The following is a 67,458-nucleotide window of genomic DNA, read 5'->3' on the forward strand; positions in this document are numbered from 1 at the left end:
TTTTTTCATACCCACAAACTTGAATTACACATTACCCTCAATGTGTAGTATTGAAATACATTACCGGAAGTAAAGAAATCTGAGTGTGAACAAGGTCAGGGCGTCCGCCAAACTTAAACACCAAAACACCTGTCAACAAAATCTAACAGGAATATTTCTTTCACAGAAACAAAACATCAAAAGATTAATTGCTGTTAGAAACAAAAACAAATAAAAAGAAATACAATATAATGAAAACGGAAAGAAATAATTTGTGGAGTGAAGTGCAGAAAATAAACTGGAGGAGAAAACTTTACAGCGCTTCCTCCTATCATGCGAATGTCTAACCAATCCCTTCCACCCCTTCTTCTTCAAAACTTCATACCCATCTAGAAGAATATTTCTCCATCTTATGTAGAATTGCTTGCTTCGAAGGATCTTCTTAGGAAAGTAATTCCTAGATTTGTGTGCTTGTGTGCACAAGTCCTTGAGTATCTTGACATAAGATGGCTGTTTGAGACATTCAGACGATGAAGCTTTGGGCTCTTGATATGTCTCAAGAGGGACAGTGATGCAAGCAGGAGCTTCAGTACTCACTTCCATGCCACTGGGTAGATCAAGATCAGTTGGTGGCTCACTGTTCTCATGGTGCTCAACTTGCTCAGGGTGCTCAACTTGCTCCTCCTTCTTTTCCTCCTCTTTGTTATCCACAATTTCCTTACTCTCTAGTGTGATGGTGACTTGGGCATGCTCATGATAAGAATTTTCGGAATCATCCTCATCAATCATGTAGTGCCTTTCAGCCATCAGCTGACTTTGAAGCTCTTCTTCCTCTATTTTGTTGAAGTTAGGAACTAGATGACCGATCTGTCCTTCTATCTTGGTCACGGCCTGCTTAAGTTCTTGTATGTCTCTGTTGTTAGCCATGTTGGAATTCCTCATCTCCAATACGGCTTGATTGGTGAAACCTTTTAGCTATTGTATATCTTGGGAATTGCTCATGATAGTATTCTTTATATCTTGTATATCTTAGGAATTGCTCATGGTAGTATTCTTCATATCTTGTATATCTTTGGAATTGCTCATGGTAGTATTCTTCATATCTTGTATGTTCTTATCCATTGATTGCATGAATGCTTTCATCATGTCTTCCAGTGATGACTGTGGTGCAGGCTGTGGCACTTGAGTAGTAGACTGATAAACAGGAGGTTGAGCTTGATGATCGAACTGCGGATATTCTGAATGGTGCAATTCATCAAATTGGTGAGCATAATTTCCTGTAGCTTGAGCTGATCCTGAGAAATCAGATTGGTTGCTCAAGTCCGGGTTATAACAATTGAAATTTGAATCAAACCTCGGGCTGGAGAAACTGGTGCTCATTTGTTCATATGAAAAGTTAGATCTAGCTGCTCTGATTTGATCTAATTTGTCCCATAAGTCGTTGAGCTCAGCTCGCAGATCTGAAAATTTGTTTTCCTCATGATAAGGATTGAAACAATATGAACATGGTTTATGTGGGTAAAATTTTTGAGGATAGTTGGTAGGAGCTGGTGTCCTATAACTAGGAGAGGCATTAAAATCATTAAAATTAAAATTCATGCTTCCCCCTCACTTTTCAGCATGCATATATCCTACATAAAATATTAACCATTTTTTTAAAAAAAAAATTTTTAAAAAATAAACTAAAAAAAAAGACTAACACAAATAAAAAATAAATAAATAAAAACTAAAACTAAAAAACTCACAAAAAGGACCAAAAATAAATTTTGGCTTAAATCTACGGAACTGGTGTAGTTCCTGCCTTTGCTGTGAGTGTGCTCGATCGCGCTGATGTGCGCTCAATCGCACTTGAGTGAAGATGTGGCAGTTAACGAGCGCAGATGCATTTGAGCTTGTTGTCTTGGTCCCGAGTGCACTCGATCGTAGCAGGGCTGCAATCGATCGCACTAGCAGGGGTGTGCGGAAGGTGCTGCGGCAGAACTGTAAAACAAGCCAAACAAAACAAAAAACAACAAGAAAAAACTCTTCTTCTTTTTTTATTAGTAACACGAGTAAAACAAAACAAATTGCAGAAAAATAAAATCCTAATTATAACTAGTAGAAGCATAAAACTAATTTAGAAATAAATTGGTTTAAAAAATTGAACAAGTCCCCGGCAACGGTGCCAAAAACTTGTTGTGCAAATTTATTTAACTCGCAAGTGTACAAATCGATTGTAGTTTAATGGATTGCAAGTGTAAGGTCGATCCCACAGAGAATTGTATTCTTGAAAGAGCAATTTAAATCTAATTAAATCCTAACCTAGTTCCAAAAAGGTTTTGAATTTTGATTTTTTGAAATTAACAGAAAAATATAAACTAATTAAAATAAACTAAGAGATAAAAGACTAAGGTTTGAGAATTCACACTCATCGAATCATAACAACATACTTCCATGTTTATCCATATTAATCTGCAGTTCTCACAATTAAAATCTTAAATATGTTTTACTATGCTTCAAACAATTAATCAAAACCATCTCATGTATCCATTCATTGCACAAATCACAAGAGGAATCTAATATCAATTAAATCATCAAATGTATCCGTAAATCACAAAAGATATCCAATCTTAATTGAAACCCCAAATGTATCCGTAGAACAAATCACAAGGGATATCCAATTATTTAGGCAAAAAAAATCAAGCAATCAATTATGTGAAATTATCTTAAATTATCAAGTGTATCCTTGAATCACAAAAGATATCCAGGAATCACTCCTCACATTGAAAAGAAGTAAAACAATTGAAATATTAAACCTAATAAAATCAGATAAATAAAGACTTACATGAATTTATTGATGTTCTTCATTGGTGAGGCTTCATCCCCAATCTTAGTTGGGAATTTAGCTCCACATAAAAATAAAACCTAAATCTAAAGAAAACCTAAACTAAAAAGAGAAAAATTATAGAATTTTTCTCTCTGAAATTCTATCTTTTCTTGAATGCAAAGAAGTCTATTTGTAGGCTTAGAGAAGTCCTAGAAGCCCAAATAAACTTAGATAATTCGGAGGTTTGTCTCCCAGTCAAAATAGAAGTCTGAAATCGGAATAGGATTCATCCACATTTGTGTCCTTTTATTGCGGAGCGATTTTGGCATAGTAACCGTCCCATATGGGAAAATCCTATTTCATAATGAATTGTAGTATTCTGAATTATCTTTCCAATGCCTCTTGAATCACTTCAATTTGATATTTGAGCAGAAAGTTATGATCGAAATACTATACATGTATAGAATCTGAATTTGAATCCAATCCGAAATCTTATCCAATCTGATCTTTAATCTAATTTAACATTTTTCTTAGATTTGGTGAAACTTAACCACATCATCTAGGTCTTCTCAAAGTATGCTTTCTTCCAAAATTTGCATTTTTTCCCTTTAAAGCTGTAGTTTTTCTTCAACGACCTACAAAATATTAAAAACACAAAACATTAAATAACGACACAACTAAATAATTAACTAATGTAAATAAATGGGTCGAAAAATGGAATATTTGGCACTTATCAAGATGTAAATTCACCCGCATTATCCATCCGAATAGATTGAATTAGATAATCAGGAAATTGTGCTCTTAATCTAATTATTTGAGCAAGAAGTCTAGCAAATGCACTATTACGAGTAGAAAGTAAGCAAACATGTGACCACCTAGTTGATGAATCTATTAAAACCATAAAATATCTAAATGGCCCACATAGAGGATGAATCCGCCCATATATATCCCCTTGAATTCTTTTTAAACAAGATGGAGAATCAACAATTATCTTAGAAGGGGATGGTTTGATAACAAGTTTACTTTTAGAACATGCATCACAAGGACAATCACTTGGTAAAAGAATCTTTTGGTTCTTGAAGGGATACCCATGAAAGTTCTCAATTATTCGACGCATCATAATTGTTCCCGGATGTCCAAGACGATCATGCCAAAGCATAAACATCTTTGGATTAGAGCACTTCTGGTGCATCACAACATGTGATTTAATTGTTCTTATTGTTGTATAATACAAGCCGGAAGAGAAAGCAGACAGTTTTTCCAATATGACCTTCTGGCGCGATATTGTTGAAGTAATATGAAGATATTCATTATTGCCTACATTAGTGGTTTCAACATGTAACTATTTAGACGAATATCCTTAAAATTGATTAAATTTCTTCTAGATTTAGAATAATACAAAGCATCGTCCATACAAAATTTTCTTCCTTTTGGCAATATGATATTCGCTCTTTCAGAGCCTTCGATTAGGTTTGATGAACCTGAAATTGTATTGACACTTGATGTGGTATTTTTGTGACCAAAAATATCAATTATAAAATTACCACTCGCAATAGGACGAATCTTGTAGGACAGGGCTATATTGAGGGTGTCGAACCTCAAGGACTGCAAGGGTTTTGTTATCAAATTCGAAAGATTAAAATTAACTTAATTAAAAAGAGAATTGATTTGATTTTCTTTAAAACTAAAGTGCATGAAAATAAAAGAGATTTTAAAATAAGAGAGAGAGTGTAGGGTATTGACTTCACTTCTATCCGCACAAAAATGGCTAATCATAATTAATCCCAGAAATTCATTCTATGCATATTATAAATAAACAAGAAATTACCTTATTAAAGAATAAGCATAATCTATCTTCGGTTGGCATGGATCGTCCTCCTAACCACTAAGATGCGGTACGACCCGTCTTCCCTATGTATAAATTATCAAATTATTTAATAGGATACATACAATCAATGAATAAGTGTAACTCATCTTTGGTTGGCATGGACTATTTACCTAAATTACACTAAACTAGGGTGTAGTACAATCTGTCTTCCCTAGGCATGGCATATCAAATTCTATTGATCATATATCAATTAAACTCATTATATAACCATCATCCTCATAATCATAGAAAACAAGAATGATTTGAGATCAACAAAAGTAAAATATTTTTTAAGACAAGAGAAGAATTTCACAAATATTGAATTTGGAATTTAAGAATAATTGCATTTAATAATTAAGAACAGAATCAAAAGGTAGCAATTCTCATAGTTATACAATCAACATGCATAAATTGAAAATCTAGAAATTAAATACAATCAAACCATTGTGCTTAAATAGGGTTACATCAACACCCCACGAAGAGGTTTAGCCGCTCATGATCTTCTAAGCTCCAAAGACAAATTTTTGATTTCTATCTCTAGGAAGCGGTGTGTCTCTTTTCTCAATGCTTAGAGGCCTATTTATAGGGATTAGGAGAACCCTAGAAGCCCTAGGAATCCCAGAAAAATCGTAATTCAGTCTCCTAGTCGGATTGGGAGACCTAGAAAAACTTTCCACTCCAGAGAGCTTACTTGCTCGATGAGAATGACCTTCTTCGAAATGTGCTTCCGATTCTTCCTCTTTTGAGTGCACAAGTCCTTGAGAAATTTTGCATAGCTTGGAATTTGCCCGATGGCATCAAGGAGTGGGATGTTGATTTGAACCTGCTTGAAGGTTTCCATCATGTCTTGTACCTTCTCTCCTTGTTTCCCGAAGTGGGAGGGTGCCTTAAGCCGCTCTGGGAATGGGACCTTAGGCTCATATGGTACCTCAGGAGTGGGGGCAGATGATGAAGATGCCTCGATGCTTACTTGTTTATCCTTGTCCTGATGCAAATTTTGTGGGGCCTCAATTTGCTCATCCTCCTTTCCTTCCACATGATTGTCAACCAGTCTTCCGCTTCGCAATGTGGTGATGGCTTGAACTTGCTCCAGATCAGATGTGCTTCCTTCTACCATGTATAGTCCCCTAGGGATGGTCACTGGCTGACTTGGAAGCCTTCCTTCGTCCCTCCTGTTGAGGGCATTGGCAAATTGTCCGACTTGAGCTTCTAGCTTGGCAATGGATTGGGAGTGTGAGTTCACTGTCTCCTGTTGAGATTTGACGGACTGACTTATCTCGCTCACAATTTTCAACAAGTGATCTTGACTTTTCAATATTTGATCTTGGAAGTCGGAATCCGATCGAGGAGATGGTGCGGCCTGGTATTGCTGCTATGGAGGCCGGTAAGTGGAATGAGGTTGGTAGGGTTGCCTGTTAGATTGAGCTTGATTGTGTGGCCCTGAGGCTAAGTTGCCTGAATTTGGATTCTTCCATGAGAAGTTGGGATGATTTCTCCAACCCGAGTTGTAGGTATTGGAATACAGATCATTACCCGGTCTGGAGAAAGCTGCATTAACCTGCTCATTAGCAACACCAGTATAATTTCCAACAGTAGGGCAGTCATTTACATGATGCATAGGACTAGAACAAAATGAGCATGGTTCATGTGGTGTGTGCATGTGAGCAGTATTAGGAGAAAAACCAGCAGTCATCATTTGATCTAGCTTTTTGGTAATAGCCTCAACTACTTGGGTGGCTATATCAGAATTTCCTACCTCAAAAAGACCATCGGCCTTTGGTGCTTTAGGTGCAGGTGCCATACGTCTAGTGGAAGCATGATGAATAGAATTACTGTTTAAATTTTCAAACAAGGCCCATGCTTCATCCTCACTCTTCAACATAAATGTCCCCCCACAGGATGCATCTACCATTTGTCTATGAGGCTCGGTCAAGCCATCATAAAAACTTTGCACTAGCTGCCATTTTAGGATAGCGTGGTGTGGGCATGATCTAAGAAGGTCTCTCAGTCTCTCCCAGGTCTCACGGAATTGCTCGCCCTCATATTAGGAAATACTAGTGATAGCTCTCCTAATGTCATTGGTTTTTCCTATGGGGAAGTATTTCTTCAAAAATTCTTGTTGCAATTCAGCCCAAGAAGTAAAGGAGTTTGGTGCCATGGAATTAAACTAATGTTTGGCTCTTTCCTTTAGGGAGAAAGGGAAGAGACGCATCCTTAGAGCATCCTCAGTGAATCTAGTCAATTTAATGGTTAAACAGATTGCTAAGAACTCATTGAGGAAGTCATAAGGGTTTTCATTGCTAAGCCCTAGGAAAGATGGTAAACTTTGTATGGTGCTAGGCTTAATCTCATAGTGGGTTGCCGTAATGTCCGGTAGCCTGAGACATGTGGGGGAAGTGTATGTGGCAGGGAGATAATGATCTCTTAAAGCCACATGGTCACCCATGGTCTCAGTGGTGTGTGCTCTTAGCAATTCAGAGTTCCTTTCGGCTCTAAGTTGTCTAAGAGTGTGTTCAATGTCGAGGTCGCAAGTAATTAATGGCAAAGACAAAGAACGGCGACCTAACATAAACTAAAAAGAAAATAAAAACAGAAACAAAAATAAAGTAAAATAAAATAAAATAAAGACAAACTAAGACAAAAAAAAAAAAAAAAAAAATTAAAGCTCACAAATAGCCCTTAGATGCGCTGGAATTTGGATGTAGACTGCTGCTGGTGCGCTTGAGTGTACTGTCGCAAATGGGTGCGAGCACAGTTCGCTGAATTCCTGCTAGAGTGCGTACTTGAGCTCGATCGCACGCGATCTGCGCTCGATCACAGTCACAGGGATGGGCAGCTACGGACCTGAGTGAAAAACTCAACAAAACCAAAATAAAACACAAAAAAAAAAAGAAAAAAAGAAAAAAGAATTAAATTAGAACCGTAAAATAAAGAAAAACAGAAAATTAAAAATTAAGCTAAAATCAATCCTTAAAATTTGATAATGAAACCGTTAAGCAGTCCTGGGCAACGGCGCCAAAAATTGATGTGGTATTTTTGTGACAAAAAATATCAATTATAAAATTACCACTCGCAATAGGACGAATCCCGTAGGATAGGGCTATATTGAGGGTGTCGAACCTCAAGGACTGCATGAGTTTTGCTATCAAATTCGAAAGATTAAAATTAACTTAATTAAAAAGAGAATTGATTTGATTTTCTTTAAAACTAAAGTGCATGAAAATAAAAGAGATTTAAAATAAGAGAGAGGGTGTAGGATATTGACTTCACCTCTATCCGCATAACAATGGCTAATCATAATTAATCTCAGAAATTCATTCTATGCATGCTATAAATAAACAAGAAACTACCTTATTAAAGAATAAGCATCATTTATCTTCGGTTAGCACAGATCGTCCACCTAACCACTAAGATGCGGTACGGCCCGTCTTCCCTAAGTATAAATTATCAAATTATTTAATAGAATACATACAATCAATGAATAAGTGTAACCCATCTTCGGTTGGCACAAACTGTCTACCTAAATTACATTAAACTAGGGTGTTATACAATCCGTCTTCTCTATGCATGGCCTATCAAATCCTACTGATCATATGTCAATTAAACCCATTGTATAACCATCATCCTCATAATCACAGAAAACAATAATGATTTGAGATCAACAAAAGTAAAATACTTTCTAAGACAAAAGAAGAATTTCACAAATATTGAATTTGAAATTTAAGAACAATTGCATTTAATAATTAAGAACAAAATCAAAAGGTATCAATTCTCATAGTTATACAATCAATATATATAAATTGAAAATCTAGAAATTAAATACAATTAAACCATTGTGCTTAGATAGGGTTACATCAACACCCCATGAAGGGGTTTAGCCGCTCATGATCTTCTAAGCTTTAAAGACAAATTTCTGATTTCTAACTCTAGAAAGCGGAGTGTCTCTTTTCTCAATGCTTAGAGGCCTATTTATAGGGATTAGGAGAACCCTAGAAGCCCTAGGAATTCCAGAAAAATCGTAATTCAGTCTCCTAGTCGGATTGGGAGACCTAGAAAAACTTTCCTTATCAATTTCGGACTCCTTTTCGTCTATGCCACCCGTGTGTGCTCAAGCACACTATAGCTGCGCTCGAGCGTATTGTAGCTACAGTAACGTGCTACAGTACTTTGCTATAGTAACCCCGCTACAGTAACTTTGCTACAATACTTTAAATGCATTTTGAGTCCAAAATCAATGATTTTCTTATATCTTTATTAAACACCTGAAAACACAAAAACAAAACAAAATGAAACAAATAATAATGCTAAGGAATTAACATATGCAAATTAGGGGGCTTGAATGTACAATATTCGGCGCTTATCAACACTAGCTTTGTTTAATATCAAGTATTGAAAATATTTCTTATCTCTAAGAATTGTGTGCGTTGTATAACTGTCTGCTAGATACAAATCTTCACCAATCATCTTGGAATTAATCATTCCATTAATATGACCCATGCCTTCATATATAAACAAAATATATATTAAATTGCATTAATCAAAAAGAAAATAACAAAATACAATCAAATTTGACAATGTAAACATATTGTGATTAAGACATAATGAAAACATATTAATTGTTGTAGACATATTTATCACCATTCAAAAGATTAGTTTTTGTGCTAGAGTCTACAAAGAAATCATAAACATCAAGATGAATGTTACCCTCTCCATTTAGAGTATCAAGAAAAATTGGAGAATCTTCATAATTACTGTGATTAGCAAAATTCATTTTAATACCCTTTTCTTTTATGGAGGCTTGATATAGGTTCACCAGATGCTTAGGCATACGACATGTACGCGGCCAATGTCCTTTCATACCACACCTGTAACATTTATCTTCATAGTTCTTTGTAGGTTTATTTTGTAAAGCTTTGTTTTCATTTTGTTTCGCCTTAAAGTGGTTCCACTTCTGGTGGTATGGAGGATTTCTTTTGTAAGAATTTTGAATACATTCCCCTTGACCTTTATAATTTTTTCTACGATGTCCACGTCCACGACCATGGTTTCCTTTATTACCATGAAATGAGGTTCCATTTGCTTCAGGAAATGGTGTAGAACCCATTGGATGAGATTGATGATTTTTCGTTAATAGATCGTTGTTTTGCTCAGCCACTAGAAGACAAGATATTAGTTTAGAATATCTTGTGAAATTACGCTCTCGATATTGCTGCTGCAGGAGCACATTCAAGGCATGAAATGTGGTATATGTTTTTTCTAACATATCCACGTCAGTGACTTTTTCTCCACACAATTTTAATTGTGAGCTGAATTTAAAGAGTTCAGAGTTATAGTTACTGACACTCTTGAAATCTTGCAACCTCAGGTGCATCCAATCATAACGAGCTTTTGGGAGGATAACTGTCTTCTGGTGCTCATATCTCTCCCTTAAATTATTTCACAAGGTCAAGGGATCATTTACTGTAAGCTACTCAGTTTTTAATTCTTTAAGCAAATAATGGCAAAGAAAAATCATTGCTCTAACGCGATCCTGTTAGGATGTTTGATTATCTTTCTTAATAGTATTTCCAAGATTCATAGCTTCAAGATGAATCTCAGCATCAAGGATTCAAGATAAGTAATTATTGCCAGAAACGTCAAGAGTGACAAACTCAAGTTTTGTAAGATTTGACATTATCTATACAAATATATATCAAGAATTAAATAAATTAACATTATTTAAAAATAAGTGATATTATACGCAAGCCAAAAATTTTCAAATATAAACTATAAGACATTATATTCATAGCATTAGTATAATAACATTCTAGTTCATATAAATCTCACATGGATTATAATATGCATTTGTTATAATATGATTCAAAAAACAAATGAATTGAGAATATCTCACGAATAGCTTTTGATGTTGAAGATCAAAAGAAAACAACAATTGGTTAGAGTTTCATGCTGATAACGTGTTGTAAAACACAAAAAAAATAAAAATAAAAAATAAAAATAAAAATAAAATTGACAAGACAAGATAAAGAGATTGCAGTATGTGAAACTAGTTCTTCAGGAATTATGTATGATTCTTCTCTATTTTGTGTACTTTACATACTACTCAATACTCATTTTATAGATATAGAATCATAATGGGAGGTTAAAGAATATGAAAAGGTAGTACATGAATCAAAATGGTATATTAATATATTACATGAATGTTTTAGGAATTCTAAAAGATGATCTGAATGTGTAGAATTCCAAAAGAAGCAACTAAATGGTTATCCACCAAATACATGAATGCATTCATAACAGATAGAGAAATAAGGGATAATTTTTTTTTTTTTTTTACTTTTTTTTTTAAAAAAATATATATATCTACCTAAGACTAGGAGAACACCTAACTTTTTTTTTTTTTTTTTTGGGGGGTCTAAGTGAAGTGGCATTATTCCATACTATCTGTTAAGATATAAAATTTGGAATTTATTACGAAAAAATCGATTATTACTAAGACATTCTAGAAATATCTAAAGACGTTGTTCGCTTGGTGACAGCATGTCATGCTAATATACCAGGAAAAAGATTCCCACCACATCCCAAAAGCTACAAAATATCTTCTTAAACCCGCCTATGACGTGGAAGGATGGAAGCTATATGGTGGCAAGTTAGGTCTAGATATTTTCCCACAAAATATCGCTTGGACACGTGGTTCCCACGGCACCGACTTCGACTTCCATTGCCATTTTTAGCCCTCCATTGTTTCTTAAACTGCTATATTGCCATTCCTCCTGTCGCTACCTCGTAGAGTAGAGTTCTCTGTCCTACAGATTAATTTTTATCTTTATTTTTATTTTTTTCAAATTAAATAATTCAAAATTTATCACCTATAAATTTATTAAAAAATAGCTAATAATATTTTGAATTATATAATTTGAAAATAATAGTTAAATTTAAAAAACTCTACAACATAAAGTTCACTAAAATTCCATTTTTTTTAAAAATAATATATAATATAAAGTGCCGAACAACTTTTACAAGTAATCTAGGACGTCTAGAAGGTACAAGCCCTTTCATAAAATAGATTTTTTTTGTGTTTTTTCCTAAAAAAAAACTGTTCCTTAATGTATTTTATATTATGTTTTTTTTTTTTTTTTTTTAGTTTTAAAAAAATGTCTTGACTTAAGATAGAAATTATAGAATGACAAAGTTTTCGTCTAAACTGGGTTGGAAGAATTTCCTTCAACCTAATCTATAAAAGTGACATGTGTCTCATGAACATGTGAGATGTATATATTTTTTTAATAGCAGGAACAAAGTTTGAATAAATTTTATTAAAAACTCATGTGCATCTCACATGTTATTAAAAAAAGGGACACATGTCACTTTTATAGATTAGGTGAAAGGAAATTTCTCTAACACAGTTTGGAGGAAAACTTTGTCCAAGATAGAATTAAAAACCGTTTTTATGTTTTGTGTTTTAATTGTTTGTTTGTTAGTTTTTTTTTTTTCAAAAAAAAAAAAAAAAATTTCAATAAAAAAAAATCACTTTTGCCCCCAAACGAGACGAGAAGTGATAATAAAAACATTTGAAATTATAATAAATACAATAAATACAAGGACATGAATCCTCTTAATTTAATTTGAAATAGAGTTTAAAACTAGTATATCCAACCATATATATATATATATGTGATACTACATAATTTAAATTGAAAAATATTAGGTGTTCTTCTAGTGTTTTTTTTTGGTGTTTTCCTAATTATAATGTGACTTTTAAAATTATCGTTAAATTTGAGATTATCATTAATCTTTTGGTGTTTTTAAAAGCCACATCATAACTAAAAAGACATAAAAAAAAAACACTAAAAAAATAAATAGCATTTCTCATTTAAATTTTTTAAAAAGCATAATGCAATAATAAACGTATTTACAATAATGCTAAAAAAAAAAAAAAAAAAAATCACAATGAAAAGCAACGGCAGGTACATAGACCAACAATTTTCATGGAAATGTATGTTACGTCACGGACTTGGACAATTCATGAGTCTCCATAACTTTATTTTATTTTTTATTTTTTAAATTTTGACGGCGGACATAGATTGAGACCAATTATTATTCTTAGATACTGTTTGAAATTACGTTTGAGAAATAAATTTTTCAAGTTAAAATATTTTTTTGGGCAAAAATGTTATTTTAAGCTTTTGTCAAAAATGCATTTAAACTATTTTTAGACTTTTAAAAGCACTTTTAGTCTCCAAGAGGTAGCTCAATTGGTTGAGACCACGTCTAATGAAGCGGAGGTCACTTGTTCGAATTCCCCCCTCCCTCTTGTGCGGATATGTCAAAAAAAAAAAAAAACACTTTCAAATTTTTTACCAAGTAAATTCTTTTTTCAAACAAACTTTTTACCGAAAATTAGTTACCCTTATTCTGAAAATCAGTTACAGTGAATTTTCTTTTACCTATTCGTCACATGGTGACCGATGGGATAATGTTATAATTGTTTTGGAAGTACAAAAAATGTTATGAATCTGTCCCCTTATTTATGAAAAAAAAACTGCATTTATAAATAAAAATTTAATTGATTTAGTGTTTCTTTAATTAACTTTTAAGAGTTTATGAAACAAATATAAATATAAATTATCCATTGCCCACTCGCCCACCGTCTCCCAATAAACTTGAGGATAAAAACTGATTTTATAGCCGGTGGTGCTGTCGTAATTAAAGTGCTTAAATGGGGTATTTTTAATGGAGGCTGTCAACATATATATATATATATGTCCTGCAAACAACGCTGTCACAGCCATTTTGAGACGCAACACAAGGGCGAGAGAGAGAGAGAGAGAGCAAATTCAGAATGGCCATGGCAAAGGAGCGACGAGAAGAGAAGGAGGTTCGGAACTCAGGGAAGAGACTGAAATGCGCCAGGGAAGAAGAGCTTGTGGCCTTCGAAAAAGAAGAAGAAGAAAACGAAGAAGAAGAGCTGGAAGAGGAGGAGGAGGAAAGCGGGCTTCCTCTGAAGCCAGGGCTCTTCTATCCCATGACACCCACGTCTTTCGTTGTCTCCGATGCTCTGGATCCCGATTTTCCAATCATTTACGTCAACAAAGTCTTCGAGCTCTTCACCGGCTACCGGGCCGACGAGGTCCTCGGCCGGAACTGGTAATGACTGTTTCCTCGATCTATGTAGCGTTTCTTATTCTTGTTCCAGCGATTCTTTAATGTGAATTAGCTGTAACATCTGGGTTGTACGCATGCATATTTATGTCTGATAAAGCTGTTGTCATGGTTTCCAGTTTCAAATGTATTCGCTACAATTTGTTCGTGTTGATTGTACTTGGGAATGTGGATCACTGGGATTTCTCGAATGTCAAAGATTAATGAGCATACCTGGTTAACAATGTTGCTAAGGGAAGGAACAATTAGTGAAGTTGATATGAAAAAATGAATAATAATTGTTTCCTGGCTTTATTAGCTTAAATTGCCACAAGTTTGTCACTTGTGATGCTTTGAAAGAGGTTCAAAATGAGAAATTGCTCTAGTGCAAGACAAATGAATCATCCCTGGCAGCTGTCATTCGAGGAAAATTATGTTTGGTTGGGTTCCGGTATTGGAGTGGAAAAGGCTGACCAGGTCAAGGTTCAATTATGGGGTCATAAAATGGGTGCGTTTTGGAGCTCAAACTGATGAGAAAAAGGAAGAAAATCATATTTGTTTTGTGGTTCTGAACTTTAATTCAGGAAAACAAATCTGGTTCTATGGGTTTGGAGGTTAATAAAACCATAGCATATTATTAGCCTCCATCATAGAGATCTAGGGTTCTAAGCGTGATAAATCAAGGTATGATAGTAAATTTAGGAAGTAAAAAGAAGAAAATAGATCCGAGTGTCACTAGGCGTTGAAACAGCATCACACTTAAAAAAAAATATATTGCATTACATGGACCTTCTTAAATTTTCCTTTGAAGCAATTAAAGTTTGTCGATAATATCCTCAGTTTTCAAAAGGAAGACTATTATCTTCTGCAGGAATTCATATCCAAGATATTGTGTGGAACTTTGTATTTCTGATGTGTCAGCTAATGATTCTATGGATTATTCTGATGTTCTCTGTCTCTAGTGAAGGTTTTTTTTTTTTAATTAATTTTTTTTTATTACTGTTATTATTCATTTTTCATTCACGTCTCTATAAAGTCGTAAGGTATTCAAATTTATGTTTCTGATTTTATCAGCATTCTGACCATGTGGTCGTCTGCTCTGATAATTGTAAGTTGCAAAGAATCTCTATTAACGTATTAGAGTTTTTTTTTTTTTTTTGCTGCAGTCGATTTTTGCAATATCGGGATCCTCATGCTCAACGGCGGCACCCTATGGTAGATCCTGTTGTTGTTTCTGAGATTGTAAGATGTCTCGAGGAAGGTGTTGCATTCCAAGGTGAGCTCCTCAATTTCAGGAAGGATGGCACTCCTATGGTAAACAGGCTAAGACTTGCACCTATACATGATGACGATGGAACTATCACACATGTAATTGGTATTCAAGTCTTTTCTGAAGCGAAAATAGATCTGAACCATGTATCATATCCAGTTTTCAAAGAGACTTGCAATCAGCAGTTTGATCAGTCAGGTAAATATTCTGTAACGAGCAGAGAATCACCATTCTGCCAGGATCAAGAATTATGTGGAATTCTTCAGCTCTCAGATGAAGTCTTGGCTCACAACATTTTATCGCGCTTGACACCAAGGGATGTGGCATCCATTGGATCTGTTTGCAGAAGGATTCGTCAATTGACCAAGAATGAACATGTGAGGAAGATGGTATGTCAAAATGCATGGGGAAGAGAAGTCACAGGTACATTGGAACTGATGACTAAGAAGTTAGGGTGGGGGCGTCTAGCCAGGGAACTGACTACTCTTGAGGCTGTTTGCTGGAGAAAATTGACAGTTGGGGGTGCAGTGGAGCCTTCACGATGCAATTTCAGTGCTTGTGCAGCAGGTAATCGACTTGTATTGTTTGGAGGGGAAGGAATTGATATGCAGCCAATGGATGACACGTTTGTTCTCAATCTTGATGCTGCAAGTCCAGAATGGCGTAGGATGAGTGTGAAATCATCCCCACCAGGGCGCTGGGGCCACACTCTCTCATGCGTAAATGATTCTTGGCTAGTGGTTTTTGGAGGGTGTGGGCGGCAAGGGTTGCTCAATGATGTTTTTGTTCTTGACTTGGATGCCAAACAGCCAACATGGAGAGAAGTCTCTGGTGGAACTCCGCCGCTCCCTAGATCTTGGCATAGCTCTTGCATAATAGAAGGTTCTAAATTGGTTGTCTCAGGTGGTTGCACAGATGCAGGGGTACTACTTAGTGACACATTCTTGTTGGATCTCACTACAGACAAACCAATGTGGAGAGAGATTCCAACGTCATGGGCTCCTCCCTCAAGGTTGGGGCATTCTCTTTCAGTTTATGGAAAGACCAAAATTCTTATGTTTGGTGGGCTTGCCAAGAGTGGCAACTTACGGTTGCGATCAGGTGAGGCATACAGTATTGATTTAGAAGATGAAGAGCCTCAGTGGAGGCAACTTGAGTGTAGTGCATTCACTGGCATAGGCAGCCAGAGTGCTGTGGTTCCTCCTCCTAGACTTGATCATGTTGCTGTCAGCATGCCTTGCGGGAGGATTATCATTTTTGGTGGTTCAATTGCTGGGCTTCATTCTCCTTCACAGCTCTTCCTTTTGGATCCTTCTGAAGAGAAACCATCATGGAGGATACTCAATGTTCCTGGACAACCACCTAAATTTGCTTGGGGTCATAGCACTTGTGTGGTTGGAGGGACTAGGGTTCTAGTGTTGGGTGGGCATACCGGGGAGGAATGGATACTTAATGAATTGCATGAGTTGTGTTTAGCAAGCAGACAGGACTCAGACTTGTAGTAGTGTAATTATCAGTTGCCCAAATTACCAAAGGACTTGAGATTAGCACCAATTCCTCCGGATGAATATTTTGCTTCATATTCTGTGCTATCAGTTGAGGTACTTCCTCCTACAATTTTTCACTCATGTACTTGGATGCCATGCTTTTATTGTTGAGGGTAGCCCTTGCATTGTTGCACGCCACAACGAACGTAACAGTCGGTGAAAAATGCTAGCGCAATGGCTTTCTTTGATAGTGGCTCGTTTCTTTGGGCGGAAGCTTTCTTTGATAGTGGCTCGTTTCTTTGAGCTCCGCCAGACGTAGTCTTCGACGTGTTTTATTCTTTCTTTTTTGTATTGTTCATTACAAATGCCATTTTTCTTGCTTGTTTTGACTCTTGTAAAATGCGAACATAAAATACTAATGTATATATTTGATGGCTGTATTCCCAAACAGTGGCGATATCGAGTCCAAGTGACTCTTGTCTTCAAGATCTGATGTTAGGCAGGGAAGGGTTTTTAGCAACTTATACCATCCAAACTCGTATATTATGCATCATCCATGATGGTTTCTAGCATACAGATGACTAGTGTTGCAAATATTACACCAAATTAGCTGTTAGAAGGCACATGTTGGGAGACATGTTTATGTTCGCAGTATTCATATACGATGTAGTTTCAGTTTTAGATGCTAAGATATTCATCCCATTCTGTAGTCGCTGCCATCCCACATTTGTGAGTTCCATATGAAAATTATAATTTTTTGAGTAACAAATGCATTAAGTATTGGAATCTCAATCTCAAGGCTCTATATCCAAGCTTGGTTGGAAAATTATTTCAAATCAGAACTCCCTTTGATTCACCTTTTAAAATCCAAATACCTCCACAGTTCCTCCCCCCACCCTGCGGCACCCCCCCGGCACAACCAACCACCATGGGCTTCTTGGCTCTAGAAAAATATCCTAAAAATATATGAAAAAAAAAAAAAAAAATCATTTTCTGCCAAGGCAATGATGGGATTCTATCTTGGTATGGGACTCTTCCTGGATACCAAATATTTGTAATGGCTGTTTTGGTACAATAGAAATGGAAAGATTTTATCATTTTTGTTGTAATTTGTATTGAAAATGAAAGTATTTTTAATTATATTTGAGGGCAACAACTCCTTGAGAAATAAAATTGGCTAAATTTTTTTAATTATCATGGGGCAAGATTTAAGCATAGAGTTGAACAAAAATATTAAAGAATATAATTAACGGAATAAATAATTCAATAAAATTAAATTATTGTTTAAAACATATAATGTAACTTGCAATTTATTTGTCATGCCTAGTCTAGCGTAAATTTATTTTCAACAAGTTTTTATATTTTGAAATCGTTGTATGACTTTTTTTTTCATAATTTTTAGTAGGAAAAAATCAACTTTACCCCCCCTGAAGTTTTAGGAGTTTTTCAATTTGAATACCAAAGTTTAAAAATTGGCAATGAACCACACTAATGTTTCAAAAATTTTCAATTTAAATCTTCCGTTACTAATTTCCGTCAAATTGGACGAAAATATATAAAATTACGTAATTACCCTTGGGCTTTTTCTTTTCAATTTTCGTCTAATTTAACGGAAATTAGTAACGGAATGTTTAAATTGAAAATTTTTGAAACATTAGGGGGTTACATTGCCAATTTTTAAACTTTGGGATTCAAATTGAAAAACTCCTGAAACTTCAGGGAATGGGAAGTAAAGTGGATTTTCCCATTTTTAATATTTATTGCTGAAAATGCTCTTTCAATATTAACTATCCCAACTAGTAGAATTAATGACAATGTTACGAATGTACAATGGATTCACAATATCATTTTTCATCTCTACCGTGATCATCTCCTCAACAAGTTGTCTAAAATCTCTTTGAAGTGCTACAAATTTGCACTAGAACGCATATCAATGATGTAAGTTTCAAGCTAGTTATCAAAAAAAATAAGTTGAATTGCTGAAATATCATTCAAATAAAATTTAGTAAGATGAATTAATTTCTCCTTGTTAAAAGCACCAAATGAGTCATTTGGACTCAAGCACACAATATAAAGTAATAATTTGGAATTCATCTCATCAAAACAACTAATAAGTTCTTGGATTTGCATGTTTATAACAATATAATAAAAGCTCTAACATGTCAATGACATGAATTTTTATGCTTTGAGCTTTTTGTTATGACCACTGTTGGAATAGATCATCTATAGTGGGGACAACTATATTGTTTTTGCTACAAAAACAAGAACTTCTTCAAATAGAAATTTCTACCCATCTTCTCTCATAGCTTGTAAGTTGTAAATGCTACTTTGAAAGTTCAATTATAACGCCCTCCACCTATCTTCCAAACTCACTCATGCAGGGTTGCTTTAGGGCTCTGAGGGTGGAATGAGGTCTAAGAGGGTGAGGGAGTGGGGTATTTATAAGGCTGGAAAAGCTAATGGCACTGTTGTGATAGTTCAGCAAGTCATCGAATATTTGATGGTTCATCGAATGTTCGGTGTACTGTTTCACAATGGTTCTAAGGTTGTAGGTCGAACGTTTGGTCCTTGCCCAGTAGTTCTCAATTTGGTCAATGAACGTTTAGTGGTCCCCCTTCGAACTTTCGGTATACTATTACCCAACGGTTCTAGGGTTGCAGATCGAACATTCGATGGTTCCCCTATTGAATGTTCGGCCAAAACCAAAAATCCAAAAATCTTACTTCCAACGAACCCTAATGAACCGAGAAAACTTGCTATCCCTCCAACTAGGCCAAACACAGTCTAGTAATTACTCGGGGCACTACATCAACCAACTTCATTGCATTCAGAATTTTTTAATCTTTTTTGTTGTAATGCTTGAAATAACTCATATGTGTAATCCTCAAAGCACTTTTCATCAAATACAATTGAAAGCAAATTCAAAATTCTAAAGCGAATGGATGAGTATATTTGTTTTTGCTCTTTGTTCAGAATATAAATAATCTTCCACAATATCTTCAAGCGCATCAATGACAAAAGAAAACATGTGTATAAAATTAGCAACTACATCATAATGAGAATTCCAACGTATATCCCCAAGTCCCTTTATATTCATTTCTTGATTTAAGCCACAACAAGTAGAAATTTTATTATGTAGTAGTGCTTCCACAACTTCAGTAGTTCAGTGTTACGGAGTTTACCTGATGCTCCAACAACACTAAAAGCACCATTAACCAAGCTAAACAAAGTTGCAATTTGGATGTGATTTTTAACAACAACTATGTTAGTTGAAATTGCTGTGCAAATCAATGAATATAATAAGCAAGTAGATTATCGTTTACAATAAGTGTTTTAAGTTCACTCAACTCACCTTTCATATTACTAGCTACATCCTATCCTTACCCTAACAATCTGCTAATACTTTACCCATACTTACTAAGCACTGACTTAATTTCCATCTTCAATACTACAACTGCAATATTGGTAATATGTGTAATGCCTAAAAGCGTTCAATCACATGGCCATATTTATTTACATAACACAAAGTGGTTGTCAAATGTTCGTTAACAGATATATCATAGGATTCCTTAAGTATGATAGCAAACAATGACTCTCCAAGATTTTTAACAATAGCATTTGTCGTAATGACTAGAGAAAAGCGTTAGCCACATTTGTGTTATCACCACAAAAAAACTAGTCAATTTGGAGCTTTTCTAGAATTCCTTATAAAGCCTAGTTTCACTTAGTAAGTAGGCAATATAAGACTTAATACTCATGACTATCTTTATAAACCACCTACTTTATGTCGGCTACTCCTTATCTTCCCCACATGGGAACATGGTGTTAAATCCCTCTCTTAAACTCCTAATATGCCGGCCATGGACACGTCATGCAGTGCTCTAATACCAAATGACCTATCATTACTTAGTGACTCTGGCACCATTTGTAACAACCAGGGACAAGTACTAACCATATCTGCACTATCACCAAAAAATGACTATTCAATTTAGAGCTTCCCTAAAATTCCTTATAAAGCCTAATTTTACCTAGTAACTCGACAATGTGAAACTTAGTACTCTTGATTATCTTTATAAATCACCCACTCTATGTGGGCTACTCCTCATCTTTCTAATACGAGACCGGGGTGTTTCAAATCTCTCTCTTAAACTCCTAACGTCTTCATCAGGAACACGTCATACAGTGCTCCAGCACTATATGGCATGCCGTTACTAGGTGGCTCTAAGACTAAGTGCTGCCAAGAGTTAGAATTTGAGGTTGGCAACTAGATATTTTTGGAAGTTTCACCAATGAAGGGTGTGGTGTGGTTTGGCAAGAAGGGAAAACTAAGCCCACGATTCGCTAGGCCATTTGAAGTGACTGAGAGGGTGAGCCCCATGGCATATAGACTTTCTTTGCCACAAGAATTAGCGGGAGTACATGATGTGATCCACGTATCTACCCTATGAAAGTACATGCACGACCCTGTACATGTGGTTAGCTAGAGGCCCCTGCAAATCCAAGGAAACCTAACCTACGAAGAGATACGAGTTCAAATTTTGGATCAAAATGAGCAAGAATTGCATACAAAGAGGATTCCACTGATGAAGATTCTATGGCAAAATCACGAGATTGAAGAGGCCTTGTGGGAACTAGAGCAAGACATGAGAAACAGACATCCCACCTGTTTGAGGATTGAGGTGATATTCATTTCCTTTAGATTATGGTTGGCCAAGTTTTTCTTAAATTTCGAGGATAATTTTTATAAGAATAGGGGAATGTAATGCTTAGCATTAAAAAAGTGAGAAATGATAGATAAAAAATAATATCAAGAAAACTAGAATAATATTTAGTGATTGGATTAATTAATTTAATTAGGTTTAATGGAATTGCTAGCTATTTTATTCTCGTTGAAAAATGTTTGCGAATTGCATATCTTTGAAAAATGCATCTATGCACCTCTTTGAATATCTTTAAAAAACCACATGCATGAAAAATCTCTGCATCTCTGGTTATATTTGATAACAAATTTTCTATCCATCTGTTTATTTATTTTTTATTTTTTTTACATAATTAGAAACCCAAGTTCCAATCTTTTAAATCCGCTATTCTCACCTAAATCTTTCTTAGAAACTACACTACCTAAAACCAAAGAAAACTCAATATTCCACAAAACCAAAGCACGAAACCTTGAGCAACTTAACATTAAAAACATGGATTTCTTAGAAAGAAAGAAAATAGATTCATGGAAGATTCACTACAAAAAATTGTTATTTTAGTGATGTGTCTACAGTAACATTTTTTTAACACGCCACCAATTTAAAAAATCATTAAATTTTTTCGAGAGGGAGATCAAATTAAACCAAAATAATAATAATAAAAAAATAAAAAACAATTGTGATGTGTCAAATGTTGGCACGTCACTAAAGGGCTAACATGCCACTTTGACACGTCACCAAGTGGTAACATGTTAGTATGACACTTCACCACTTGGTGACTGCCAAAGTGGCACGTCAATGATGTGTCACTTTGGCATGTCACCAAAGTGGTGACGTGCAAAAGTGAAACGTCACTAAAGGGGTGACATGTCACACTTTGGAATGTCACTATTAGCTGCATGGGGAACCAGCATATATCTTCTATTGTCTACGGGCCTAGGCGTACGAATCACATCTTTTCTCTTCCTCTTTTCTTCTCTCTTCCTCTTCTTTCGATCTTCTTCTTCTCTTCTTCTCTCCCTCTCCCAGCACGCAATCACCTCTTTGGCGCCGTTCTCTCTCCCTCTCTGGCGGTCTCTCTCCCTCTCGAGCAGTCTTGCAAAAAGAGAAATGGAGAGAGAAGGGAAGGGGTCTGAATATTTGGAGATTTTAAGGTATAAATGCTTGAATTTTAGTTATTCTATTAGTTTCTTTTATAAAAGATTTTTTTTTTTTCGTTGTTAAATTTGTGAACCCACTTTTAGATTTGTTTTTCCTCATTATTTGGGGGTTTGAAGTATTTTAGGAATTTCTACCAAATGTTAAGAGATCGAAGTTGTGTAGTGAACTCATGAGATTTTGGGAATTTTCCTTTTATATTTAGATATGGTTGTTCAACATTTGTAGGGATTTATGGGTTTTGAGTTGTACTGAATTTTTGATGATAAAACATGAAGTAATTGGTTTAGTTGTGGAGAAAAAAGAATGGGGTAGAGGGGCTGTAGCATTCAGCCAAAAGGAGAAGATGAGCAAATCAAAGGAAAAAGTAGATAGTCATATGAGGGAAAGAGAAAGGAAGAACAAGACAAAATTAATTGAAAAATAAATTCCAGAAAATTTTTTTTTTAAAAAAAATTATTATTTTTTAAATAATTTTTTAAACTTTAGTGACTTGTCAAAAATGGCACATCACCATTTTTGGAGACGTGCCAAAATTGACACGTCTCCAATTGGTGACGTGTCAGTTTTTCACTCGTCACTAAAGTTCCAGTAGTGACACCTCGATTTTTGACCTGCCACACACGTTGCTACTGATACGTCACTAAACATTAGTGACTTTTTGAGTCTTAAAACGTCATCAATGGGCAGTCATTAAAAATTAAGTTATTTGTAGTGATTTCAAAGAAAGAAGAAAGCTTGCAGCGAAAGAGACAAAGAGAGATTTTGTTTGACCCAACACTATTATTTTTCAACGCATATTATCTTTTCTCCTGTATCACGTCACTTAAGATCTAACTATGATAGTGTCTTTGTTGAAAAATAGAAAAATGAAATCTGACGAGGCATATGGCACATCAGGAGTTGGTAAAAATTAAGTTTTTTGTAGTGATTTCAAAGAAAGAAGAAAGCTTGCAATGAAAGAGACGAAGAAAGATTTCGTTTAACCCAAAACTATTATTTTTCAACGCATATTATCTTTTCTCCTTTATCACATCACTTAAGATCTAACTATGATAGTGTCATGTTGAAAAATAAAAAAGTGAAATCTGACGAGGCATATGGCACATCAGGGAGTATATGGTTAGGTGTCCTGAGGGGGGGGAGGGGAGAGTGTGTAGCAACATGTAATTAATCTAATTTATGTGTTTGTTCTTGAATCTAAATATATTTATCTTGATGGGAAAAGGTCTTAGGGATTGTGTTTTATTCTGCTGCGTAAAAAGCAAAAGTTTTGAAATTTGCGCAAACAATCCCAACAAGCATCCTAGTTGTGTTAGGATTAGAAATGCTAAAAGCTTCTTTTTTTCTTTTTTTTTTTTTTGTAGGATTGTGTATCCTTATAGATTATGAGTTATATTTCTTAATTCCTTTTTTAATTATGAATACTTGTTTCTTTAGGATGGATTCGCAAACTCTCCAACACGGTTACTATCCTAATTTCATAATTTGTGAATACTTGTTTGGTAGGATTGTGTATCCTTATAAGGTTATGAGACATATATTTTAATTCTTTTTTTAATTATGAATACTTGTTTCTTTAGGACAGATTCGCAAACTCACCAACACGGTTACTACCCCAATTTTATAGCATCCACTATTGAGATTGGTGAATACTAATGTAACACCACACCCCAATGACACACAGTATTGTCCGCGTTTGGCTCTCCCAAACCAAACTTCCCAGGAGAACACCCATCTCGGTACTACTCTCGCAGAAACACGCTTAACTGCGAATTTTTTATGGGTTCATGATCATTACTGCTTTAAAATGCGTTGTTGTTATAAATGGTGTAAGTATACATATAAGCATATCTCCATCTCCATACCCATGCGATGTGGGACGCCACAATCACCCCCTTATGACCCAACGTCGCTGCTGGCGACCCTCATGGGATTAGCCCATTCTTGGCGTCCCAACGAGTGCTCGCTAGCGACCTTCATGGGCTTGTGTACGCTCCCCCCATCTCAGGCTACACAATGGCTCTGATACCATTACTAACACCACACCTCAATGACACACAATATTGTCCGCTTTTGGCTCCCCCAAACCAGACTTTCCAGGAGGTTACTCATCCTGGTATTACTCTCGCAAAAGCACGCTTAACTACGGAGTTTTGATGGGTTCATGATCATCATGACTTTAAAAGACATTGTTATCATGAAGGGTGTAAGTATACATATAAGCATATTTCCATCTCCATGCTCAGGCGATGTGGGACACCACAATCACCCCCCCTTAGGACCCAGCGTCCCCAGTGGTGACCCTCATGGGATTAGCCCATTCTTAGCATCCCAACGAGTGCCTGTTAGCGACCTTCATGGGCTTGTGCACGCTCCCCCCATCTCAGACTGGGCAATGGCTCTGATACCATTACTAACACCCTACCCCAATGACTCATAATATTGTCCGCTTTTGGCTTTCCGAAACCAGACTTTTCAGAAGGTCACCCATCCTGGTACTATTTTTGCAGAAGCACACTTAACTACGGAGTTCTGATGGGTTCATGACTATCACGGCTTTAAAACGCATTGATGTCATGAAGGGTGTAAGTAGACATATAAGCACATCTACATATCCATACTCAGGCGATGTAGGACGCCACAACTAAGAGACTCCAACCTAGGTTAATATTGAACATGCTATTAAAATATCACAGCGGGGTAGCAACGTCACCATGGTTGATGACAATATGCTTGTGGAGGGGTCGATTTATGTTAGCATGGATGTTGTGCAAGGAAATCAACAAAAACACAAGGTTTATTGGAAAAGAATTTGTGACTATTTTCACAAGCACCAGACCTCTGGATCTGACCGTAGTCAAACTTCTCAGATGCATCGATGGTCAACGATTCAACTTGTGGTAAATAAGTTTTGTACCTTCTTAGAACAAGTTGAAGATAGACAACTAAGTGGTTTGACTGAGCAAGACAAGGTATGGTATGGTTTTCCATCATTTTGTTTGGATGATGTTCTATTTATTCCAAAAGATTCTAATTATGTTGTATTTGCTAATATTTCAGATTGGCTAGGCAAAACTGTTGTATTTTAAAATGCAAAAAACAAAATTTCACTTTGAACATCCTTGGCTTATCATGAGGATTCACCCAAAATTGCTGGCTTGTTTGAACAGTTTAAATACAAATAAAAAACCAATTGTGGTAAATCTTGGGGAAGACGAGGCCTCCCATAGAACTTTTGAAGACTTGGAGCAACCAATAAATAGGAAAGCCAAAAAGGAAAAATGAAAGTGCAAAGAGTGATACTAAATGACATGAATGAAGACAAGAAGAATAAAGTAAAAATTTTTGAGGAAGCATGCGAGCAAGATAAAGAGATGTTTCTTCTTAAGCAAGAGGAAATGCACCTTAGAGAGGGGGAATTGTGCCTTAGAGAAAAAGTGCTTCGGTTGAAAGAAGAGAGAAAGGTAAAAGAATTTATGTTGATAGATTAAGCTAATTGGATGAATATGGACAAGAATATGTTCGTCAATACAGAAAGGCAATCATTGAAGGCCTAAAACACTATCTTGTAGATGCACTCTTAGTAATTCACATTTGTCCACTTTACTTCTTTTGCATGTTAGATGTGCTCATTAGTAATTCCTATGTTCTATGATAGAGATAGGATTGTACAAATTTAGCTTCTATTCAACTATTTATTTTCCATAATCACTTTGATTGATTAGTTATTGATTAAAGCAAGCACTCTGATGACAATCACTTAGTCACGCATGAGTTCAACCTTTTCAACATCTCGAGGAATACTTCTTCCAGCAAGGCTTTTTTTTACATGTGTTTGATGTATTTTCTTAAATGTAGTTTGTGGAGAGTCTATTTTGTGCACTAAATAGTTAGGTTATGAACATGGTCCAATATTGTAACGTAGTTTGAACAATTAACATGCAAGTCTATTTTGTGGTAATGTAGTTTAAACAAAATTAGAATGTAGTTATTTTGGTCATAGGATTTGCTCATTGAGAGTTTATATGATAATGCTTTGTTTGCCAAGGCTTTCAATTTAATGTCAGCGGGCTTGTTTAGGGAATGCAGTAAATATGATACAAAGATCTTTGTTATGTCGCTGATAATAAGGTCTATTATTTATTTTATTTTTTTTTAAATTTGGTTTATGAAACATTAAGTTGTCTTTGTTGGGCACTTCATGCTATCATGTGAATAAGATGATGTCTACAATCTTTTTTTTTTTGGTAATCCCAAGTTTAATAGTTGTTTGTGCGAATTTTGCTTAATACATTGTTGATCCAAGTTATTTTTTGGGATATGATATAGTGAACATGAATTGTTGAGCAGGATTACTATCATAATGGCTTAAAATTCTATTGTTTTGTCATGTTAATAAAGAGAAATTGAAATTTAGTAACAAATGAAGGATTCATGTTGCGTCTTCTTTTTTGTATTGTTAAAATAAATGAGTCTGGATGTGAAATGTAACGTTAATCTAATACTAAATGTGAACTTGGAAGTCATTTTTTTTCTCTTTAGTCCTGAAATGAACGTTGATGTACAGGAAGCAAGTATATAGCTCTAAAGATTTTTATCAACAAGTATGAATTAAAAAGAAAATGATCAAGTGACATTAATCAATAAGCAAGTGAACGTTGACAACACATGCCACACATGCTTACACCCAATAATTAAAAAGAAAAAGAAAAGAAGATTTAGTTGGATTGAATAAATTTCATCTATAGTTCTTATGTCTCACTATGCAATTGCCATAAGTGCTCGAAGAGGTCCAACTATAGTTGAGTTTTCCTATCTCTAATATAATAATGGCATTCAATGAACTCATTAAAGTCATTTGTATCCTCGAGTGTCACTGGTTCAAGTGGTTCATTGACTTGTTCATATTCAAGGTCTTCTGCTCCATTATTAGCCCCCTCATCTTCAACAATCATGTTATGTAGAATTACGCATGCCATCATAATGTCTTTGAGTGTTTCAAGATGGAAAAATCGTTCAGTTCCACGCACAATTGTAAATCATGCTTGAAGTACTCTTAAGGCACGCTTCACATCCTTCATTCCTGACTCTTTGGCTTTAGCAAATTATTCTCTCATTCCTTTGTGGAAATGAAATCGTTGTCACAAATGTTTCTCACTGCAGATATATGCCATCAACAAGGTAGTATCCCATATTATAGTCATGACTATTCACAGCATAAGTGACAAGAGGAGTACACCCTTGAGCGAGGTTAGAAAATATAAATGATCTTTCTAGCATGTTTATATCATTATAAAACCCGGTTAACCCAAAAAAAAGTATGACATATTGATAGAGATCCACGTTAACGTAGCAATAGAAGAAGTCTAAAGTCCTACTTCTATTTGGGTGCACTAGTGGAAGTCAAGTCCTATTTGAAGTCTAAGTCTTATTATTTATCTTCTTTAGCCTTTAGCCTATACGTAGTGTAGTTATAGTTTAATTCCTATTACGTAGTCTTCCTATTATAGTCTAAGTCTGATTCTTTCTTTCATGTCTTAATAGTATAAATAAGGTTCCAATATAACCGATGTAAACATTAAGAAAATATTTAAGCAAAAGCTTCTTTGTTGATTATCTTCAGGCCTAATCGAAGTATTTTGCTCTCTCCTACCCGAAATGAGCTATTATTTCTAGCATATTTATATTCATTGTTGTGGGTTTCCATCAATGTGGTATCAAAGCTATGTCTACCAACAAAGATCATATTGAGAAACTAGAAGCCGAAGTTCTTAAGCTGAAAGAAGCAATGCAAAAGGTGCCTACAGAGTCAAAGATGGAGGAGTCGTTCCATGAGCTTAGGGGATTAATTTTCCAAACTTAATCCTCGACACAGAAGGACAACAATGATTAGAGGTCAACATCTCATTCGCCAAAGGAGAAATTCGTTAACTCGAGTGGGCCCAAGGTGACGGGTGTAGAGAACCATCTGAATATGCCACGCGCAACCAAGTTGAATTTTCATCAATGTGCGGGGGATGATCCCACGATTTGGTTGGATCGGGTAGTGCAGTAAGTACCAACAAATACTTAATGATCAAAAGGTGACATTGACTGCCTTTCACTTAGAAGAGGAAGCCAACTAATGGTGGCAATGGATGAAGAAGGTGTATAGGGAGGAGAACCTTACAATCACTGGGGAAGTATTTAAGGAGCTAATAGTCCGTTTCAAGCCTATTGAAGTAGAGGATTATGACGAAGCACTGCCAAGAATTCAACAACATGGGACGATGAGGGAATATCAATGTGCGTTCAAATGAGTTGCAAACCATGTAAGTGGATGGCCTCAAAAGGCACTTGTGGGAACCTTTCTTGGAAGAGTGAAGGAAGAGAATAGTGCATGAGTGCCGATGTTCAAACTGCGCACTCTTTGTGATGCAATGGAATTAGCATGTATAAGAGATGAGACGGTCAACAAATAAAAAAGAAATTAATCAACCGAAAATCCACGACAATCCAATTTTTCCAAGCAAGAGGAAACACCGCACAACTCTACTATGCCTACTAATTAACGGGTAACACCATCACGTCTAGCCAAGAGACTTTCTTGGGATGAGGCAAAAAAGGGTCTTTGTTTTAATTGTAATAAAAAATTTACTCTGGGCCATAGATGTCAAGTCCCTTAGGCATTTTTTTTTTTATTGAAGCATACATACCAGAATCAGGATTTGAAGACCATGATGCCAATAAGGAGAAGTTAGGCGACAATGAGAAACCATTAATCTCTCTATAGGATCAACCTTGCGGACATGGTTATTTTTAAGGGGAGAGGAATGATAGATATCAACATCAACGTAGCAATAGAAGAAGTTCAAAGTCCTACTTCTATTTGGGTGAACTAGTGGAAGTCATGTCCTATTTTAAGTCTAAGCCTTATTATTTAAGAAGCCGTTAGCCTAGCCATAGTGTAGTTATAGTTTAATTCATATTACGTAGTCTTCATATTATAGTCTAAGTCTAATTCTTTCTTTCATGTCTCAATAGAATAAATATGGATCCAATGTAACTGATGAAAGTTAAGGGCTCGTTCGGTTCACGGAATGCGTATTCCACTAGGAAAGAAAATAGTTATTATTGGAAATCGAGGAGAGTGGAATGAAATAGCTATTCTTATTCTTTAGTTTGGTAACAATACATGCAAAAACTGGAATTGAATCAAAATTACTAAAATCCTCATATTATTTACTTTTTTTTTTTTCAACTCATATTTTTAAAAAAAAAAAAAAAAAACCAAAAAAATAAAGTGGGTGGTCGGCCACCCACAGAAGCAGTCGGGGGTGGCTGCAGCCACCCCGATAAGCAACAAGGGTGGCCGCGACCACCCCAAAATGCAACGGGGGTGGTGTGACCACACCCATTTTATTGTTTGTTTTTTGTTTTTTGAAGTTTAAAATAAAATAAAAAATAACATGGGTATTTTTAGAAAATGTATTATATTCCTTAAGAAATGGCTATTCCTCTCATTTTTTTAGAGGAATAACTATTCCTCTATGTAAGGGATTAGTTATTCCCATGGGAATACCTATTCCTAGAAATAGGCCATTACCAAACAAAAGGGGCTTGAGAAAATATTTAAGCAAAAACTTGTTTGTGGTTTATCTTCAACCCTAATCGAAGTATTGTGGTCTCTCTTACCCTAAATGAGGTATTATTTCTAGCATATTTCTATTCATTATTGTGGGTTTCCATCACATATCCAAAGATCGTATGAAGTCACTACTTCCAAAATAATATTTGGTTCGCAGATATAACCACAATACATACCTTGCCACGGAGCCGAACAGTTCTTCCATTTCCAGTGCATGCAGTCAATGCTCCCCAACATGCTTGGAAATCCACGATTTTCACTTCCGCTAGCAATTTAGCTATGCCTTTATTGTTGGGTTAGTTAAAGCGAATAATTGTAACACCATATGCAAGCATCCTCACCGTGGCCATGATCTTCTGAAGGGAAGAAAAAACGAGCCTTTGGAAACCATCTCTTCGTTGGACAGAATAAGTATCGTTAGCTTCAATTGCATATTGAATATGGTGAAAAAGAGGACGACTCATTTGAAATCTCCTATGAAAATATTTGTGAGGATGTATTAGTGGTTCATCAAAATAGTCGATAAAAATGGGACATAAAAATTTGATTAGGGGTGAAGAGTAGTGGAACATAAAAATTGATTTCAACCACGGAATCACCCACGATAAAGGAGTTAGAAAACCCACTGTTCTCCCCTGTTCCATAATGTACGAACAGAGGACCATAATTTTTAGTCAATTTCACCTTCTTATAATTGATTATCTGGTTCTTATGGATGGTCCTCCTCTTTGCTTTTACTTTAAGAATTCATGACATTTACCAATTTGTTCTTATTGACATTTTCAGCCATAAAATTTGCATTAGTGGATGCTCATCCATGTTACCCTCGCTATGTTTTGTAGCAAGGGTAATCTTTATAAATCAATGGGGCTCTATGTGCATAGTAAATGCTAAGCCTCAACAACTCTTCGTCTTTGTTTTGATTTTTCAAAAACAAACGTTGTTTGTATTGTTTCGCGTGTTATGTGTGCCATGACATCGTTTCTCTAATATTAAATCCTATCTGTTAAAATTTTGAACAGCAGTTGTCCTCTTATTTTAATCACAGTATGCAAGTCGGATCCGTTTCAGCCAACTAACAATCAATTAAAAAAATATATATTTAGCTAAAGTAAAGAAATATTTGGAGAGCTTGATGTTTGGTGCTTATAAAAAGTAGCTAGTTAAACTAACAAAAGTAGATTTTTTAGCTGAACTTTAAAGAGCTGATTTTAGCTAAATTTTAGAGAACTCATTGAGGATGCTCTTAGTTAGAATCTAAAAGGGTTGGTGGATTTCAATTAATGGGGAATGGTGAAAAAAAGGAAAAGTATGGTTGAGGGTGAGGGTATAGGTTGGATGTGTGAAACACACCCCTCCCCATCCCTCTTTAGTTGCAGCCCCCTTACCCATTCTTTCAAACCAAGAGAGAGAGAGAGAGAGAGATGTAACAACCTGACTTAAAATACAAGTTATAAGTAAAAATTATCTGGAATTCCCATGCAACAATATTGCTTACTAAAATTCTCGCAGCAGAAATAATCATGTAATAAAATTTTCTTTTCTTTTTGACTCCACAAACTCAAGTACAAAACATACCAGAGCTTCTATTACAGAAATACAAGTCATTACATCAAATAAACATATTGCTAATACATTACCATCAAAATACATGTATTATGCCACACGCAATATCTATACATATCTAAAATAACCATTGAGTTGGCTTAAGTCAGTTCTTCCAAAGCTTGAGGCCATCTACCAATATTCTCGATGATAATAATAATCTAAGCAAGCAGATTGGTCGACATTAATAACTTCCTCAACGATGATTCTAAAATTACTAAAATTTTTGTAGCATCCATAAAATTAATTAATTAGAGGTACTACCCGTAATGACAAATATCATAATAAAATGCGTTACTTTTCCTCCTACAAAACATCTTTGTTTTATAGTTTAGCAAGGTTATTGTAGGAGAGTAGATTAGGGTCGTTCGCAAGGCTTGGGATGCTGAGCGAAGGCTTGTAGAAGCAGATTTATGCATATCATTAGTGTATAGTTGTACTTGAGATGGTATTGTATACTTATGATTGTATTGTTCTTGGAGGCTCTAGTTTGAATTGATTATAATAATTGACACGGAAGTACTTAGCCTTTCAGCTTAGATTAACAATTCAGTAAGTAGATCGTTAACGGAACCTAGCGCATGTAGTGAGCTTGGCTTAATTGAAAGGAAATGGTAAGATTGGGCATGTTAGAAATAGTAATAATAGTATGATATTTGAATACATCATGCCAGTGATTGTTATTTGCATTATTACACCATTAGAGAAAAATAGTACACTTGTAAAGGGGTTTGAGTCATAATCTCATAAACAACATATTGTAGCTTTAATGCATAAAATAATGTTGATGAAGTGTGCAACATAATATTTGTAAACCATTCACAGTCCATAACCGTTCTCACAAGGCCTACCACTTAACCCTCTTATGGTGAGATTTGCACGTCCTATAAGACCTCTGGTACAATACTGGTTCTTTAGTGAGGTACATAGCAAGTCATCCTTAATGATTCAAACCCGGGGTGATCCACACCACTAGTAATGCCACAAGTTGTGATCCGCATCCGTTGATGGTCGCAGTTGTCACTCTGGCCAATGGATATGGCATCCTAAATCTACTAAATCTAGGCCATAAGGTCAAGCCTATATAATAGTGTGTATGTACCCCAGATTATGCACCTTTTTTTTTTTTTTTTTTTTAAATTTTTTTCTATGGTGGTACGACACACAACAATTTATAAATAACCAATTGGAAAACATAATTTAGTTCGTGGTAAGCAATAAATAACAATGCAGTAGAAAATCAATGTCATAAAATGTTAGGTCTCAACGTAATTTTATGAAAGTCGTGAGTATTAAAATGAAATAGTTCATTGTAAGCAATAAATAACAAAGCAGTAGTATATCAATGTTATAACATGTTAGGCTCACAATATAATTTTATGAAAGGCATGAGTATCAAAATGAACAATTTATAAATAAATTATCCATGTTTAAGGACAAGACTTTTTACCCTTCCATGGGCAAGTACTTACCTTGAATGCTCAAATCCAACCACGGACTTACCAAAATGTCAAATTTGTTATCTTTGCAAGTCATACTCTAATATTAGTCAAAACACTATTCAAAAATCCTAATCATACACTTAAAAACCTAATGATCAAGCACATTCTACCCAGAACAATTTATTATTCCTCGGGGACTATTCAATCGTTATGCCCCAAAATGTGTTTTTCTTCCCCATTTTATGATACCAGAACCTAATTTATCTCTTACCCAAGACTCCTTCCTAGAGATTACAACACTCCTAAAGGGTATCATACAATATGCATAAACATGTAAACAACCAAAGTTACACATACAACTTAAAAACTCCAAAGGTCCTAGCGTTCTTCTCATAGTCGCATCTCCCTTGTTAAACCACCAAGGAAATGCTATGAGGTGTCAAAAGGGAGTCTCGTTTGGCAAATCAGTTTTTGTTCTCATTTTTAAGAAGTGTTTTCGAACACAATAACAGAAAACCTTTCACTGTTGTTTTTTCGTTAAAAAAGTGTTTGGCAAATAGTTTTCGAAAACATTAAATAGTGATTAAGTCGTTTGGACAATTGTTTTCAAAATAGTTTTCCACCTATTGGGTGATTTCCAAACTGAATTAAACAACATCCATGACAAGCCACTAGCTAGGGGAATATAAACAAATATAGGCACAATGTGAACATGACATTAAACTCACAGCAGTAAATCAACATAGTTGAGGACAAACATCAAAGTCTAAATAAGCATTCACAATAAAATCACAATCATACCGCAGTAGTCTTAATGTTACCATACAATGGTACAAAAAAAGAAACCATTACATTTACTGTGTCCTAGAGATACACTTTCAGGCTTCTCCTAGAAGCTTAGAATAATGTCCATTTTTTAAACCTTCCATATCCTCCATACTCCACCCTCTATTCCACATCTCTTTCAATGCCTCAACCGTTTTCGTTTCATCATTCCATCCAACTCTCGAATGACTTAACAGGCTTCTTAAATACAGTCACATTTGATGTTATTATACCTCTACCAAATCAGAGCAGAATCCTCTCCAATTAGTTATATTGGAGGGGTATTTTTATCTTTTCACTTTTTAAGTGTACAAAAATACCCCTTCAATATAACTAACCGGATATTATCTGGTTCAAATGAATCGAAACCCACTATTGCTTAGTCCCACGTTAGTTGGGCACAATATCTCTCTCTTTTTTCTTTTTTTTTAATGTGAATTTTGAGCAGAGCACCCATTTGTCGAGAATGGCTATCATGTAAATTAGTCATATAATGCAAACCATAAATAAAATTATATAATGAGTAAGATGGCATACTAATTAAGAAGAATGAGAACCAACCAAGCCAAGTACATGCTCAAAATCCGCGGCAGTAAAAACCTTGCTGCAAATTGCAATCAGTCTAATAATAGTGGATAGGTCGTCGAGCTAGAACGAAGGTCTAGATAATCAATTGGATTATTAGGCTAAAGCTCTTTTGTAATAAACAGGCTAGTTCAAATGGTTACAATTGGATATAATTTTTCTGTAGTTCTTTTTAGTATAAAAGGACTTTGTACTCGGATATCCAGAAAAATATTATCTGATTTGTTAAAAGAAATTAGTTTGTAATCAAAGGTCTGGTTATCCTCTAAATAACCAGTTTAGTCAATTCCGAATCTCCATTTCCATTCTCAAATCCAATTTCATCAATTCATTCAATCACCAAAACCATCTCATTCATTCACAAATCCGAAATTATAAAAACATTACTGATTTACTACAAATCTATTACACAAATCAAGCACTCGCAACCAATATAGGCTATTATTATTTTCTGAGAACAAAAAGAATATGGAATTAGTTTGTTGACAGAGTGGTCTACCTTCTGGTGGTTGAAAAAAAAAAAAAAAAAAAAACGGTCTGCCAGATTTGATTCTTATGCAATTGGCCCTCCATTATTTCCATGCTACAGAGTCAATCTCATCTCTGGCTGACTTGTACAGTTCAAGCCTCTTAGCTATGGTTGTTCTTCTTTCCATAAGCGCTGGGTCCTCATCCAACATCGCACCAAGCCGCTCCTTCTGCACATACACCACACAACAATATTGTTAATCACTTTTGATAACTTCATCCATGCCTATTTTCACTTCCTTTGGAACTCTAGGGAAAGGAAACCTGACCATGCAATCCTTCATACTGTTCATGTACAACTTTCCCATTTAGTTATTTATTATTCATCTAGGTATCCTCACAAAAAATCATTCAATGAAGTTTAAGGAGAGAGATGGAGGATTCAAGTATAAAGTAAACAATGGATTTGAAAACTTTACCTCCCTCCTCCCAACTTGAGTGTAGAAGTGGTTGAGCAGTGATCTCTTGGCCTCTCGAACTTGGCAGTACACCACAGCCTTGGGAATAGAATTCTTCAGTGTCTCACAAACCATATTAATGTAAGCGTTGACGTTTGAACCTATATTCAAATTATAGAGAATCTGTCAGCACTTACAGCTTGCATCCTTTGAAGCCAATTGCTTTAATGAGGAACTTTACATAGAGATAAATAGCATACCAATCCTCCTGAAATGATTATCAGAGTAACGGTCTGCATTTGGGCCTGATGGGTTTGAATTTTTCTCTGGTTCAAGATGAAGCTTATGGAAAAATTCCACTGTCAGGTAGCTAGATTCCATATCCACCAGCCGCAGAATTGTTTTCCGACTTTCATCACGGAATCTTTCCAATGCTTCTGTTGCAGCAGCTGCTATGTCAGATGAAAGCGTTGGGAATCGTTTTAATTCCTGCACTTGCCATATCGTAGAATTGCATCAAGTATAATAAATTCTGTCCAAATGTTAAGCATTCCAATCTTTTGAGGCTAGTTAAAGACAAAGACATGCATATACCTTAAAATGGTATTAAAAGGACAAAAACCATTCCAGTTCTTTTTCAAAGGCCAGGATTACACTCGTTAAAAAGAAACAGAAATCAGGAAGGGGTTCATGAATACCCATTCAAGAACATATTGATTGTGTGTATTCTCTTTCATCTTCAAAGACACGAGTCCTTGTTTATTCTTTACTCTGCATTTTGCCTCAGGTGGGACTCATGATGCCAAAGAAAGAGACCATGTATAAACAAATAGCTCTAAGAACCCCCCCAAATCTCCCCCCGATTACAAAATCATGTATCCCATTGTATTCAATGACATCATGTCTTGTGAAGTAAGTGGATATTGTTATTAAAAACATTGAGACACTGGACAAGTCACTACTAAAAAGGTAAATTCCCAATGAATATTTGAAATAATAATTTGCGTGACAGCTGCAAGCAGTACATATTGTAACAAATGCTGAGTTGAAGAAAAAGTTCCTAAGAATATTACAACTCCAGACCACAAAAATCACCGTTTATTACATTGAACGGGAGCAGGATCATATCATAACTAAGACTATAAAGTGCTTTTGTTATTTGCTTCTCACTTTTATCCATCGGCTGAACTTCTACAATAGAAACAAAAACTAGTGGAGCCATATTCTAAATGGCTATCACTTTCCTGGAATGACAAACAAGAGTCTATTCTCATCATATCCATCCGAAGCTCAAGATAGTAACATCTATGTTTCAAGGACGCTTCAATATGTATGAAGTGTCTTGGTCAAACATGAATTTATGTCAGGGCAAGGTGTCATTGGAGACATTACTATCAAAGATATCAACAATGGTATAGAATACAAAAATTTTGTTATGCTACATTTTATCTTGTATATCTTCTTAATTGGCTCCTATGTTGCATTAATAATTCTAAACCTGTGAAATAGCTGCATTTGCTAAAACATCCCTTGGATATTATCTTACTCTATTCCTGTGATTTTTTTTGGAACTGAGTAAATTGACCATCTTAGATATTCTCTGAAATCAAACACTTTATTTTGCTCTGAAGATTAGAACTCTATTTACTACCATGAGACTCTTTTTTTTACTACCATGTCATGTTCCTCAGTCTCAAATTTTGGTAGGTAGACTGACTTGACATCAAGAGATGGGTGCAATTATAGAAGTTGCTTTCACAAAAAGTAAATTCACACTATTTGACTTTTCATGATGGGAAAAGACGTAGAAATATTTATAAAGAAATCAACCATAGTCTGTGACAGAAATATGACAACGGTTTGATACAGAAACAAAAGCAGAAAAGATGTAGCTGGAAAACCAAATCATAGAGAAATTAAAATAAACACAGTTAAATAAATCTTACTGGACCTAGCAAAAATTACTAACTAAAAATATCTTACCTCCGTTTCAGCTATCGACTTCCTCACTAGTTCTTTCAAGACAAAGTGCACCTGAGGAAGAGAATCAAAAAAAAAAAAAAATCAATTATGGGATTTTATGTAAACTAAGAATTTTGCCTCAGTGAAGAGCATTACTTCGAACAAAACAAAAAATGACTGGTAGGAAATACAACTCTTGCTTACGAAACTGTGGTGTACCAATACCATTTCACTCAAATCCACCACCTCAATGATCTCTTTACCATCCCAATAATGGATCATAGTCTCTCAAAAAAGTAACTAAAAATCCCAAATAATGAGTGATGAATTAATTTTCTAGTTCTCAAAGTTCTAGGATTTCAAGAAAAGAATCCAAGTCCCAATTCAATATTGTTGTTCTTTTTCCCTTCCAGGTTTCTAATTGTATTATCCACACATCATTCACTAAATAAAATATTCCAACAAGCACCTGAATCCTTTCACGTATGAAAAAATGTTGAGAAAGGTCCTAATATTAGCTTTCTCCCCAACCAAGGCTCTAAGAGTAGCGAAGCCCCTGCTTAACATATATCTTGAAATTGATGTAATCCAAATTTGGAAAAGAAAAATTTAACAGATTGAGAGTAGGTTGAGTGCATATTTGAAAAATAATTTTTTTCATACACACTCGCTCCATGTAGAGTTCCTTATGCATGAAGGAACAAATAAATTTAAAACTCTTATTCTCCACATGATTCATTTGACCATTTCCTCTTCGTAAGAAACAAGCACCAACGACAAAGCTAAATGATAAAAATAAATTTTAAAAAAGAAAAGAAAAAGAAAATAAGCATGCAAAGATTCTATAAATTATAGAAAGGGATTCATAAACCGAGGTTAGAAGTCTGTCATTCAAGCATAAAGCATGTGTAGAACGTTTCCTCCTCCCCTTCCTCCTCTCTCTCTCTCTCTCTCTCTCTCTCTCTCTCTTCAATTACAACCATTTGTTCATTAGCACACCCATCACATTTGCTATTTTGCTATTCACACATTAAAAGAAAATTCAAACAACAAGGGCTAGAAAAAAAATAATAACATACATTAAATGCATATCATAATATGGTCAATACTACCTATTATAAAACTAGGAAAACTATACCTTATGCAAAACGTAAGTGCAAAAAACATAAAATCATCAGTTAGAACATGGCAATCCATATTCAAAAATTAAAAGAACATTCAGAGAATCTAACTTATCATATTTTACATGTCTAAACAGTAAACAGCAGGGCAGGCAAAAAAAAAAAAAAAAACAACTTTAGCAGAATTAGAAGGGAAAAAAACCTAAAATCCTCAGTTAGAATATGACAAAATAAAGAAAATTACAGCATCCACGGAGGCTTCAGCTGGGCCTTTGAAGTAGCTAATGGATCCGTCAATGAGTCTTCTGTATCCTTGTTCCGGAGCAATCAAATGGGGCTGATAACCATCAGCCTCAGAAACAATTTTCTGGACATTTTTCAAAGAAAGATGACGGTCAAAGGGGAGCTTCTTTAGAGCAGCTGGTAGTTGATGGTCAAAAACTCCATAAATCCGATCTCCACCAGGCCTCCTGAAGTAGCAAGTAATTACTTAACTATAAATATTCACCCCAAAAGGAGACCCAAAAAAGGAAAAAAAATCAAATTTTAACTTGATTATAAATATCTACCCAAAAAAAAAAATTAATTCAACTAAACAGAACTTTCTGGGCAGAAATCAAAATTGCACTATGATAAGTTGTGTATCTAATTGAACTCAATAGACATCCAGTCTGTCACAATGTTCAAACCAGGTGATACTACAAGATGAGACTTTTCTTATGAACTATATTATTGAACAAACTAATTTCTATTAAAAACATAATTTCTGTTTCTTTGACAAATGTTCTTCATGAAAGGACTGCCAGAATTGGATAAACAGTTTTCTGTCATTGATATTGGTCAACACATCCGTTCCCACCTGTCTAAAATTGAGTTGGACAGATATAAAAGACATGGCCTTTATTAAAATTATAAAAAGTGAAATAGAAAATGCAATGGACTACTATCTTATGCCTCCTCTCTTGTACTAAACCTACTACTACTCTATATCAGTTCTCCACCATATATATAAATATGAATACAAGCTATATGACAGGCATATGTGTTTGTATATGTGCATCCAATTTAGCAAAATTACAAGTTCAGTAATAGCTGTGTTCCGATGTTAAGGTTTAGAGATTTGTCATGCATAAAACCTTTTTTCCATTCGGAATGTGGACCTTTGTATCCTATTCCACAGATTACAAATAAATGGTAAGCTAAAGAAAAAACATAACCAAAGAATCAAGCCTAAGCTTGTTGACTAGTAAAAGTAGTAAGCATAAACATAAGGGATGGCTGACAAAAGCGGAATGATTGTGACTGAAAAGTAGAAAAATTTGAGAAGGGTTCAATCCCCTAGCTGTTTTTTTTTTTTTTTCCTTTTTATTTTTCTTCCTATTTTCTACATACTATTGGATGTATCTATATCCTCTTGGTCAGAAGTTAACTTCTCAATTCTTGAATGCTCCTCCTTCTAAAAGGCAGCTGAAGTTAACCATGCATATTGGGTAAAGAAAGGCAGTATTCCCTTCATATACACATAACAGGTGGTCACTTCAGTTGAGATTTCTTATACTGGCCTGGGTGCCATTATGGAGAGGCTTAATAACATCCTAAGATTAGTTTAGTTCCTACAATTAGGAGACAAATGGTCTTTGTGTGATTTGAACAATTAATTGTTTCTCTTGCAATTACAAGCATTACAATGTACTCTGAGGGGCTTTGATTTTTCCCCTCAAACAAGAGCAAAGTATAACAAGAACTGGTTCTTTATGAAACACAATTCTAGCACTAAAGTAAAGGCTGACTGCAAAGGATTTAAACCTACATCAGGACCCGCAAAGAGCAAAGAGCTTTAAAAGTGAGAAGTTATCCAATCCAATAAACTATTCTTGCTAAATAGTGGGGACATATAGGTGTTTCTGCCTTAAAATGTTGAACACATTTAATATTAATGTAACCTTTTTCAAAGAACATCATTTTTCTCCACTACTAGGAAATTCGGTTCAGAAACTAAAACAATGAATCAAGTACAACTTTTTCAATAAGTATCAAGTTCGTAATCTTGTAGTCTTGAGGAATTAAATCAAGCAACAATTTCAACCAGAACCTAAAAAAGAAAAATTAATTTGAAATTCATAATAAATTATGAAAATAATAATCATGTAATTACCCTCCATCCAGGTGTTCTTTAAATATACGGTCAAATGCACGGCACAATTCTAAAATAGTGTACAGCTGGGCCTGTTAACAGATTATGAGTCAGGACAATAAAAAATTCTGATTTCTATATAAGAAAACTGATATAAGGTCCAATTTTTACCCCTGAGTCTACTGCAATAGGCCTTCCAATACGATCCAACTCTGCGTTAAGCTCATCAATGGTTTTATTTATTAAAGCAATGATACTTGGTATCCGCTGCCTGATAACAGTCTCTAGATGCTGACAAGATAAAAAGATGAAGAAAGAAGAGGGAAAAAATGAAGGTTATTCAATATTAGAGAGGTAAGATAATTCAATAAATTTGTAACGTAAGCCATATATTGAAGAAAATAACTTGAACACAACATGGATGAATAAGACCTTAGATAAAAGTTTGGCAAGATACTCTGAACCCATTTTGCTTGACAAGTGTCCATACTCAGGGCTTGTTTCAAAATATTCACGCTCCTTTCTACGAGCAGCGATCATGTCAACATTTTTGTTGATATCAGCTTGTGAACGGTTCACAATTCCGACCCAGGGATGTTGCAGCCTATATGCCCTTCCTTCAAGAACCTTAAACATGTGTATAGAGCAACTATCATATTTTAATGTTGTGCATACAACCAGACTTAATGTGATCCTCAAGAGACTAAAATTCAGTAGTGCTCCATAAATGGGAAAAAAAAAATCAAACAGAAGGTTAGAGGCAGAAAATAACCATGGATGAATGTTAAGTTATTGCACTCATAAATTTAATATGTGCAGTAAGATTAATTTAAGCAGTGAGTATTACTGAATTCATACATCTAAAGCATTTGTTCCTTTATCCATCAGATCAAGTTTTGTAAGTACACCAAATGTTCTTTCACCTGAAAATACAAAATGTAGCAGAAAATAAACCTTTTGCTCACAAAACAAACAAGCTGATGCTAAATGCAAAGAACTCTAGCCTTAAATTTATGTAACCTACATTATGTACCTGTGGGATCGACTTCTCTTGCAAGTTTTATAGCATCCGAAGTGGCAATATCTTGATTAGCAGGAGAAATGGCCAATATAATGCAGTTCGGCTACAAAATTAGAAAGTCTGTTAGATGAACTAAGCATATGTAGAAACTTGAACACAAAGAAATAATTATTGTGCCAACAATTTCCTAGATTCTAAACCCTTACAATTCTAGAAATATGCTAGGTAGTAAATATATCGCTAATGCAAGCTTGTAACGAAGAGTAATAGCCACAAACAAGAAATACACCACTGACTAAGAAAATAAAATTTTGATTGGTAGGTAACTAAGAAAATAAAATTGAAGCATAAATTCCTCTTTTTTCTGGTATGTAGTAAGAACTGAACCCCCACCCTTTCCTTTCAGATGCCAAGCCAGCTCCAGCATGCCACAATAATTTTGACAGAAAGGCAAATTAAAAGATTTAAGGAGTTAACTTAAGGTCATCACTGCAAACTCAAAACCATACATCATCTTTCTCAAACTGCATATTTATACACATCATTCAGAAAAATCCCATCTCACTATATATATGTTAATAAATGAATAGACATAATTGAAGGCTTTCAACCAAACACTCATATACCGAAGAGGAATAAAAGCTGGACACTCTCTTAGAAGGGTGTAAGGCTTTTCTACTTTGAAACAGAGAGAGATAGGTCAGAGCAATGGGTGGAGTGAGACTGTTGGGCCCACAAGGATCTACTTGGAGATTGGTTTTGAAAATTGCTGACTGTTAAGCAGAGCTTGGTGGTGGCTTCAGGAGCTACCCTTAAATAAGTAGTATGAAGAATAGGACCTCCATCAAGATTATAAACAAGTAGAGATACCCTGCAATCTCTTCCAAACCCTTCATTCAATAGATCTCTACTGAAACAATAAATCTACCAAGCATCTTATTTTCAGAATTGAAAGAGCATGAAGAATGGGGTCCTGTTGGGGCCCCCATAAATTGATAAAGAAACCCAAGGACTTCCTTTCACCCATTTGTAAAGAAGCTAACAACCTTAAATCATAATATGGCATCAAAATCTTACAAAAAGCTATTTCTTTTCTACCTTTTGACTTGCAGAGTCATTTCTCACAGCATTCTAACATAATGTGATCTCTCCCAAGACATCAACATTATGGTTACATCTCTCTTTTAGATCCCCTTTTCAGTCACCAATAAGTTCAAAATTTGTCTAAATAAGGCATGTACTAGGATCTTTGCTAAATGAAAGTACGAACTGATAGTCAGGATCAATTTGTGGGCTAACACATTTATGGGTCATGAAATAATCCATATACTTAAACTGATAAAATAATTTACCAAGGAGAAAGACAATTCACAAAGTAAATTTGTAAAGCTGACATATAGTTGTTTTATGGGGAAACGATGGTTCAAATAAGTTAAAAGTGATTATAGATATTATTAAAAATTTGATGACCTATTAAAGGGGTGGGTGTTAGAGTGAAATTATGGAAGGTTGTTGAGTTTGTCAATAAAAGTTTAGCATAAGAGTGCTCAAGAGTTTTTTTTTTTAAATGGACTTGTTTCACATTGCAGCTGTGTCCTCTAAAAACTAATCTTAGTTGCGATTTTGAGAAGGTGGTGAATAACATATCTAAATGAAGAATAAGAATATACTGAACTTTTGTCCCATTCCGTGGGATTTTAGGCAATAGAGATTAAACATATCAAGATAAGTGGAATCTGTTGCTTCTCACCTCCTAAGGAATTACTACTTATGTCGACATCCAAGTGAGATAAACTGAATCATTTCATTAGTTGGAATTCATAATTCTAACCAAATTATAATTGTGCAAGGTAGAAGTTGGTCAGTCTGCTTCATCGACAAGTGAATCGTTATCAGTGGATACTAATTCTCTTGGAGTTGTAGGGATAAATTGGTGGTACTTATTGTAGGAGGTGGGTTATGGCATTCATCTGAAGTAACAAGTTTGTGTAAAGGGTGGCTCCTTTTGCTTTCTTTGGTGCATTTTAAGGAGTCAAGTAAATATAATTTGTTTTATGATATGACCTATCTCAAGACAACATTTGATTTCTTTATATCTTAACTCTTTCAAGGAGATGATTGAGCATGGAGCTGAATCTTCTTTTCTTGATTTACTAAGTTGGTCTTGATTGAAATCTTGTTTATCCTGTTGAGGCTTGTGGTCTTAGGGAGTATCACCCCATAGATCCCAAGTTTGAGACTTGCTAGGTGCAAACTCCCCATTGGGGCCACACTCCCTAGCGTAAAAGTCAGCGATTTACCCTAATCTGTGTAAGGAAACTTCCGAGGATGCGATGGACGGGTCCAAGGTTTACTCTACAGGAGTGGATCCGAAGGACCCTGCCTTGTCAAGGTTCCCCATCATAAAAAATAAAAAATAAAAAAAGAAATCCTGTTTATCCCTTTTATTTTGTAGATGCCCCATCCCAAAGCATTGCCTTGTTTCTTTAGAAAATTTATGTTTTTCATAAAGAATATAAAGCATCCTCACCTTCTCAACAAAAGAACGAACCATGTTTTCGATATCTTCAACAATAGTCTCTGACTGTCCCTCTGCAAAAGACAATTGTTTCATTGCATATCCAAATGTGTAGGGGTTCCTTGCTTTAGAGAAAACCAAAAAGTAAAATAGAAACTACCTACAGTAACCTTAGAAAACCAAAAAGTAAAGTAGAAATTACCTACAGCAACCTTTGTCAAGCCCGGAAGATCTATGAGGGTTAAGTTTACAACTGCCAGACAAAACAATGCACTTAATCATCACAAAATCAAACCAATACAGAGATTTACAAGAAACTAACAGAAGAGTATATCTTAAAAACAGAAGATAATGTGTAATAAAGATAACGTCTATGATGTTAACACTTTAAGCTTCTGATAAGGATGGGCTTCACTGTTCATACTATATGAAGGACTAGGAATTCCAATAAGAATCTACATAAGATGCCTAGCTTTAAAATTTGGCCTCTGGTTCATCACACTCCCAGTTGCAGATTGGGATAAACAAAACTTATAATCAATATGCATTGTACAACTAATAGAAATATTCAACTTATGTCTTCCATTCCCCTAAAGATGCAACTCCAAAAAAATGAAGAATTTTGCACTGGATAAAGTTTGCTAAGCCAATGAATCTTAAGGGGATAATTCGTATAGGATACTCTGTCAATATCAAATCTAGAATGCAAGGCAGTTTAATTCCATCTCTATTAGTCAACTATATCTGTGAACTTATCTAACATACAAATAACTCTCTTCCAATCCTAGTGTTACTAAAATGTATAGTAAACAACCAGTAAAGAATGGAATCCTTTAATTGAAAAAAGTATTTTTAAGTGTGGGCACGAGTTGCAGTCATTTTTCTTCTCTCTCTATTGCAGGCTCAATAGGCCAATGGGATACATAGTGGGAGGTAGCCCTCTCCCTTCCCTTGAACCCCCAACCCTGGTGAAGACAGAATTTGATCCCAGATCTCTGGTCCAATGCAAGAGACTTGACTATTTAAAGCATAATTTCATTTCAATATCTTTGTCTTTTTACTTTCCTAGGACAATCACAGAAATAGATAATGATGACAATTTGATGATGAACTCATTCTTTATTATACAATATCCAATTTTTATACAAGCCACAATCTGGCCCTTAGATCAAAATCATACCTGTAGCCTCTCTGCTTTTACTTATTATCCTCTATTTAATACTTACTAAAGAAAAATTCTCATCTCATTTTGACAAGACGCAAGATAAATATGGTCCATGACTTTTAAAATTTATACAGCTTCTGTCACCCGAAATCTTCATAAATGTGCATGCTACAGCTAGGATTTTCCATATAACTTCAAGCACTTAGCAGTGGGCACACAATAGGTATTTTTTCTGCAGTTGCATAGCGGAACTATTTTCTAACTATAAACCTCCACAATCCGGCATCTGTCCTTGTCAACATGCCTTGTAATTCTTCATGTCTACTTCACCATTTACCTAATATTAAGATTTTTTATAAATTATGGTTCAACATTACATAAGTATCTTGTGTTAACTCAGATTCATTGTCGATTTCATACTCAAAGTCATGATCTTTAACTCTTATTCTTAAAGATTGTGATCACACAGTGTTCAATATTACAAATGCTGACCAAAGTAAAGCCATAAAAAGTTTAATACTGAAACGATAATGCAGATGCTAAAGAACTTAAAGATGGTCACCATAGATGTTAAATGCAATCTAATCGAAAATAATAATTCTCTTAGTTGTGATCTCAATAAAGTTTTGAGTGAATTTCCCTAGGACAGAATAATTTTCAATTCCAAAAGAGAAGCACACAAGTTCAAAACTCAACAGTTATTAGAATGTAACTCCTTCAATAATAAAGAAAGTTTCTGCAACAAATAAAATCAGACAACCAGTGCCTTGTAAGAGTATTAATATCACATAGAAACATACTTAAGAAATGTAACTTTGTTCAATTTTTTTATTAACAAACAAGGGTAATAGGCAGTTTACAAGTTTGAAGATGGACGTCAAGGACAACAAAAACCTACTCAGAAAAAACAGTAACACAAACCATTAAAGGTGAGGGTCCACATCTCTCATCATAATGATCAAACTACTCAGTTGATACACCATGTTTTGTCTTTTCCTATGCAGTTAACTCTCCAGTAGAAAACTCTTAACAGACAATATTTCTTTTTCTTTAAAACAAAAATGCAAATCAGGGGGATGCAAACACAAACAAGAACAAGTTACTGTGGTCAGTGAATGAATGAAAGCTTATATAAAGGACAACATAATTCATTTTCATAACTTGTTAACATTTTGTTAAAAAAATAAATAAATACAAACCATTTGGGGAATATATGCTCAGATGAATTGGAATGTTAGAGATTTGTTTTGACTTCCCAGTAATACGATCTGTTTCATCTTGGATCTCCTTACGCACAGCAGCTGGATAAGCAAAAAGACACATTATTTGGAGGAAAGTTGTATACAAGTGTAGTTTATCTTCTAACCCATGATAGCATGACAAAGCAAATGATTAATGAATAAACCTCATAAATGTCAAACTTCTTATTGTGAAAAAAATTAAAAATTAAAAATTAAAGAAATATTGCCAAGTACATAACTGACAGCCAAATAATGTGGATGAGATAGTACTTAACAGAAAAAGTACAATATTTATACTAATTTTACATAAGCTCGTCTTTCCTTTCTTGCATTTGGTGCACTTAAAAAAGTAACTATTTCACTTACTAAGCAAGAGACACAATTATCCCATCCAAACAAAATACAGTAATAGATGAAATAAAATCATAAATCAACTAAAATGTCAACCAACTCAAAGTTGTTGAGCCAACGTCATCAATTTATTTCTCCAGAGCATCTGCTTTGACCAAGGCTTTTTGTAGCTCCTAATGGTGTATGATTATTAGGTATTTGAGTCCATTGGATGACTAACAATAGCATGAATGGATACACAAAACATGGTAGAAAGCGCTGTGATTGTTAGCACCTCTACATTCATCCCCTTTGTAGTAAATGATAGAAAAATGAGTTTTCTTGCACGAGAGACATGTGATTTCTGCCTCCATATCCTCATGTGAGCATCTGGGTCAATCAGTTTTGCTAATATCTTTTTTTTTTTTTTTTTGATAAGTGGGTCAATCAGTTTTGCTAATATCTACAACTACTATATGACTTAAGGACTTGAAGGGTCACATTAACATATCCCATTCCACTACTATTCTATCGAAATTCAACACCAATATTAGCCCTTAAATGCAATAGTTAGCAAATCCGAAAGTTAATGAGACAAAAAAGTTTTTTTTAAAATATAAGTGATTGTGTTCTGTAAAATCATTAATATATTCAACAATCTGAACTCTAAAAGGAAACTTTGACTGCATAATAAGTTAATAACAAAAATAACCTATATGCCTCCAATGCGCTCATCCAAGACTTTTATGTGGCATTTGGTTGGAGGTAATCTTTTAGGATTTCTGGGAATCCTTGCTTAATTGCATTTAAGTAAAGGGAATCCTGATGACCATGGGTATCTCGATTCCCTCCCAACCTCTTATTGTTGTTGGGAATTTGGATTCCCTTCTAGAGAGGTGGGAAGCCACATTCACCTCACCCTAGGAAAGTTTTTTTTTTTCCCCTTTAAACTGACAAAAATGCCCATACTTACTTTTTAATAGCATACTCCCTAAGCTTTCTCAATCCCCAAACCTTTAAAAAAAAAAACAAAACAAAACAAAACAAAAAAAAATAATAAAAACTAAAAAATAAAATAAAAAATAAAAAATAAAAACTAAAAAATAAAAAACTCTTAAATTTGTAGTTCACCTAAAAAAATCTCTCCTTTACCACTATTTTCTCTCTAGAGTTGCTCTGGTAAAGGTTTGTTCTTGCTGATCAGTGGTTAACTATTTTCTCCCTCATATCCTATTATTAGAATGCATGTTTATAACATACATATAGAGCACCAAGTTTATTGTGTCTAGATTGTTCTCATAATCCAACAAGATAAAATTATGCAGAGCTTTCGTGTGTGTAACCTGTGTAATGCTTCAGTTTAGCACATACAATTTTACCAAACACAGATCACCGAACACCAAAACAATGTCAACTTAAATTTAATCATTCAGATACGAAGAACTAAATGAGAAGAATAGAATTAAGTAGGATATGCTTGATTGTTATCAATATTGGTAGAATTTTTTTTTCAGTCCTCAAGAATTTTTAATTTGTCAAAAGTTCATTGTCTGTGTTATTAAAAACAGGACTGCTTTGAATTTAGTGCTTCAATTAGTTGCCCGGCTTTTCCAATAGCAATCAAGGAAGATTTAACCCAGGGTAAGTGGACAAACTTACCCCTGCTTTTAGTAAGATGACTTTGGATTTCAATAGGTCTGTTGGATGTTTGATAAGTAGTTCATTGTCTGTGTTATTAAAAACAGGACTGCTTTGAATTTAGTGCTTCAATTAGTTGCCCGGCTTTTCCAATAGCAATCAAGGAAGATTTAACCCAGGGTAAGTGGACAAACTTACCCCTACTTTTAGTAAGATGACTTTGGATTTCAATAGGTCTGTTGGATGGAGGAATGGTACTTACTAAGGAACAGATGGATGGGTAAATTCCAGGACTAATTGTGAAAGATATGGTTAAGATAAACTATCACGCTACTATTTTTAGATTTCTGATTAACTTAAAATTAAATTTTTGATACTACTATTTGTTTTTTTTTTTTAGTGGATATTATTATGGTTATACAAGAAAATTTGACTATGTGAGAATTTTGTTATAGTTATTTTTATTTTAATGCTACTTTTTTTGTTTGATTGTGACCCTTTGTAAAATCTATATTCCCATTTAGTTTCATTAATCTTCGAGAGAAATGGTCACCATAACATCCCTAGTGATCATATCTTTTGGTACCGCCCCCATACTCCTTTCCTTACCCTTCCAGCTTAACCTTGTCAAACACTAGAGAAATGTACCATCAATCTACTTCTGAACATCATTTAAGTGAAGATACTAATGTGGCGTTTGGTTTGGGGAATCTAACATTCCCCCGGCATCCACATTCTCAGGAATGTGATGCTTGGGAATCTGAATTTCTAGGAATGTGACTAAATCCACGTTTGGAAATGATTAGGAATCTGATAGGATTCTCTGGAATATGAGATTCCCATATTTGGTTTATTCCTAGACATCTTGTAGGAATTATTTACGCTTCCCAAAAAATTCCTTCTGTTTCTCTCTTCAAGTGCATAAACATTGTTTGATACAAAAATGTTTAAAAATTAAACCAAAAACGATAGATATAAACCATTTTTTTTCTTTCATTTCCCAAATTTGTGGAATAAAATAGTTTCCCACTTTTATATATCTCATTCTTGCAGCCAAACCAAGTAGTTGGAACTAAACATATATCAATTTAAGATTTCTGCGGCAGCTGTAGTAACAGCATTATAGATTTTCCATATAGGTTTACATTTCAGATCAGCATGTCAAGAGAAGCCTCAAAACACCCAACATCACCTTCAACCCCTATCTTCCTCATCTCAAGATAAATTCTTTAAAGCTACTGTTTAACCATGGTACATAATCGTTTCAAGTATGCCAAAAACAGGAACACAGATATAGAAAGATAAAAGAAACAGTTTTTCATTACATTAGCCCATAATGGCAAAAAGTACAATCCAAGAGACAGTCAACGTACCAAAATCGGCAAACCTTTTCTTTGGTGCATGGAGAAACTCTGCATATTCAGACTGCCCCCTTTCCGTCTTATGAAGTTGCAAAACTAATGGCCTCCGTGTAACAATACCTTATAATCAAAGAACGATAAATAACACCAAAACATTATAAGTTAGTCAAAGAGAAGATTACCATACTATATATTCTTCTATTCCATATGCCTTAACACTGAAAATGACTAATATCTCAACGGCATACTCAAAAATGAATAAAGTGACGACAGTGACCAACAAGACTTGAAATAGAAAGGATCTCGACGCCAGAGGCATGAATATAAGCACAGCATTAATTGTTCAAAAGCTCCACTTGGCCACTTGAAAAATATATCAAAAATATCAAAAATGTAAATGAAGCTTATCATCAAAAAGAAAAAAAAGTACCAAAATAAAACAGAGTAAATATCAAAAGCACCACTCCACTGAGCTCAAATTCCTTGGTGACCAAGGTACCACGAATAACTAGATCCAACGTCACAAATCAAAGAGAATAATACAAACAATGGAATAACCAAAATGAATAAGAAGAAAGATCAGCACCACAGCAATGAAGAATTACCGGATCCACGAGGCAGGAAGTCCCTTCCAACCACGCTTTCCAACACCGACGATTTCCCGGAACTCTGGTATCCACCAACAACATAAAAAAAAAAAAAAAAACAAGCATTTTGAAACCAAAAGAAAAATGGGTGACCCTGCAGCAAACGCGAAACGAAGAAAAGGACGTGAAGAGGTGGAAATTAAACCTGGCCTCCCACGACGGCGACCGAAGGAAGAGCTTCCCAAAGCGACATTCCCTCGCCGCCGTAATCGCCTAAGACGGTGCAGGCTCGCTGGATGCGGTTGACGAGGCCAATCAAGCTCTCCATGGTTGCCATTTCGGGATTGAATGCGATCCAAGATCTAAGCAGCGTAGTAAAAATGCACGATGGGATTTGGGTTGAGGGAAGAGAATGCTTTGGATCCCAGAATAGAATGCGAGATCGAGAATGAGGGCTTAAATCTAATCACAGAATCAGAAATGAGTTTGGTGCAGAATGTCAATCTGAGAGAGAGAGAGAGAGCGTAAACGGAAAAAACGGTTACAGGACTGCCAGTTGCATGTTCACGTTAGAATATGTAATTTTCCAATTTTTGGAGCTAAAATGTGATAAATTTTGTTTTTGGCATTTTCCTTCTCTCGCCTTGCCACGAGGATGGAGGATGTAGCCATTTGGACAAGAGAGCCGGGGCTCGAGCTGTGGTCTTCTAACATGGATTAAGAAGAGAAATAAAAACAAAACAGAAGCCACATCACGACAACCGACGCGGAAAATGTTTTTAGGACACTGCAATGTTCTGCTCTTTGGCATTATAACTTGGACACGCACGCACGTCAAGCAGCCACTGTTTTGCTTATAAGCATTGATATATCACATTCCCATTTTTATTGCTAAACATCATTACCAGGGTGCGTCGACTAGGACAAACAAAACGAAATCAAAGTTGATCAAGAATTTGGAGATTGATGTCGGCTAGTTCGCACATTTCAGTTTACTTTTTATTCTTACAGTTATCAGGCTTAGAAAATATAAAATCGCCTATCCAATTCTCGCATATGTAAGATAAAACCATAAAGCACAGAACATATAAATACAAGAAAAGCGCGGCTCCCTCGGCTCCTTTTCAGCCTTTTGTGGTTAATGGAGTCTGAAGGAAACAAGAAAAGGCCAGTTTCCACCTCATTAACATGATTGCAATAAAACAAGAAAAGCCAAATTAGGAAGAGATGCACGTCGAGTAATGATTCTACAATAGATTTATGACCAACGAGAACTATAGATGAATAACACAACCATAGAACATCTGATCTTGATCTGATTACAAAAATATTAACAAACCTGAACCAACAACAATCACACTAGACACAGAATACAAATATAAACTGCAAAATGAGAATGGAAGAGGAACAAGTAAAAGCCAATAAGCTACCTATACAACCACACCACTGGCCCACTCAAAGAAAACCTGACAATATGTTAGCCCAAAGTCAATTATCTTCCTTTTTGCTTTTTACTGAGCCCTAAGCAGAGGAATTACAGTCTACGTCAGAAGCATACCGATTTCTTCCTCAGATTCTGTTCTATTTTTGGATTTTCTTCTCTCCGCCAATTTCAATGTAGAGACGTCGGCATGCCAGTTACATATAGTCAAATCACGAACGAAATAAGGGGAAAATTTAAAAAAATAAAAATAAAAATGAACAAGGCCTATGCAGATTTACTGCCGCTGCATCAAGATTTCTAGTCATTGGGTGCTGCGTGTCAACCCACCTCGAGCCACACTTCTGCAAAATCCAAGGACTAATCAACTTTAATAAGCATGCAAAAAATAATTATCACCAACTATAATTTATGGTAAATGTTTTACAATTATTGGGGGAAAATAAGAAAAGGTCTATGTTGTTCTTAACAAAGGTTTGAACTATGCATTCCAAACAGACATTTTGTAAATTTTGAATTAAGTGATGCCACCTCCACCAAGCCGTAACCTGGAAACTTTTCTCACTGTCTTTAGATAAAGAATAGATATATATATATATATATATATATATATATATATGAAAAAAAAAAATTGTTGAGAATAATAATCACTATGTACCCTCTATATATTATTAATTATATGCTTCATAATAAAATTGTCAAGCTAGTGTGCCATGCTAATATTTTACTGATACATTTTTAACAGAACTCGAAAATGAACCTAACAAAATCCTTCTTTAAGAACTGAGTCTTTTGGTTTTTCACATGTAAGTCTCATTTATAAACTTACAATCCGATGAATTCTTATACAATATAAATCAAAGTATATTTTGATGCCCAATATTAATTATGGTAAAGACATTAGCAATTACAATGCGTTTGATTATCATAATATCAAACCCCGGTTTAATTATAGAATGCTAACTGTAGAGGATCTAGTGCAGGTCTCTATGTGCATGTGTGCATATCTGGCCATGTGCCTATTGTGCCCCCTACATGCGAGGAAAGTGTAACAACAAGCAATATGGGCTGGCTATATAAAAGATTATTTTTTCCTGAATTTAAGGGGTAAACAGAAGACATTGAGGATATGTTAACCATAAATTACATCATGTAGATTACAATATTGATGAGATTACACATCATGAAGAGGGCTTTCTTTGTTTGAAATAAATTTTCAATCCCTTAAAATATGGCCCAATTTTGGTTTTTTGCTCCTAAAATTTAAAATGTAGCTATCTCATCCTTCCATCTATCAGCCATGCATGCCACATTATAATTGGGCCATATTAGCTTTATGCCAGTTGCGTGACCATTTTCAATTTATGAGTAATCGAAGGAAGAACGAAATTACTACCCTTTAATGTTTAGTGGGGAAATTGAAACTTTTTATATTTCCAACGACAAGAATCGAACATAGGCTAAATTTCAATGATCAAAAGTGTTTCAGCCGTTTTCTTTTTATTCGATAGGACCAATTGGTGTCCAATGGAATTGAGAACATACATCAAAAGCTTCAAATCTAAACCAGCCCCACATCATCACCTCCCTTTCTGTGACTTAGAAGCAAAGGAAGCATATGCATACTTGATGGAGAGTAGCCACAACTTTTTTGAAGATCCATAATTTTTTTTTTTTTTTTACTTTTCAAAAATATGGCTCTTCAAAAAATTAAATGATAGAAAGAGAGACCACTGAACAATGGCCGCAAAAGAACTGGTGATCCAGACAATTCAATGACAAAATGTGGAATCCCTATGGCCAACCCTAAGAACTCTTTAATTAAGGCCAATTAGAAAGACCTGAATACATTTCATTTTCTACCCTTTTCTACGCCAAATGCGACTGTGTGAGGTCACTCAATTTTATCTATTCCATTATTTACATTACTACTGTTGTATAATTTACACACTAAGCTTATCTCTAGATTCATTTAACAGAATTAATACACACAGTTACATAATGAAAAGTAGATTTAAAATACCAAAAAACTAGAGGAGCAATAAACATGAACGTGCCTCAGCGCCTTATTAAGAATTTAGAGGGGGGAAAAAAGCCTATAATTTAGACTAACATCTAGCTGAATACATTGAGTTAATATTTGGCATTATATATATTTGGTATGACAAATCAGCATGTTGTTGAAAGGGCTTATAAAAAACCATAGTAAACTACAAGACCTTTCAGTTCAAATATAGCCCATATAGCTATTAAGGAAAAATTCAGGTTTATATTAGAAATTAATTAAAATAACTTCAACCTGAGAATAGAAACAAAGAAAGAAAGATGAAATTTGAATCTTCAGAGTAAAAGGAAAACCCAAACATCAATATGCATAACTGGAGGGGAAAAATCATGCAAGTCATATATTGACTGCTAATCTGAGAATCAAAGAACAATAAGTTCATGTGAAGGGCGATGCATTGACTAATGATGCAACTAATTTAGTGCAAGTCATAACCTTGAGGTGAAGAGATATTAAGAAGTACCTTGAAGGAAGCAGCTGAGCACTGTTGACCGGACCCTTTACATTACCAAACCTCTTGGCCCTATTCTCATGTTCTTTCTCTACACGCATGGCAGCCACCTCCTTTTCCATGGCAGCTACTTCTCTCCTCATCTTCTTAGCTTCAACTTCCATTGCCTTGGTCAATGTCTCTACCTTCTTTGCTAACATCTGAAAAGCACCAATCGAAACCAAAATATTAACAAGAGGTGTAGTTATAGAATCATAAAACAGTAAGGACAAAAAATCAACCTCAATAGCATCATCCTTGTCTTTCAGGCTTTGATCTTTCTCATGGCCGGCTTTCCTCAAAGCTACCACCTCTTTTTGCAGTAAATCATACAGAACCCCTGGGACGCTATCTTCTGTATCCACCACCTGGAACTCATTTGGCTTATCATCCGAACCACCTTTCCAGTTATTATTTGCCTCACCATCCTTTGTTCCCTCACAAGATTGGTTGAATGTATAACTGGGGCTTGTTCCATTCAAGAGAATCTTGCCCCTATCCAAGGACCTTGTGCCACCATCAAATGATTTTGAAGTGCCTTTAGCATGCTTCAATACTGCACTAGAGGACAAAGAAGGTCGAAATTGAGATGTTGGTGTTCTCTTGGAAAAAAAACCATTGGAGGTTAATTTCGAGATGTTATCTGCTCCACCCAATGACTGACGACGAGAAGGCCCATTGCTTATACTTCGCCCCTCTGGCGTACTGCGAGGGTTACTATTAGAAGGTCCCCTCACACTCTCCTCCAGCACTTTTAATCGTAATAGATATTTTTCCTGAAAATAGATAAAGAAAAAATTTATACTTTCACCAACAGAAGAAACATATGGCACAGTTACTTTATGACAACCTACAAAACTAGATGATTACTTTCAACTGGGATTCAGTCTTTGCAGCTCGCTCAGCTATAGCAAACTTGTCCCGAAGTTGCTGCATTTCTCCCTGTAAACAACATAGTTTGGCAATAATTCAAATATGGAAACTACACAAAGCCTAACAAGAAGGGTTTTCTTCAAAGAAAGAAACTCAATCAGATCTCAGTATCAAAGCACAAAATCAACATTTACCTGCAAGAATCTCCGTTCTTCAAGCCATTGCTTTACAGGCATCACTTTGTCATTAGCATCCTTCCACTCATTTGCAACCACTACGGCCACTCTGTTTGCAGTTACCTTCGCACGGGCCAGCTCCCGGTCAAGAGTTTTCCGTTCCTCCTGAGGAACAAAAGTCAAACCTTGCCACTTCAGGATTGCTTCCCACTAGAGGAAAATTGTGGGTAAAAGATAAGCAACTTCCAAGATTGAGCATTCAATTATGTTAGGGACATTACATTCATCTCCTGAACTTTCCGCTGATAATCCCTCACAGCATTTGCAGCTGCACCACCAGCAAGAACAGCCTCTTCCAACTCCCGTACAGTTTGGGTAAGCTTTTCAACCTCTGCAACCTTTTGTCTATGCATTTTGTCCAAAATTTTGTTTTCTTCCTAAAAGACACAATCAGTAGACATAAATCCATTCCATTTGAAAAAATACACATCCCAAGATCTACACTCGAGTAAAAGAATATCATGCAAGTTTTTGTTTACCTGGCATATTTCTATCTGTTTCATTAACTCCTGGTTTTTATTTTGGAGATCATCCACCATAGAGGCCTTTGCCAAGGCAACCTGGACTGTCCTCTCAGCTTCAAGTAAAGCAGCTTCTTTTGATTTTGTAAGACGATCTAATGCTTTGTTATCATCTTGAAGCTTTGCAATCTGCAAGGAATTAAGGTGAGTAATCAATGGCAGAATAAAAATAATCACTATAATGCTTTTTGTCCTTTTATGATGAAAGCAAGGGGGAAAAAAGAAAGGGAGAAAAAGATTATAGTTCAAATCTTTTACTGGCAACAGGATGTCAGAACACAAATTTTGTTCAGAAACACAAGACATACCTCCTGCTTAGCAAGCTTGAGCTCAGCCTCCAGAGGCGCAAGAATGGCTTCAATTGGTGGCATATCATCATCCTTCTGGGCAGCATGAACCCTTCGAAGAGTGGCTTCAGCAGCAAACTGAGCTGCCATGGAAGCCTTCTTCTCATCGTTAATCTTCTTTATTTCAAGATTCTGCAAAACATTTTTTGCAGGTTAAATAGAGAATTGTGACAACAAGAAACAAATTTAGAACAGAAATTGAAAAGTCTTTGAGCAATACTTTGCTTTCTAGAAGAGACTCTGTCAACTTCAGCTTCTCCTCAACCTTTGATAGTTCTTCAGTGAGCTATGGTATGATCGAAAAAAATGGAGAAACAAAATCAGTATCCATTTCAACGAAATAATATAACTTCAAAACATTAGGTAAGAAAGAAAAAAAAAATTGAAGAAAATAATCCGTGAACAAATATATCATGTTTGTCATAAAATTTTGAAAAAAAAAACGATAAACTCTATACTTGGACTGCTCTGACAGTGGCCAATGCAATGCAAGCCCAAAATATTTACTCTCCAAAACATCAACAAGCAATGTAGATGTCAAGCAGAAACAAAGGACCCACAAGCTAATTGCAAAAATGATAGAAGGTACTAGATTAAAGCTACTGACATTTTCTTAGATACTTAAATCACCAATTAAAACAGCTTATATGAGTATACATCGCAGAAATAAAATCCAGTATAAGTTTGAGCCTCACAATTAGCAACCGAAGTCCTTGTCAAAATATGAGTGGCATGTTAAGGAGACAACAAAGCTTCAATCCAAGGGAAACAACTCATAATAGGATATGTGAAAGGAGAATATTCTTGCTGGAATTACAGATTCCTCTAAAATAAACAGAAGTCCATCTTCAACAAGAAGTTACATGTGATAAACAACAAAGCAAGAATGCCAAAACTCCAATGGTAATCTGCAAACTTCTACATCGACTGATATCCTAATCTTGTGACTGCATTAGCAGTGATATCCCATAACATTAACAGATAAGATACCAAACCATCAAATTGATAAATATTGACCCCACAATCAACAGAAACAATAAAAGTGATGCAAATGCATAAACTTCAACAATTAAATGCAAATTAATATTTGGAATTTAAAAGCCAAGTTAGGTTTGGAGGGAGCCTAAACCACAAACAACAGAAATGAACTCAGATCAGCAACAAGACCAGCAAGCTCTTCTCACATGCATCAAGTTAAAAGGTTGTATACTAACTAAGAGTCAAGACTATCATAAAGCATGCGAAAAATTCAGGGAAAGTTAAGTGAGATATTATGCTGTTAGATTAGACAGTTAGCACAATTCATCAAAAAAAAAAAAGGATTCGACAGTTAGCATTGACATAGTACGATAAGCAAAGCATAATGAGATAGATAAAGCCCGTATGCATAGAGCTAAGGAACGAATCCATTTCCACCAATTTAGAAAAACAAGTAATGCGAAAAATACAAGTCCACCAACTAATCAAACAAAAGTTCGCCATCCTCTATGGACTTCAAATCCCTATTATTTGTGTTTATTAAGAAACCGTAAAAATTGAAGATACATATGATGTTTAAATACGCACACATCTAATCTATCAATGAAAACTATACATAAAAAAGAAAAGCTCCAAAATAACATGTATTGGAAAATAAGAAAACTAGAAATGACCTCTTCAACGGCCTTTTCTCTAAGCCGTTCAGAAAACCTCAAGGCCTTGATCTCCGCCTGGGCCTCTCCCAACTCTCGCTCCTTATCTGCACAAACACAAACACAAAAACCAAGAAAAGAGAATCAACAAGCAGCCCATCCAAATCAGCTGGAAGCAAACCGGATCGAGCCGCATTCCGCACCTCGGACATCGTTCTCGAGCCGATTGAGCTCGACCTTGACCGGATCCGACCCGTGCAGCAGGTTTATGAACTCGTCGGCGTCCATGCTGGGCCTCACCGACGCCCTCCTCCGCGACGAGCTCTTCCCCTCCTTGAACGATCCCGACACTGTCAGTGGCGCTGGCGGCGTCGGAGTAGCCGTCGGCTCGGCACCGCCATTGCTTGTCTCCGGAGCCACCGCTCCCCTTTCTTCGGACAACTCCGCCATAGCTGATCTGACCGATTCTACTACCTACGAATCTCACATCCAAATGCACCTCGCCCTCAGGATCCAGAAGCTAGGGTTTCAAATCAGATTATATATATGATATTGATACAGATATACAGGTATACAGATATCTATATATATATATATATATAGAGAGAGAGAGAGAGAGAGAGAGAGAGAGAAAGAGAGATAGAGAGAGAAAGTGTGAGCTTGAAAATGGTGGTATAGTGTGAGTGAGAGAGAAAGAGAGAGAAGGAAGTGCCTTTTGCGTGTTTCTCTCTCTAGAGGGATTGTGATTTAAATCTGGTTGTATCTCTGCTTAGTGTTTCTCTCTCTAGGAGAGTGTCAGTAGTGTGAGGGGAGAGAGGGAGAGAGAGAGTGATTAATTTTATTTCAAATAAAAAAATGTGGGATTGGCAGAGACGCTTTGCTGTTAAGCAGACAGTAGTGCTTCAGTGCATTATAGGGAGTTTACCAGCCCTAATACTCTACCGGTATTGGTCTTTCAAAAATAAAAATACATGCGATTGGCAGCCAAGCTTTGCTGTTACGCACACGGTACCTCTTCAGCCCCTAATACACGGCACTTACAGTCACTTATAAAATAAAATCAAAATAAATAAAATACCACTTACAGTTCATTTGGTATGGTGATCTCGTAGGAAAAATTTAGGACTTTAAGGACCCGTTTGGGAGTACGATTTTAATAAGTGCGATTTTAAAAATTGTGTTTTTAAAAATTACGTTTTTAAAATCGCTACTTTTTAAAATCACATAGACGTTTGGTAAAACATACTAAAAAGTACTTTTTTTTATCAATTGAGTGTTTGGATAACATTAGCATATAATTGCGGCTTCATGACCAAATTACCAATAAGGATGAACAAGACAAAGAGGATGAAGAAAAAAATAAATGAGAAAAGAAGGGTTTTAATATATTTTATGTGGGTATTCTTGGTATTTTTTTCATTCCCATTATAAAAAAGGTAACTATTGCGTCAAATATCTTTTTAATAAAAATCGTGATTTTGTTTTAAATTCGCACTTTTTCAAATAAGCACCCTCTAATCAGCTTATGGAAATCGCAGATTTTTTTGCCATTTTAAAATTTGTGTTTTTAAAATCGCAATCCCAAACACCCTAAAGTTGCGATTTGGTTTAAAATCGCAGATTATTTTTTTGAAAACGCACTCTCAAACACACCCTAAACTAAATAGTATAAAAACTATATATATTATTTAAGAATGTATTTTTAATAAGGGAATTTTTTTTTTAAATAGCAGGCAATGATATACATTTTTAAAAACGCATTATTTTATAAGCTGAACTATGATTTTTATTAAATATTTAATTACATTTTTAAAAATTATGTTTTCAAATCACACAATTTAACATCACTATTTTTAAATTTTACATTTTAAAATCGCAAACTCTAATCGATTAGAGTATCTTCATTTATTTTTATGAGAACATGAAAAACATTCCTGCCTTTTCACATCTATTAAAAGAATCCTTGTATTTTCCAATTTTATCAAGAAAAAATATCTAATAACTATGTTGTGCCTCGATTAATGTTGAGTTATCTAATCAAATAAATGGACATATTTTTTTATTAAGTAATGGTATATATTATATTTTTATTTCACAATTATCACACAATATTAATATAGCATTTTTAACTAACTTTTGAATTTTTTTAACAAGAACAAATCTAAAGATTAATTGATATTATTAAAATATGTAATTGGAGATTGTAGTGGGTTGTTTATGATCTATCTATGCACCCCATGATCTCATATGTTCATCATGCGTCCGCATAAGCTACATAACATAGCACCCAGCATGAACACCTTCCACCACCATCACCACAAACTCCTTAAGGTTACCACATGTCGTATCATAAAGTTCTTGCATTGTGAAAAAACTTAATTGACTCCAATCTACACCTAGAAGAGAGTTGAATAGATGTTTAAATATGATATGTAGAATTTAAACTCATTAATCTCGCAATCAATCACCAAATATCTTAAAGTGCAGTAAATCATAAAAACGTAAATATTTGGTAACCAAAAAGAAATATTTTAAGAAATATTTTAGAAAACTTTTTAAAAGTAAAACATCTTCGGAGCAACCAAACCCATGAAATCACTTCTAAATAGTAAAAACAAGAACTTACACGAAGTCAAAACTTACAAAACCTTTGTACTTGACAAACTCGTGTACTAGACAAGTGACCCGCTTGTTTGCTACTACAGTAGCTCTTCCAAAACATCTGGGCCGTTTTGTTATATGTGATTTCCATCACCAGAACTTCGATTGGCTTCATACGGCTTTCATGATTTGTGGATGAAGATATAACCTATAACTCTAAGAGAGACAAAATGCTCATGCTCTAGATCTCAGTAGCTCTCTTAGCATAGTAGAATTCACTCTCAGAATTCGTGCGTCAATAATTAACAATGGTTCAATATAAAAAGATTCATGACTCACTAGTCAACTAAAACACAAAGTTTGTTAAACAGAACTATCAACTAACATGGTCATCCGAATGAGATCCATACTCCTTCAGACGAAACTAGGTTAAACATGCTTTTACTAGGTGCGGCGTGTCTGGATGCCTTGCCGATAGGAATATAGATGAGAGATACTATAAGTCCATATCAAGTCCTCGATCGAACATACTACAGACGAAACTGCATACGAGGCACACTGTGAGTCTTCCTAAACTATCTCGCCCGGACAAGATTCAGGCGCGGCTGCAGACGAAGCTCACTATGAATCTTCCAGACCAGCTCGTTCGGACGAGATGCAGATGCAGCAGCAAACAACGCTCACTTTGAATCTTCCAAACCAGCTCGTCCGAACAGGATGCATGATGAGTGCCAAATATTGCATATTTGAGCCCCTTAATTTGCATCTATTAATCCTTCAACTGTATTATAATCTAACATTTTGTTTTAGTTTTGTGATTTTAGTGTTTTGCAGGTTGCTAAGGGAAAATTGCGGATTTAAGGGAGAAATGGAAAGTTTGGAAGAAAGCCACCTAGGCAGAGGGATCGAGCACACAATCCTATGCTCGTGCGCACCCGGGCCCATGGACAAGCCACCAATGCTCAAGCGCTGGCGCCGCAAGAAGAAATCGCATGCACGAATGAGCTCGAGCGCACTTATCATGCGAACAAGTGCACTTATCTGGCAAAATTCCAGCTCAACGCCGATTTTAGGGTAAAAACCCCTATAAAAAGAGAAAGAAAGAAGAGAAAAAGAGCTAAAGACCAAGAACGAAAAGTGGCACACCAGCAGTCTCTTTAGCTTAGTTTTTCCCATGTGTTTAGTATTTTTGTTTGTAGGATTTATTCTTCATAATTATGTGTAGCTAATTTCTCAACTAAGGTTGAGGATGAAACCTCACCGAAGAAGAGCAACCATATTTTCATGTAAGTTGATATTATCCGAATATATGAGGTTTGATGTTTTACTTGTTCTACTTCAATTCAATTAGTGAGATGATTCTTGGATATGAGTTCAATCATGTATTTCTCATGATTTGAGATAGTTTCTATTAATTGATTTGGTTGGGTTTTCATTTATCAAAATATTGGATAATTATTGTGTTTTGTTCTACGAATACATTTGATGATTTAGTTTAAATTTGGTATCCTTTATGATTTGTTGTGCTAACGGATACATTTAATGATTTTGGGTATCCTTTGTGATTTGTCTCCAAGAATGTAACAACCTCGTTGGGCAAGTCAATTAACTAGTAATTGATTTCATGGTTCATTTCCCAGCCCTATCCCTAACGAAACAAGACTCAAGGATTTCAACATTTCATAGATGAGAGACCTCAGCGGAAGACTTTCTAAACTATATGAATAAAGAGCATTACATACACAACCACACTTTCATGCACCAGAGTAAATAAAATACCTCAGATTATAAAGATAATCATCAAATGTACTGGTCTTTAGACCATCATCAAATAAGGTTACAACTCATAATATAATTGTCTTAACAAAAGATCAACAGATCAAATCCTAAGTTTAAGCAAAGCTAAAGAGATAACAATCTCGATCATGTAACCAAACTGGATCCAAGTCCTCAAAAATTACTCGAATCAAATCCTGTGTGATCACCCACGTCTGCTCCGAAAGCATCTTCCTCTAAGCTAGCTAAACCACGCAATTATTCGTAATGGAGGGGGAAAAACATAAAATAAAGGGGTAAGTTTAAAGACTTAGTGAATGTTAATGCATATAATGCCCATGCCAGTTTTTATAATGAATTATGGTTTTTATAAAGTATGCAACAGTTCCATCATGATAATTTTCCATAGATGTGATATCGATATATGATATAAGATAACACTCATAGTTCAATAGTATGGTCTACCCAAGATATTACCCCTTCTCAACAGGGTCGGCGTTGTCCCGAGGGACCTGTAATACAATGTTAGTGCCCCAACCATTGTACACTATCGTGCATAACACTAATGACATGACTGAGTTCGACTTCGGGTGGCCCACACCGTTAATGATATCCGTCCTGTAGTGACCGCCCATTAAGTCTACGCTGGCCACAAAATAACTATTGGATCCAAGGCCCATATAACAACACACACATTTGACCATAAAGTTAACATGTATAGTAAGCACATGGCCATTATACCGTACGTACCGGTGTATCATGTCATACGATGCAATTTATCTTGTCTATATTTTACATGCATGCTTTTTACAAGTCTCACTTTGTTAACATATTCAGCACAACGTTTTTCTCAAAAATGCTAGAGTTCATGTGCAACAAGTGTAAATCGTGAGAGTTGCAAATATGCATGTTTCGGTACACAAAATAGACATGCAGTTATGGAAAATAACAGCGAGCATTATGTGAGTTAAAACGGACCTGGGTCGATTAAATCCTTCGAGTACTCCTTCAACAAGTTCGGATCCTCCAAATTTGTGGAAAACCTTCTATTAGTCTTAGGTCTGGCTAAAACAACCCTAGAGCATGAAAACAGGAGCTATCGGACGGCCGACCAAAATAGCGTTCCCTGTAATGCTTTTGACCGTACATCCGGGCTCGATGTCGTATGTCCGCCCAGAATGTTTCAAGTAGAACCTTATTTTGTCAATTTGTCCTCCTATCCTCCCACATCGATTTCTAAGGCTACCACAAGGTCTCCTAAGACTACCTATCTCAAAACAATGTTTCCATGCAATAGAAACACATAATGGAATGCTAAACCCAACTCTAAACAACATTAAAGGTATACTATGTCTAAGTTTCAAACCAACATCTCAGCTACTCTAGAAAGCATTAAAAAAGTATAAAAATTAGAAAGAAAAGTTAGGCACAGAGGGTTACCTCCTAGAAGTAACCTTCAAGAAAACAACTCTCCTTCTCCACAAAACACACAATCTCACAAGAACACACTCACAAGAGGTTTCTAGGAGCCTGGGGGAGAGTTTGAACGAGAAAGGGGCGAGGGTAGGGTTAGTATTTATAGAGGAGAAAAGCTGGAGACACTCACCAATTCTTCTGAAAAGTAGCGGATATTTGGTACTATTGGGACGTACGTCCGATACTATTTACCCAACGGTCCAAAGGCAGTATTGTACGTCCAGGTATTATCCAGAGATTTTTTTAAAAGTAGCGTACGTCCGGTGGTCACCCATCGTACATCCTTGTACTATTTGCAGGCATACGTATGATGGTCCCCCCCACGTACGTCCTCTACTAACGATAGGAGCGTACGTTCGACAACCCTAGCGTACGTCCGGTCAGAAAGTCCAAAATACCAAAGTGCCCTTCTAGCTGTTCTTAGTGACCCAAAACCCAAATTAACCCTCTAACTAAGCTACCTAGGCTTAATTAATTATTTGGGTCACTATAAAGAAGTTCCTCTTCCTCCTCAAGAACTGATAAATGTTAAAATATTCATATTTTTAGCCCTTAACTTGCATGTTTTAATCCTTTGGTTTTAGTTAATTAGGGCATTTTGATTCATTTTCGTGTTTTTCATACTTTTGCAAGAAAATGAAGTAAATCTAGATGATTTGGGCTCAAAGAGAGAAGATGGAGAAAATTGGAGCTCCTTGACACTGCGATCAGTCACAGGGTACCTGCGATCGAGCGCAATACCCGAGAGGATCAAATACAAACCAGGCCAGGAGTGATCGAGCGCATGACAGAAGAAGGATTGATTGCAGACCTGCGATCGAGCGCACACGGGTTGCGATCGATCGCACCCGTGCACAGGAGACACATCAAGTGGCGGCCAGAATGTCTCTCTTTCCAAATTAGGGTTTTCCAACTCCCAATTGTAATAGGTTTTGAAACACTACGAAATCCCTAGGTTTACTACTTTGTCAAGGACTTCTAAAACCTATAAATAGACCCTTAAGCCTCTAGAATATGGACACTTTTGTAAAGAGAAGAATAGGAGCTCTTTAAGTCAAGTCTCGGGTTTATTCTTTTCTTTTCTTTTCTTTTCTTTATGAAGATGTTTAACATCAATTTTATGTGTAGCTAATTTAATTAGTGGTGCTTGATTGAAGCCCTAGTTATGTTTAGTTAATATTTCAATATTAGCGCCTTTGTGATGATCTTGTTGTGCTATTTAACTTGATTAATGCCTACTTGCATGAATTCCTCATATGTGTGTGCCTGATCAACATATGCATGTGGTATGGACTAGTTAGTTAAATCAATTCTGATGGCCGAGTCCTGGGTTTAACATAAGTAACAAAAGAATCCACACCGCGATTCTTGGGTTAATCAACATAGGGAACTGGGAGTATATGTCATGCCCTAGGCCTCATGTGTTTGTCGATTTTCATAGAGCATATGCTTTTCTAAGGAACAACTTAGTATACATCATGCTAAATCCCTTAGAAAAGAAAAGAGTTAGAGTATACGCCATGCCTAATTTGTTGCTTAGGGAAATCTATAGCCTTAGGAGTATACGCCATGCCCTTAGGTGGACAAACATTAGTTATGCATAACATGATCAAAGCATTGGCATATTGTTATATTAGCTAAATATAATTAGTGGTGGATATCAAAGCACTACCCTTTATTATCATCACTTAGACAATCAATCTTTGTTTTACTTAAGGAATTTATTTTTAAACAAAAATTCTGCAATCCTCGTGGGAATGATCATGTACTTGCATCATATACTACTATGTTGACCTTGTGCACTTGCAGATAAAACGTACAATTATTTACCTATTAATTTAGGTAAATATTTTGCACATCAACTTTTTGGCGCCGTTGCCGGGGATTATTTGATTTTGTTTGGAATTATTTTCCTTAGTTTATTTTTGTTTTAAATTTTTTCTGTTTTATAGTCTTTTCCGCAATTTCTGTGCGTCTGGAGGTGCGATTGATCGCCCAACCAGGGCGATCGAGCGCACCAATACGATCTAGCGCACCTCACGGTGCGGTCGATCGCACATCCAGAGAGCAGCACAGTATTGCGATAATTATAGATCTGATTTTTTTTTTCCTTTTGTTTTATGCAGGGTCAGTTGAGTTTGCATCTTCGTAAGTTTTATTTTTAATTTTGTTTTTATTTTCCTTTTTTTTTTTAATCTTTTTTTTTTTTTACCTTCACACGTGTGGGGCAGTATTCTGACACCCCATGAACCATGTTCTTTATGCCATGACTCTTATTACCATGTTAGAGAATGTCTTATAATGAGATAAATTTCTAACAAAATTAAGGGGCATAAGAACACATCGTTCTCTAGATCGAGGAACGATAACTATTTTGATTCCTGTAACCCAACATGGAGCCAATAGTCAAATTTCCCGTGGCAAGCTCAAGCCCTTAGAAATCATTCATATTCCTCTCAATCAGATCCACCACTACAAGATCAGATGGCTACCATGCAGAAGACATTAAATATACTTGTAAAATCCATGGCTACTCGGAACATCTCTTCTATTCAGCCAGCCACCCAACTCCAAGTATGTGCTACATGCTCTCGATTTGATCATTCTACTGAAACGTGTCCTTTGTCTGCAAATCAGGAGCAAGAGTCAAGGCTGAATAGACTGAAAGGTATGATACACACCCTAGTGACTTCTCAATAGCAGTTCATGACTTCTCAACAATAGTTCATGACCTCACAACAACAGTTCACGGCTGATCAAAAATAATTCAATACAAAGACTGACCAAGCCATTCAAAGATTGGAAGTACAAGTGGAAAAATTGGCCAGGGAGCTAAGGGCATCCCCCATCGACTGGCATCAACAATACCAAGAAGAAGAGTGTCAAAGTCAGTTGATGGAAAATCCCAATGGACAATACCTGGAGGAAAAGTGCACCTACTATCATGAGCAAGTTGTATTATTGAGGAGTGAAGAGGTGGCTGAAAATCAAGTGGAAGAGGGGAATGAGGAGCAAACTAAAGTTCTAGAGGAGCTACATCGGGAAAAAGAAGAGAGCACTAAGATTTTTTCACCATTAGCTCTCATTCCTGAAACACCAAGAGGCCAAGATAGAAATCTGTTAGAGCTACCACATGAGCAAATTGAGGACATCAAGATAGAGAAGCTCCCTGAGTTTTCTTCTTACTTTATCCCAGTTCATGATTCCCCACCGGATGAGCAACTGTTTGAGAAAACTCAAAGTGGTCTTCCCCATTCTAGAAACACTCAGAATCACCTTGCAGTAGAAAAGATTCATTCCCTTTAGTGCAAGAGAAGAAAAGACTGGTGCTTTAAGTTTAAAGCGCCACAATCTGGCTGAAGACGTTAAACTTAGTGCTCATAGGAGGCACCCCATAGCATATCCTTTTGTTTTGATTTGTTTTCCTTTGTGTTTTATTTTACTTTGGTGTTTTAGTGTTTTAAGTCTTTTGTCATGTTTTTACATTCTGTTACTGCGATTGATCGCAACC

General features: G+C 35.5%; 3 protein-coding genes across 3 annotated transcripts; 1 reads left to right on the forward strand and 2 right to left on the reverse strand.

Moving 5' to 3' along the window:
* Positions 1-13,436: 13,436 nt before the first annotated feature.
* On the forward strand, positions 13,437-17,030 carry LOC132178502 (adagio protein 3). The gene is made up of 2 exons (XM_059590930.1): positions 13,437-13,793; positions 14,954-17,030. The coding sequence occupies exons 1-2, from the start codon at positions 13,489-13,491 to the stop codon at positions 16,557-16,559; spliced, it is 1,911 nt and encodes a 636-aa protein (XP_059446913.1). The 5' UTR covers positions 13,437-13,488; the 3' UTR covers positions 16,560-17,030.
* A 17,802-nt stretch (positions 17,031-34,832) lies between these two features.
* Positions 34,833-51,144, reverse strand: LOC132177435 (phragmoplastin DRP1C). Its single transcript, XM_059589759.1, has 16 exons — positions 50,696-51,144; positions 50,509-50,572; positions 49,916-50,023; positions 46,533-46,634; positions 44,371-44,421; positions 44,181-44,242; positions 41,663-41,753; positions 41,488-41,552; positions 41,062-41,256; positions 40,801-40,920; positions 40,651-40,721; positions 38,740-38,965; positions 37,396-37,446; positions 35,673-35,901; positions 35,434-35,573; positions 34,833-35,184 (listed from the first exon to the last, which is right to left on the reverse strand). Exons 1-16 carry the CDS (start codon positions 50,825-50,827, stop codon positions 35,059-35,061), a joined length of 1,833 nt encoding a protein of 610 aa, XP_059445742.1. The 5' UTR covers positions 50,828-51,144; the 3' UTR covers positions 34,833-35,058.
* Positions 51,145-51,724: 580 nt separating this feature from the next.
* Positions 51,725-58,971, reverse strand: LOC132177502 (microtubule-associated protein 70-2-like). Its single transcript, XM_059589854.1, has 11 exons — positions 58,298-58,971; positions 58,116-58,201; positions 56,684-56,749; positions 56,425-56,595; positions 56,075-56,245; positions 55,817-55,972; positions 55,554-55,700; positions 55,357-55,428; positions 54,729-55,262; positions 54,460-54,647; positions 51,725-52,275 (listed from the first exon to the last, which is right to left on the reverse strand). The coding sequence occupies exons 1-11, from the start codon at positions 58,542-58,544 to the stop codon at positions 52,236-52,238; spliced, it is 1,878 nt and encodes a 625-aa protein (XP_059445837.1). The 5' UTR covers positions 58,545-58,971; the 3' UTR covers positions 51,725-52,235.
* Positions 58,972-67,458: the final 8,487 nt, after the last annotated feature.

This window comes from Corylus avellana, chromosome ca4 (assembly GCF_901000735.1).
Source record: "Corylus avellana chromosome ca4, CavTom2PMs-1.0".
NCBI classification, from domain to species: domain Eukaryota; kingdom Viridiplantae; phylum Streptophyta; class Magnoliopsida; order Fagales; family Betulaceae; genus Corylus; species Corylus avellana.

What these genes read in the sequence shown, in the direction of transcription:
- LOC132178502 (XM_059590930.1), top strand. Translation starts at nt 13,489, where the DNA reads ATGGCCATGGCAAAGGAGCGACGAGAAGAGAAGGAGGTTCGGAACTCA. An exon ending in GAGGTCCTCGGCCGGAACTG is followed by an intron (nt 13,794 to 14,953) that starts GTAATGACTGTT and finishes TTTTTGCTGCAG; the next exon opens with TCGATTTTTGCAATATCGGG.
- LOC132177435 (XM_059589759.1), bottom strand. Translation starts at nt 50,827, where the DNA reads ATGGCAACCATGGAGAGCTTGATTGGCCTCGTCAACCGCATCCAGCGA. An exon ending in GAAAAGGTTTGCCGATTTTG is followed by an intron (nt 46,635 to 49,915) that starts GTACGTTGACTG and finishes TTGCTTATCCAG; the next exon opens with CTGCTGTGCGTAAGGAGATC. An exon ending in CTGAAGCCTCCGTGGATGCT is followed by an intron (nt 37,447 to 38,739) that starts GTAATTTTCTTT and finishes TCTCTTCCTCAG; the next exon opens with GTGCACTTTGTCTTGAAAGA.
- LOC132177502 (XM_059589854.1), bottom strand. Translation starts at nt 58,544, where the DNA reads ATGGCGGAGTTGTCCGAAGAAAGGGGAGCGGTGGCTCCGGAGACAAGC. An exon ending in TCAAGCTTGCTAAGCAGGAG is followed by an intron (nt 56,246 to 56,424) that starts GTATGTCTTGTG and finishes AATTCCTTGCAG; the next exon opens with ATTGCAAAGCTTCAAGATGA. An exon ending in GCTCAGCTGCTTCCTTCAAG is followed by an intron (nt 52,276 to 54,459) that starts GTACTTCTTAAT and finishes TGGATTTTGCAG; the next exon opens with AAGTGTGGCTCGAGGTGGGT.